We start from the raw sequence: 63,259 nt of genomic DNA, 5'->3' as shown, positions 1-63,259 counted from the left end.
AGTAACAGAGCAATCCTAGGGAACAGCGAGCGTGTCCTCTGAACAAGCGTAACACACCTTAGTGATCACTGCTGCCTGGGAAGGATGCTGTTGTCTCCTGCACCCATGACGGTGTGGAAGTCCGGGGGACTAAGGGCAGAGGAAAAATATGTCTGGACACTCTGAAACATTTAAACTAGTAAATACTAAGGTATATGTTCCTTTGAAAGACTATACATTCAAGGGGCGCCTGGGTGGCTCAGTTGTTAGGCGTTTGCCTTCGGCTCAGGTCATGATCCCGGGGTCCTGGGATCGAGCCCCGCATCGGGCTCCCTGCTCGGCGGGAGGCCTGCTTCTCCCTCTCCCACTCCCCCCGCTTGTGTTCCCTCACTCACTGTGTCTCTCTCTGATAAATAAAATCTTAAAAAAAAAAAAAAAAACTATACATTTAAAATACTTTAGCTACTGCAAATAGGCTGAACCAGCTCTCTACAAAGTTTTCTCACGAACTTCTGTACTGCAGGGACGGCCCTCGCAGGTGCACAGCCTGGCTTCATCTGTAGTCGGTAGAAATCATGAACAGCCCTCTAAGGCTTTCAGTGCAGGTCAAACAGGGGGTCTTGTTAAGCAGAACCCAAGGCACTGCACCCCGGGCCAGAGCTCCACAACAATCCCAATACAGTGGATGAAAATAACAGATAATGAGCAAGGGACACAGCCAGATCAGCACTTCACACTGGAGTCACACACTCGCCCTGGCTCCTTAGGAAGACTGCAAAGGGAGGTAACTTGCAGGTGGTGTGTTTGAGGGAAGGTAAGAGGGAAGATGCGAGCCTTTTCCTTTTGACAGGTCTACCCTGGAACTGTTTCCTTCTGGGTGTGCTTGAAAAACATATTGCTGACCTATCAAATTCTAAGCAGCAGAGCTATGGGGACGCAAGTGGACATTGGAGAAGTCCTGGAGCTTCACAGCCCCAGGGCCTGCTCCACTCCCGTCTGGCTCCAGGGCTGGCTCAATATAACCATCCCTGGCAGATGGGAAATCACCAACCATTATCGGTTGGTGGAACACATGAACTAGAACCAGAAGTGTTACTTGGACCTGAGTGGGAGGAGACCCCAAGACCCCAAAAGGCCTGGAAGTCAGGGTTCTGCAGCCACTAAAAGATGCATGGGCCCCACTGGCCAAGTAGGCAGCACAGTATCAGTTCTCCACTGTGACGGGCCAGGCTCGGTGTGTTCTGAACAAGATGGGGAAGGGGCAGGGCTCTGAGGGATTTCCACTGGACTGAAAGGGATGATCTCGTCATGCGGAAAGGTCATTTCTGAAGAATTACTGATCTCTGATAAGCGAAGTATTTCTCTGCTGTCAGAATTCACGACAGCTGTCCCTTCCACCCCTTTACCTACAATATGCATTATTTCCATTCAGCTGTGGGCACCGAGGTCACCTCCTCTCCGCCATCTGCACCACCAGCTGTGCAGCCTGGGAGCAGCCCGGGCAGCTGTGAGGCCCACCATGACTCAGGCCTGGGACTGCCCAGGCAGAGAACCACGTGTCCTGGGTCCCAGGGGCAGAACTCAGGTGTGTGGGCAGGCACCGAGCAGAGGCCAGCCCTGGGTCCAGCTGACCAGGTTCCTGTGACACTGGGCAGAGCTCCAAATAGAAGTGTGTAAGCTGCAGTGCCTCTCCCAGGCTTCAGGAGGGGAGGTTACTGTGGTCATCCTCACAGGCCCTGAGCCTCCAACATCCACGGTGCCCTTGATCCAGCCCCACTCTTCCTGCTCTGGGCACCAGTGTGGACCATCAGTCAGGGCCCCCCTCAATCTAACGGGTACAATTCCCGATTACAAATGGGAAGCATGGCCTACATTCGTTCCCTCCTGATCTCCAGGAAGACTGATCTCATAGTCAGAGATTGTATTATAAATTAAGAACAACAATCCAGACTGGGTAGATGGAAAGGGGGTGGGATCCAGAGGTCAAAGGAGGCTGTCAGTTAAACTTGAGTGTGCCGGGCAGGCAGCAGGTGAAAACCAATACATTTATTTTGCATTTGATTCCACTCGTTCAGATGTCTAAATGCTGGAATAAATCCATCTGCCCCCTTAGCGTTCTTGCTCGGAAGTGTACTGGCCTGACCGAATATGGCTACGTGCTGCTGCTGATTCCTGGCCCTCCACGGCCTAGGAGGCGCCCCCGAGACCTGGAACCGCAGCAGACTCAGAGGCCACAGGAATGGTCTCAGTGACATCAGACATTGGTGGGCTGATTCCCGAGGTTATCTGTCCTGTCCCTCAGGTCACGAGGGTCTGGCTCTCTGGCGCCGCCCACTGGCTCACAACCACAAGACTGCTGTGGAAACACCAAGCCCCCAGCTGCTCTGGGCTCCAGCCAGTTTCCTCTGGGCAGTATGTGAGAAAGGGCTCCCTGCCTTTTTTCTTTCCTTTTTCTCTTTCAAAAATCATCCAGATCTAGGGCACCTGGGTGGCTCAGTCGGTTGAGCGACTGCCTTCGGCTCAGGTCATGATCCCAGGGTCCTGGGATCGAGTCCCACATCGGGCTCCCTGCTCTGCGGGGAGCCTGCTTCTCCCTCTCCCACTCCCCCTGCTTGTGTCTCTCTCTGTCAAAAAAAAAAAAACAAAAAAACAAATCATCCAGATCTAGCTTCAAAATCCAAAACTTCCTCGCCCCATCTGGACCCAAAAGCAAGAGCTGATTTTTAAAAGCCAAATTCTTGTTTCATTTGGACAGAAGGAATAATGTGTCTTTCATGTTTTCTTTGTATTTCTCTTCAATAGTTGCTTGACCCAACATCTTTCTGTCTGCTCTATACAATGAAAATACAAACTAAATGAGAATAGAAAAAAATAATTAAAGCATTAAATTGTACAAATTACAAATCTGTTCCAAAATATACTTACATTAAATAAAATACGCATTTCAGTAAGAGATCTACAGTGAATGACTACGCATTCTGGGAAACTTCACGACATCTAGGCAGGGCCAACATCCGTGTGAGGGGCTAAGAGAACTGGCATCCAATCACAGTATGTAGCGGGTTTCTCACTGCTCCTCTGCGAGCTACACTGAGCACGTCATCAGGATCACTTGTGCGGGGAAGGATTTGGGGAAAAGGGGAAGAAGCAAGCGCTAGCCTCAATTCTGAGTTCATTACAACTTCTCAGGAATCTCTCAATAGCCTATACAGTACAGTTTCCAAAAAGTAAACATGTTAAGGGAAGCAGACAACTCTTTAGAACCCCAAACACATTTTCTTGCTGTATTTATGTGGGACTCTCCATCTACAATGGGCAGCCGTGAAGAGGTTCTTCCTCGGGACAGCATGGTCACAGGATGTGGATGACCCTGTGGGTCTGAGGGGAGCGAGGACTGGGGAGGGGGGCTCCCTCTTGGTTGAGGTTGGAGACAAGCCTACAACACACAGTCCGCAGCCCCACCGTCTCCTCCTCCTATCATCTGGCGTAACGCTTAATGTAGTCTTCCACTTTATTCCGGAAGTCCTCCTGTGGAGCGAGAGGGATCAGGGAGAGAAGAAAGAAGGGGGAGCGAGTTAGCGAGGGAAACAACACTTCCAGAACAAGTGGGACCCACCCGAGCTGAGGAGCCACTGTGAGCTCCTGAGAGCAACACGGAGGACCTGGCCTCCAGCCGCCCCCGCCTCAGCTGCCACGGCTGCAGGACCGTCAGAGGCCCGAGGAGCGGAGCACCCTCTCCCTACCACTCCAGGTGCCCGCTGTGTGCAGGACGCTGTGTGCAGGACACGGGGCCACTGTGCCAGGAGGGCTGGGGGTGGGGACCCAAACACAGAAGAACTGAGTAGACGGGAACCTAAGACCCTTCGTTTTGCAGATGGGAAGGGTGAGGCCCCGAGTGGTCAAGGTGGCAACGCAGGTCAGGACAGGGCTCTTGACCTCAACTGGAGATAAGTCGGAGCTGCTGTTCTCCAAAGACCCGTGTCCAGATCTGTCTTCCTAAAACAACCCCCCAGACCCTGCTGCCTATTTAAAAGGTGCCCACTTTTCATGGTGAAGTGCAGCCCGCCACCCGAGTGACCACCTTGCCCAGAAACGGTGGGCTTGCTGCAGAGCTCCCCGCCTAGGCATCAAGCAGAGGCCACCTGGGCACCCAGCCTGATTCCTCTGGCGACAAGAGGCAGTGTGGCCCTTGGTGTCTCCAGGCCAGTATGGGCAGGAAAGTGCCACAGGTGTGCCCCTCAGGTCTGTTCTAACATTAGGACCTAAGTTCCTTGGCCTTGCAGGACTGGGCAAGGCCACATGCGCCATGAGGGACTTGGAGCTTGCCCACCTCAGAACACCTGCATTCAGTGCTCAGGACACTGTGATGTGACAGGTGGAACTCAACCCTCTTACTCCTCCAACACGGATGCTGGGTCACTGACAGCCATGGGGTCACACTGCTTCAGTCCCATCACGTGACAGGTACCACCACGGGCCGCACGGTGCAGAGAGCTCAGCAGAGCCCCTGTAGGCGCGGTGCTGGCTGCGCCCTCTTGTGGCCAGTCCTTGCCCGGAGTGGCGCCTAGAAGGGGGTGGCCACACTTAATTCACATGGTGACCCTTCCAAGGTCAGGGTGGGTTCCTGGTTTTAAGGTCTGAAAATGGTTTGGTGGTTTGCTTGCCATCTCAGGTGAGGGAGTGGAGAGCTGCTGAGCCTGTGCTTGTGGACAGGACTGCGTTCAGAGGCTCCCACGAGCCCTGACTTGGCCATTTCCAAAGTACCCAGAAGCCAACAGTACCGTCAGCGGCTAAGGAGCCTGTGGCCACAGGATGTGAAGACCCCACAGGCACTGCTGCCCCGTCCTGCCCTCAGGTGCTCAGTCTCACCCCGGACGAAGCCCAGGGCCCACGGCCCCCAGAAGCCCTCTGTGCTCAGGCTCCCTCCTCTGCCTGAGGGCCCACAGAGCAGGGCCCACGAAGACCACAGACTCTGGGGCCAGACTGCTTGCCTGGGTTCACATCTTGGGCTCTGCCCCTTCCTGGCAAGTCTCTTCCCTCCATGGTGGCTCTGCCTCCTCAGCAGCAGATCAGGGATGGTAAGAGTCCCTCCCTTGTGGAGATGTCAGGAGAACAAATGCACTCTGGGAGGCGGGTGGGACAAGGCCTGGGAGGGCCGCCCAAGACTGCCACTGCTCTCACGTCACCGCCGTCCTGCACCCCAGCTCTAGTCACGCCGGTGTCCATACTCCTCCCTCAATACCCTGAGCACATTCCAACCTCAGGGCCTTTGCACCACTGTAATACTCTCCAGAATACTCCTGCCCACTCTCCATTTGGTTCACATCAGATCTCTACTCACATCTTGTCAGAAAGGCCTTCTCTGAGCACCCGACATCAAACAGCAAGACCCATCATTGGCCCCCCTGGCCCCTCACGTTATGTTTGCTTATCTGGGCTCTACCTCTGCCCACGAGCATGGCCGCTCCATGGGGACAGGGACTGTCTGTTCATCACTCTATCCTGAGCATTTGCACCTCACCTGGCACTGAAGTGGCCCCAGTCAAACTTGGGATGAACCATGAGCACGAAATAAAGTAAGGAGAAAGTTCAGTAACTGTCATCATGACTCAGCATGAGGATGGGGTGGGGCTGGGGCACTTCTTAGAAGTGGAGGCATCACTATCTGGAGGATTTTAGGTCCATCTTACTGGGGCTAACAGTTTATAAATGCAAGTCTTCCCCTTATTTCATACAAAGAGCAGGAAGCAACCTTCGAAGAAAAATAAAAGGATAGACAATTTATAACAGGTCTTTCTCCACCTGGCCCTCTAAGAGTGGACCCATCATTACTGATTTCTTTCCCTGACTCGGCTTACAAGACACATCGCTCAGCGGGAAGTCCATGTCAGGGACAGTTACCGGTGGAGCTGCAACGTGAATGGAGCTGCCTGGAAAGGGGCGGGGCGGGCAGTGGGGGGCAGGAACACACCTGCTTGTCATCGCAGTGGACAAACCAAGGCTCTGCGGGGTGGTGCAGGGGGCTGACTGCTGCGGGCGGGCGGGAGATGCCGTGAGAGCAGCCGCGGGCGCATCTGCGGAAGACCTCTGCTGCTACCAGCCCCTGTGCCTGACCAGAAGCACCCACTGACCCTGCAGTCCCACCACACGGCTCACTGGTCCCGCTGTGCCTGCCGCACGGTTTTGTGAGCCGGGGTACGTGCCGGGTGACGCGGTCCTCCCGGGGCCCGCTCTCTGGTTGCAGTAAACATCACACACAACACATTTAACATGCCCCCCCTCTGGCACACAGCAGGTCTCACATAAACATGAGCACCTGCTCTTCAGCTCGGTACTGAGAACCAGGTCGATGGCACTTAGAACTTCACAGATTCAAGGGAGGTGCTGGGTAACGGCCTTGGGTGGCTGATTTCTGGGGTGGGGAGGATTCACAGGAACACGGTTCAGAAAATGAAACTTGAGGCTCTATGACTAAACCAGGTTAGCCCTGCAGGGCTGTCTGCTGAGGCCTAATGGCTAACTAGCCTGGCTCCAGGTGAAGCTGCATAACCTCGAACAGCCTTGTTCTGATCCCAGACGCCCAGACTGCTGCTCCAGCTCCTAACACCTTGTTCATGCACCTTTAAGGATGTACGTAAAAGGGATATTTATTGCATTATCATTTGTAGTTGGAAAAAAAAAAACAACATGGGGAAAACCTGAGTGCCGACCACTCAGAGAATGGTTGAAAAAAGTATGGTAGAGCCACTAAAAAGTTAAAAACAAACACCAAAACAAAAATAAAAAAACTGAGAATTAATAATAAACAACAGGATCCCATTATTTTGGACAGAAACCCAGTGGGCTTGTGAGTGCAGAGGCACGCTGGATGGACCTGGGGGTGTGAATGCTGTATCCCCATACTGTTGTTAAGGCAAAGTAACAGCGGCCTGTTTTAAATCCCTCAGACTGAATTCTACTAGGAAATCACATCTAATAGAAACACTTCTGCCTGACCTTGGGTCAAATACTTAACTGAGACTACTCACATTTATCACAACACATTACTTACCAACTGCTTTCAATTCCAGGTGTGGACCCACCATTCTCAGCCTCGTATTTATCTGAGCAAGAGCTTGTAATCATCTTTTTACCAAACCCATCCACCTCGAACGCTACCACTAGCTTACCTTGTCCCTCAAATGATGTTCTGCAGCTTCAATATTCAGCGGATCATCAAAATTCAAAAGATCCTTAAAAAGAGAGAAACTCAAAGTAAACAATGGAAAGAATGCGTTTTTCGGCCGTCACAAGTCTTCATTTTATGAGCCAGATGACATAACTCTAATCAGCAAACAGGAGAAGCTAGAGAGTGGAGAGATTCTATAACGGATCATGGTTCCTGGGACAGAAGCGCACAGTCTGTGTGGGTGTTTTCTCAATGTTGGTGAATGGCGGACTGAAAGATCATGATGTTTACATACAACTGTCCAAAGTTCGGTGAAAATGGAGGTTAGCGATCACATTAATTCCTAAAGCTATTATTATGAGCATTTCCAAATAAAAATCCCATTCTTTTTTCCTCAGAAATTCTTCTAATTTGTGATGAACATCTTTGCCTCTCTAAGTCTCTGGTTTCCATGCTGACCTTCTCTTCTCTTTACATTTTGTTATTCCCCTTCACAGCACTGCACTCATACCCAGCAGGGATGGCGTTTGGAGCCTGAGGGCGGACAGCGCCAGGAGGACCCTGTCCCCCAGGCCTTTCTACCTTAGAAAACCCGGGGGTGGGCGGTGGGGGGCGCCTGGCTGGCTCAGTCCTTGGAGCCTGCAACTCTTGATCTCGGGGTTGTGAGTTTGAGCCCCATGTTGGGTGCAGAGATTACTTAAAAAAAATAAAATCTTAAAAAGAAAACCCCGGAATGGCTACTCCCCTCTCCCTGCAAGAAACACCATGGACTTCAAATCGGAGGCCATGCCGTATCTTTATACTGCCTATGAGAAGTCATTGCTTTCCAGAGTCACTGATGGTCACTGTAAAGACAACAGGAGAAATGTTAAATCTGGGGACTGTATTTCTGATTTGGAAATAAATATGGGGTATGACCAATATGTTACAAATAGAGCAAGGAAAATTCTTAAGTCTCTATGATCTCTATGATCACTTGTAAAGTTGAACAATTAGACTTCAAGTCCTAGAAACAGGCAAAAATATGAAGCACATAGATGAGATACCCAGTGCATATAAAGACCACCAGACACACAAAACTCTTTACTTTCCTTACCATATATCTGACCTAAGATGAATAGATTGGCTGGAATAACCAGTAGAGGCTTCATCAGCAATTCTGGTTGGCCCTCTAGAATTTGGAACACTGGAGGGACGGGGACTACACCAGATGAAAGGCTAAATCAGTGAAGGCAGCACGAACTGCTGGGCAGATTTTAAATCATGCTGCAGCCTTCACAGCTCCAGAAGTAACACCGCGCACATCCATGAAGAAGCCAGAGCACGATCACAACAAAACGACGGCACTACCTTCCCCGGGGGAAGGGAAGGCCCGAAGCCGGGAGTGCTGGGCTTGCTGCTGGTGCTCCAGGGGTCACCTGGGACAACAGACGAGAAGGCCAAGGGCGGCAAGGCCTTGGGGGTCTAATTTTGAGGCTCTGCTGCTTTCATTTTGCTGCCAATAAGAGCAAGCGCACCGTGGCCTCGGACAGCAGCCTGGCCCCGGGCGCCGGCGCCTTGTCAGCACACCTGCCTTAGGCCAGGAAGCTGCCCCTCCAACGACCCGCCGTCCTGCGGGCTGGCCAGGGAGGGCTCCTTTTCATGGAGGGCCGAGTTTCATCAAAAGTAGCACAGGTCCCCGCCCCACCCCATAGACAGACCCTTGAAGCTTATTTCTTTTAAAGCTCTTTTACGGTCAAAGAGCAAAAACTCAAAAGACTAATATTGTATTAAAAAAATCCAAATAGCAGCTTTTAGCTTCTCCCCGTGTCTCCCTCTGCCCTCCAGCCCCTGCCTGGGATATGCTGTTTTCTGCAGACAGCAAACTTCGGCAGCCCGTCACTGAGGAGACAATGGTTCTAAGGTTCTGGGTTTGTGAAAAGCCTCAAGGTCAGGTGACCACACGCTCCTTCACCCAAACCAGGACACCTGGGAGGGCAGAGGGCTGCTAGCGAGGGCAGACATGGAGTGGGGCCGGGCCAGGCGCCCCCAGAGGAAGAGCCGCCCACGTGAAGGAGGCTGCAGCCAACGAAGAGCCCCGGCCCCAGCCCTCCCGTCCCTGACGGCCTCCCCATGTGCCACCCCAAAGCCCCCCCCAGTTCCCGTCTCACTGTTCCTCTGCCTCATATAAATCCGACAGAAAGGAGGAGTTCAGCGTGTACAGGGTGCTGTTTTTAATCCCTCTAGGTTACCCTTAATGTGATGTTTAAAGCCAATAGTCAGAGGATTCAAGAAAAGCTTGGGATTCTGGTCAATATACTTACAGTAAACAAAGAGTTTAATCCCCAGACAACATCCTGGAATGAGAAAGAAAGAAGAAAACAAGTTTTAGGCTCCTGTGCATTTAGTGTTTCAAACCCATGACCAAGAAATACGTACTGTGTCAGGTCAGAATTTATCTTTAGCATGCTGTTTTCCCTAAGACAGAAACTTAAAACAACTTCTCTCCAATATGACAACAGGCTCTGGGAAATTTGGAGATGAGCAGTCACAGGTAGAAAGACAACATAAAATGCCCTCGGAACCCAGCCCAAGGAGCCAACGGGCTGTATCTGCTCAGGGCAATCCCACCTTACATCACCTCGTGCTCGTCATCTTCCAATACAGTTCGGGACTTCCAAAGAGTCCTCTTTACAACAAAATCTGTTGTTTCTGCATCTGTGTCCTCTTGGGGACTGCATATAAGCTAATTACCCACATCCCACAGGCCTCTAACAATTTTGCTCTAATTACTTAAAAAAAAAAAAGTGGAAGACTGATAAACACTTCCTACCTAACATTCAAAGATCAGAAATTCTCATTAAAATAAAATGGAAAACCAGTGTGTTCTCTCTGGACTGACTTGTCATCTGTGACTCAACCACCAATTCCCTCTCAACATTCCTCGTCATCAGCTCAAGTCTTGTCTTTTTTAGGCTGCTACTCTGCTAGCTGGCAATTTTAATCACCGCCTCTGCTTTGTCCCAGCCATCCACCCGTGTCCTTCTGGGGTGAGCTGAACCTGGGGCCGGAGCTGGCAGTAAACACATGCTCTTTGTCTGGTGGAGAGGTCGGACAGACAGGCATGTCAGCAGAACTCCCACAGAAGTGTTCCCACAGAGGACCCAGCAGGGAGGAGAGGCTTCCCAGAGGAAGCAGGGCCTGCCGGGTAGAAGGACGACAGGAGGGAGCACCTTCTAGGTAGAAGGACCCCTGTGCCGAAGCTAAGTCCGAAGTGGGCAGGACATGTCCAGGGTGTGGTGAGAAGACAGGCCGGGCTCCCCATGGCAGTAGAGACCACACTTCAGAAGGATCCAGTCAGGCCTGTAGGTCTGCAGTGTCCTCTGACTCTGGGGGAGGGCCCCAACACCTTCCCTGTGTTCTTCTCCCAAAGTGCCCACCTGGAGATACCCAACGACAGTGCCTACACGCCAGAGTTTGCAGCTGTTGCCCATGAGGTGTGGTCACGTACAGAACTAGACCTGGCCCAGAACCAGTGTAGTCACTGGTGGGCCACTGTGACCCATGCATACCTCTCCGGGCCTCAGTGTCCTCCTCTAAGAGCAGTGGGGTTGCCTAAGAGCAGGGAGTGGGAGTGAGGACGGTCTCTAAGAGGTGAACCAGGAAGCTGGCATGTAAACAATGAGGTCAGTTTATCCGCAGAAGCTCTTTCAAAGGCAGGGCCTACAGCGTTAAACTGTGAAGGATGGTGGGTAGAGAAAGCCCGGCACACGTGTGCAGGAGGGCCCAGGCCTGTTCAGGTCTATTCAGGCTTCCCCTTGTGGCCCAAAGGACAGCATCCGATGCGCATCTCCAGCACCAGCCATGCTTATGTTTTGTGTGTTTGGCACAGAGTTCGACTTACAAATGGTTTTAGTTAGGATGACTTTTGTAATCCATGCATGACCAAGCCAAAGTTAACACATGTGTAAAAATGTTGCTCTTCAGACAAAGACAGAGATGGAGAGGGGGAGACAAAGAGGAAGATGGCCTTGTGCGATGTGCCAGGCAGTGTGCGAGTGTCACAAACTCGCTGCTTTGACACCTTCCAGGTTGACCTGGCACGACTGTGAAGAGGAGGACACAGTCACCAGGGAACATGGGCCGGGTCTGGACGAGCACGCCTTTGTGCCGAGTCCCGGGCTGAAGAGAAGCGCAGGCTGGGAACCCAGCTGCCCTCTGAACCCAGGACCGGGAGGGCGCCTTCTGGGCAGCATGGACCCGGCACGAGAAGGGCAAAGGCTCTGATGACTGCGTGGACTGCTTCGTTACCCATCAGAAACTCCCAGCAGGAGTCAGGCAGCCGGTCACCACAAAGTGAACACTAGCCAGAAGTCCTGGCTGCTTCTGACGAAAAGCTCAGGCAACAGGAGGAAACTGTAGGTGTCCCACGGATACCACAGCAGAAAAGCCCTGAGCTGAAGCCAGAGCTGGCGGCCTCATGCAGCGCCCGTAACGTGCAACCCCAGAACCGACTAGAGCCTACACCGCAGAAGCAACTGGAGCCACTTGTTTAGCCCCGGCGGCTCCCCTCTCCATCGCCCTCCCCTGGGTGGGGTCCTCCTTCAGGGCATACCTGTCTGGGCTGCCACCCTTCCGTTGTCCAGGCTAGCTCCGGGTAACTCGGAGCAGACGGAAGCCACATCTGCCCTCTCCCTCCTCCCCTCTCCCCACCCTGACAGCTCTCGTCTCCTTGGAGAGTGAGGCATCCCACAAGACTGGGGGACAGAGAAAGGGAAGAATAGAAACTACACGACCTGAAGCACAAATGGTAAAGCGCAGAGGGCAGTGAAGATAACTTGAATCCCCACTGCCCCGAGATGAACTGGGGGCAGAGGAACCGACCGGGGCAAGTGCTTGGCCAAGCAGCCCCTGGTGGGCAGCAGGGGGCAGGGTGTGCCCGGCCACGTGGGTGGACAGGACAGCAAGGAGACTGGTTCGCAGAGGGAGAGGCCTCCAGGCCGGGGCTGTGCTCAAGCGCACTGCACTCTACCTTTAATGTCCTTGTGGGAGCCCAGCCGGTGCCGTCAATCGAATGTTCTCTCAGTAAACTGAAACAGACAGAAAGGCACAGCGGTCAGCAAGGGCAGCCTCCAGGCACAGGAGCTGCAGATGTGCTGAGCCGCCGCCGCCAAGCCCTCTGGGCCCATGGCTCCTCTTCAGGACATCTGCTTTCTCCGGGCCCCACCTCTCCCCTGGTGCCTCGCAGGCCCGTCTCCCTGCAGGAGGCCATCTCTACCCCTAAGTCTAATCTGTTATGCCATGTTTATTGCTTGTACACCCAGGTCTTTAATCCTGCATGCACAAGAAGTTCTAAGCAAGAAGAAAGTATGGTTAAAATAACATACAAAGAACACTTGTCAACTTAATATTCAGAAAATGACAACTGATGCTTAGAACTTCCTATGTGTTTCAGCATGATCCTAACCTCACGTAATGCCTCAACAACCCATGAGGGAGGTGCTGCCATCTCTCTAATGCAGAAAAGAAAACAAGGCACAGAGCAGCAAGGGCACGGGCCTGGGGGACAGTCCTTCAAACCTGGGCAGCTTGCCCGGAGATGCAGGTGAACACGGATGACAGCTCCTAGCACACATTCTAATACCTTGTTTTTGTTTTGTAAAAAAAAGTTCAAAAGGGAAAAATGAAGGATAGAGGTAGATTAACACAAAATTCTGAATGGTCCTCACCAGTGGGTGGGAGGACCATGTTCAGAAAAGGTGCACATGCGCTTTGGAGGTACTGTGAGGTCCTATGTCCTAAGGTGGACCCGAGGGCCACTTCCATCCCTGTTCCATCAGCTGTACATGCACATTACACACTCTTCACAGAAACGATTATTCCACACTTGGAAAAACGAGAATTTATCGCCAAGTTTCCTTCTGGGGCGAAATCAGTTTGGCACTGTTGAGCTGTATCCTGCTGCTCCTTCGATGGTACATAACAGTTCCTAAGCTCACACGGCAGCGCCTGGCTCTCTGCACCTTAACTGTTACTGTGAAGAGAAGTTCTGGATCAGAGCGTGTTCAAATTCCCGTAAGTCAATTACGATCAGGAGAAAATATAAATATCCTATAATCTTAACTGCCCATGAAGATCAGTTAGAATAAATAAAACCTTAACTTGACCACTACTACTTACTTTGAGCCTTAAGAACAAAACAAGAAAGAAGAAACCGACATCTCCACCCTGCAGAGCCCCAGGCCTTGTTGACAGGAAAGCTCTGCAACTTCAGAGTAACCATTCGGGAACCATGCGCCAGGTCCTGGAGGTCTATATGACCCAGTGAGAGGTCTCCTCACTGGGGTAGGGACAGGAATCTGTTCAGATTGTCCTTGTCCTTTTCTCTGACAGACCTCATCACTATCCTCAGCCATCTACCTGTTCACTTGTTCAATGCCTGTCTCCCCAGCAGCTGCCAAGCCCCACAAAGCAAAGAATACCAACTGCTCCCACTGCATCTGGGCTTGACCACCATTAGCTGATGGCGGAGGGGGCAGCTTCACTGGCTGAGCAGGTAGTATCCTCTGACCCCTGTCAACACACAGCCAGAGCAGGAGGGCTCTGAACCTGGAGGCCAGCTGTGCCCACCCAGGGCAATGGCAGATAAGGGGGGGGGGGGTACCCATAATCGGGCAGGCTGTGCCCAGGGCTGCAGGCCACAGGTCTGGGCAGAGTGACACTATGGAGGGAACACACTGTCACTGTGCAAGCTCTAGCCCAGCCTCAGCAGGTGGCAGGCCCTCAGAGGGTACCAGGCAAGGGATTAGAGAGGGTGCCTCAGGGGCTACACTGGAATCATGGGCCCCAGGAGAAAAAGTCTCAAGTGCAACCACCAGGGTCCTGGCCCGGAGCCCTCTAATCCCACAGACACGGCCCCTCTCACCTCTGACCCTGAGCCAAAAGCAGGCGAGGGCCCCTGGTGGGAGCAGAGCAAGCCTCACAAAGAGAGGTAAGTGCCCTGTGTACTAGACAAGGCCCCACAGAGCACCAGGCACCGGTCAGAGCTGCTGAGTGAGGAATCCAGGTAGATGCTGCCTGGCGGTCACTGCAGACCAGGAGTGGCTGGCCCAGGCTTGTCTTTCTCTTTATTCAGGAGATGCCAGGATTAGTCAGTGGTACACTAAGCCCCTGCTGGACACTGTCTGGTTTTCTCCAAAACAATGAGGAGGTCTTTGCACTTTAATCTGGCACATTATTTCCCACAAACAAATCCCTACAAGTGCAGCTGACAAATCCAAGGGTAAATACAAGTTAAATGTAGACTTTATAGCTGATATATAGGTATATCTCCCATGATGTGAGAGAGCCTGTTCTTTCCCTTTCTCTCTCTCTCTCCTTTCTCTCTTACCCCCCCACCCCCCACTGGGTATTTGCTTTTGCTCCGGGCAATATGAGGAGTGGTGAGCGGCATCTCATTGTTTCCATGAGCCTCTCTCCGGCTACTACGGAGACCAAACATCCCTCAGGTGCTTACCACCCACCTGTAACTCTCCTATGAGTCACTACTTGTACCAGGTGCTCGGTTTTCCTAGTGGGTGTGTCTGTCTTTTTCATCCTAATTGGCAAAAACCTTTTACACATGAAGGATGTAACCCAGCTGATCTTTTCTCTCTCACTTTTATGTTTTGTCTTTTTAATTTTAATGTGGCTAAATCTATCAATGATTTTCCTTTAAGGCTTCTGGCTTTTGCTGCTGGCTGCTGCCCACTGAGTTCTCCTCACACTTTGCTAATAATCTGATTTCTCAGAAGACAGCAAAAGTGATGGAGAGAAATTCCTGCCCTGGCATTAACTCTGGTGGAGGATAGGGTGTGACAGGTAGGGCGTGCGGTGGACTCCCAGGAGAGCAAGCACCAGCGATGGCCTCAGGGGAAAAGGCTGGAGTGGATGCCATCTACAGCTTGAAGCTGGAGGAGTCCGATTTTGTAAGTGTGATACTTAAAGGACAGGCGGGGAAAAGGTGGCCTCTCGTAAATGCATTTGTAACTGTCTACTGAAACGGAGGCGGATAGGAGAGAACAGTGGACACTGCACTCAAGCTGCACCGGGAGCTGGATACTAACTGTGCTTTTAAGAAGGAAGAGGGGGCGCCTGGGGGGAGGCGCAGTCGGTTAAGCATCGAACTCTTGATTTCGGATCAGGTCATGATCTCAGTCCTGGGACCGAGCCCAACATGGGGCTCGGTGCTCACTGGGTAGTTTGCCTGTTGCTCTCCCTCTGCTCCTCTCCCAGCCTGTGTGCTCTCTCAATAAATATATAAACGAAGAAGAAGAGAAAGAGGAGGGGGAGGGGGATGAAGAAGAAGGAAGAGGGGTCCAGCTTTGCTGGCACTACGGGCAGTGTGTAGCTCCCCATCACAGGCAGGCTGGTGTTGCCAGGGCGGGGACGGGACACGACACGACACTGACTTAATCACAGGAAGAAAGCAGAACAAGGAGCTAATGCTAATGCCTACCCTCTGCACTGTGGCTGAAGGTTACTGTGACTTTGCTGTGGCAAAGTCACCCGCTGCGGGTGGACGTGCAGGGTTCCAGCCCGGGCAGTCTGGCCCCAGAGCCCCTGCAACCCCACTGCCGCCTTAGTAGAGAAAGTGACGAGACGCAGGAAGATAAAGCCCAAGTGCTAAATTTACTTAAAAACAACAAACCACACACCCTACATTAGTGACCAGCAGCCTAGAGAAGCGGGGAGTTGCAGATCCCTGATCATCTGCCACTGGAAGGGGGAGGGACACACAGGCCACAACTGACATGAAGTTCTGGGAAAACTGTCCTGCTCTATGCACATCAAGACTTTTGGTAAAAAGAGGACATCTTAAATACAAATGCCCAGGTCTTAAACTTGCCATCTACACCCCCCCACCCCAGATTTTATAAATCCTACTTTTCCTTTTTATTTATTTTTATTTTTTTTAAAGATTTTTATTTATATGACAGAGAGACACACAGAGAGGGAACACAAGCAGGGGGAGTGGGAGAGGGAGAAGCAGGCTTCCCACAGAGCAGGGAGCCCGATGTGGGACTCGATCCCAGGACGCTGGGACCATAACCTGAGCCGAAGGCAGACGCTTAACAACTGAGCCACCCAGATTTTATAAATCCTACTTTTCCTTCTTAGCTAAAATCAGCCACATGGAGGGATTGCAGCCTCTCACTACAACAGGAGCGGAAAAGGGTGAGGAGGCCTGGAGGGAGCACCAGCAGGGCTCTTGGCCACCGGAGTGCCCAGGAGGACTTGGGTCTGGAGGTGGAGGAAGGCTGGGGGTGGGAGACCTTCCAGTCACTGGAGTACAGCCCAAAGCTCTGAGGGTGGTTTCCCAAACCTCCCTAAACGTGGCCCAGCCTCAAAATTTCCTCTCAGTGGAGATTATGTGTTAGAAAGCCCAATGCTCACACATAGTGCTCACAAACACAGAAGCCAGGAAAGAAGAGAAACCCACCTTAGACATATTTCGCCTGTCTCTGTGATGTTGGGGTGCCAGATCCTCGTCAGGCATTTCACTTTGGGAGGCTGCAACACAGAGAGAAAGAGACTCTCCAAATCATGCCTACTGCCACACACCCATCTAGCCCCTTGTTCCACTGCTTACTGGGCACTCGCTCGGACTGGCCCCAACCAGGGTTCAATCCTGGACTCCCGTCACCTGAGCAGGAGCGTCTTCACACTGCACCCACAAGTGCTAGCCTGCCCGTACCCCTAACACGACCCTTCTACAAGTCCCAGGGCCGGAGGGGCAGTGGGGCTGGTGGCGGGGCCCCAGCCCGCTCTGACCCTCCCTGCCAGGGCTGTGGAGCCCACGGTGCGCTGCAGGCCCCGGTCAAACCAGGAGCCTGCAGACGTTACGCTGTGCGCTACGCTGCTGAGCTGTGGCTGAGGGTTACTGCTCCTCACGGCGGTAGCTGGGTCCCTGCGCGCGTGTTTCTGAAGATGCGACTGCCATGTACATGGTCCTACATCCAAGTCATAGTCTGCTTTATGCTTACAGGAGGGAAAGAGAATGAAAACGAGCATGTGGGAGGAAGGCACACCGACATCACTGATGACGAGGCATGTTTGGATGAAGCTGTTCTTTTAAAGTGACTCGATAATACAAGCAATCCATACTCATTTAAGACAAAAAGACAATGACAACAAAAGGCAAGATCTCTAGAAATTCTCTAACACCCGATACACATCTTGTGAGCCTCTTTTCTAGGCCCCACACAGAGATGCATGTGCGTGCACATTCATTTTTCCTTATGGAAGTGGGGACGTGTGCTCTCTATCTTTTCATATTCCTTTCTGTAATCACTTCAAATGGCTTTGGGCTTTCTCGCCCTCCATGGTACAATTCTAGCATTTCACAAGCCAGTTCCTATTACTGGACATTTAGGTTGTCTCCTACCTCTACCACGAACTGGGCTAAATCAGTGTGCTCATCTCTGCTCACATCTGTAGGAAAGGTCTGCCCGGGAGGAAGCCCAGGTAGAGGAACTGCTGGTCAGCGCACACAAGTGTCATCTGGCCAAGTCTCAAGAGACACGTCATCTTGTAGACATTCACAGCCCTTTGTTACGGGGGGCCACGCTTTCCACGTTTATCATTCAGTATTAATTTGCATTTATGATGCTTTCTTTTGTAAAGTCTTTGTAATCAAATTTTTATCTTTGTTACCAACCACCCAAATCCTCTACTGCACTTTTTCTAGTACTTGAATGGTTCCCTCATTTTATTTGTACAAAACATACTTTTCCAGCACTCTTTTAAGTTTTCCTCCTGATTTTAAAACAGCATGACATCAAGAAACTCCCCCAGATAATTAATCCAAGCATGCAAATATAGGTGTCCAAGGTTACAGAATTTAGGTTCAGAGTGAGTTTCAATCAATTTAATATGCTCTAATTTGGTTTCCTGCAAGTAAATGGGAATGCATTTGACGGAAAGTATGCTAGTCATCGTGCATTTCCAGCAAGGCCTTCAGGCTGAGGGAAGGCCGACATTGCAGGGTTGTATGAATCTAAGTAACAATACAGTTTCCATACTGGGTAGACTGAATCACCAACCTGGCATCGGAGGGAACCTGCAGGCTCTATCTCCCTCCCTTCTAGAGAGTCCTTGACACACACACACCTGTCACCCCGCCTAATGTTGTTCACTGGATCTCCAAGTATCCGACTGTATTTGCCCCTCTCCTCCTTGTCCCTTCCCACCTTCCATAGTTAGATGTTGGCACAGACACCTCCCCTTGTCAGTGGTCCTCCTAACTGCAGTCCCCAGACAAGAGAACAAATTAGAACTATGGACCCAGATTCTGACACACACTTTCCAAACAGAACTTGTAGACCTGACCCTACCCCTAAAGCAAGACAGACGAGAAACACCCAGTCCCACCTCCTACTTGGCAATGCCGCCTGCCCCATCACAGGCTAGGAGTTTAATATATGACAGCCACGGCATTGCAAACCAATGGGGAAAAAGGGATTCTTCAGTGCACAACTGGATAACCATCCGGAAAAACAGATCCCCACTTAAGAGTTGTACTCCAGATGCATTAAACACAAATGATACAGAACTATAAGAGCACTGAAGAAAATGCAGATGATTTACCTTGGGATCTGAAGGCCTGTTTTAAGCATTTCATAACAAGAAAAACTCATGAAAGAAAAGTAGATTTTAGTACAGTGGTGAAGCAAAACAAAACAAAACAAACCCCTCCCCCGCAAACCCCCCCGAAGTTTTACAGAATAAAAACAACAAAAAACAAGGGAAAAACAGAAAAATCTTTAGAGTACAACTAAGAAAACTAGGGAAAACGTTTCATATAAATTCCAGCTGAGAATTCTTATAAGAAAAACAAATATCCCAGTGGAAGAAAGGGCTCAGGACATAGTAACAGCTCACAAAGAACATAAAAAGCTAATAAATAGGAAAAAAAATATTCAGCATTCCACTTATTTAAGAAATGAAAACTCAAATGACAATTAGATACCATTTATTTCCTCCCAAAATGGCAAAAAGAAATCAAAAGATTCCATTTTCGTGAGGAAAAAGGGCCTTTTCAGACAGTACTGGTGAGGAAGCCGCTGGCGTAACCTCTCTGGGAACTAGTTTAACAGTATCGATGAGGAGTCTTAAAATCAGCATCAGTTACTCCACACTGGTAACCCCACGAGGATTTATGCCAAGGACAGAGGCAGACGCGCAGCAGCCGCTGTCTGGGCCACGCACGGCAGCACCGCTTATGCCCGCCGTCAACGACCGACAGCCTATGCACCAAGTGCAGGCGGGGCCTGCTGCTGCAGGGATCTAAGTATGGTTTCTACATTTTGAAAAGACTGTTTAAAAAAATCCCAACTATTTTGTGGAGAAAAATAAGTATATGTGATAGAGACCATTTGCGGTTCACGAAGCCTAAAATATTTACTACTCACAGAAAGTGTGGTTCATACTGTCAAAAACTGGTCAACTAGTGACCAACAATAAAGGACTGATTTAAAACCATGACGCAGTGCTCTTATTAATGATGATATAACATGTTCTCATGTGAATTGACATGAGAACATTTGTTCATCACGTTATAGTGTTAAAAACCCCAAGTTATCAAGCTATGTGTAGCATGACCCCATTTGTACATACGATTATATGTCGCCCATAACATACATCAGAAAGTGAACAGCGATCATCTCTGGGTGGAGAGGTAACAGGTGATTAACATTCCATTTCTGCAGAGCCGTATTTTCCCCATTTCCTACAAAGCATACACTACACACAAGGCAGAGGGGAGTGGGGGTTCAGTTCACTTGTAGTATCTCTGCCCCACCCCCCCTTTCTGGGGCTGGTCATGGCCATGTCTCTTGATTCGGTTATGTTTTATCAAAAATGTGAGGGGAGGGGCGCCTGGGTGGCTCAGTCGACTGAGCGTCCGACTCTTGGTTTTGGCCCAGGTCATGATCTCGGGGTCCTGAGATCAAGCCCCACATCAGGCTCCACACTCAGCGTGGAATCTGCTTGTCCCTTCTCCCTCTGCTCCTCCTCCTGCTCTCTCTCATAAACAAATAAAATCTTAAAAAAAAAAAAGTGTGGGGGACGTAACATGTGTTACTTCCAGGAGGAAACCGGAGGCAAAGAATGAAAAGCCGTGTCCCCTTCTCCTGCTTCAGCGCATGGTCTCTGCCAACCAACGGGCGATTAACATGCCACGGGGGCATTGCAGGACTTTGGGACTGTGACACCACACTGAGCCCTGCTCCTCCTCTGGGCGTCCTGATCACCCAGGGATCCCCAGCGCTATGTCACCACCCTGGCTCATCACTGTTTGTGCTGTCTCCCAGGAGACTGGGGTTCTTAAAAAGCCAGTGTCTGACATAGAACCTTGCAAAGCTCATTTCATGTCACTAAATAATTTCAGCCACTATCTTAGAGAGATCACAAGGCAGACTTGAGGCTGTGAGGTAAAGTTCAGGGACAAAAGGACAAAGAGCCAAAGGAAAATTTGAACTTTAGCTGCTGGGGTGTAGGGGCATTTAGGGGGTAGGGAAACCAAATAGGTATTTTCTTTCTTTTAAAAGTTTACTCTAAAATAATGACCTATTTAAGTGATTAGAAGTTTTTCAGAATGACAATCTTAGTAAGTGACTTTAATTGAAGAAGCTGTAAGTGTCAGGGGTTTTTAAAAAGTCCTTACCAAGTACAGAAATCATATAAAGTCATGGCATAAAAGCAAATGAGCCTAAGACAGCTCCATGGAGGTCTCTCCGGCTAACCTTCTAAAAGCTGGCTGTCTCCCATCCAAATAAAACATAGGTGCCTAAAGTTTACTCTCACCATCTCTGCCCCAAATGCCTACAACCTATGTATTTTCAGATGCTGGTTTCATTTTCTACACCGTTAAGTCTGTAGGGGCAGAGAGCACCAATCGTTGGACAAATGTGTACTGTGTGCTCTCACAGAGCCCTGGAAATACAGTGTAAGTAAGACACTCCCAGTCTAGTGGAAAGAGACGTTAAGGAGTTATATAAGCAAAGATTAACTACAAAAAAGTAAACACAAATACCTGTATTGGTTAGGCACTGCATTACATGGTTTCCCGGGGATGGTGTCACCCCCCAATCCCTGCCCTGAGCTAGTGACAGTCACCGGCCTGGTAATTACGACTGCGGCCTCAGCCTGGACATGGAGGCAGAGAGGACATGCAGGGGCCGCAGGAGCACAGAGTGGAAGAGGCCCTAACGGCAGCAGGGCAGGGTCTGGGTCCACCCCAGAGGGGCTGGCCTCTCAGTGCCCCTGGCTTGAGAAATGGGTTTCATTCCTGATGAAATCAAACCAGCCCATCATTCAGAAATTTCCCAAAGGAGACAGAAACTAAATATAAGAATGTAAAACCATCATAAGTCACCAATTAATGTAAGAAACATGTCCTCGAGGCTCAGCGGTTTTCTATCCTGTGTATTCCGTGTCCTACCTCTCTATTTCTTGAAGAGGTCACATAGGGGCAAGACAAGATGACCAATATTTTCTCCCACAAAGTGGCCGCTGGGTTTGGGAAGGGCACATGTCAGGGAGCTGGGCAGCACTGGACGAGAACCTGCTTTAGCAATGGAGCTATTTATTCTGGCAAAGCTAACTCTACCTCTCTGGGCCGTAACTTCCTGACGTGTCCCCAGGCAACTACTGGAGAATCACACGAGGGGAAGTGAGTGGGGGCACCTGGTACATAAAAGCTCCCAACAAAAATCGCTTCCCTTGGTGTCTTCTCATGCTCTGCTCTCTTCCGATCCTGGGACCAAGAGGCTCTGCCACTAAATGATACCTAATGTACCTGAAATAGTGGTCCTCAGATTCGGCAGCCCCTCCCCACACCATCCTCCTCCTCAAACACTCACTGCCTCTCCAAGAAGACTGTGTCACATACCACCCTTTAGCACTCTTCCGACGAGGAGTCCTTAGAGACGGCAAATGCCCAAACAGCTAAAAGGTCCAGAATTTTAAGTGCTGTATGCCTGGCTGTTTCCAGAAAACATCAAACTAGCCCCTGGAATTCTAAACATCTGTACTTCAACCAAACCTCTCCAACTGTGTCTCCCCTGAGGGAGTCCAGTGTTCTGTCAAGCCAGACTCAGTGTGTGATTAGGGAAATAGAGGAAGTCAGCAGGGAGCTGGATGGATGGACAGATAAAGACCTGAGATGCATATTTTCCTGTCTTTGCTTAGAAATTAAGTTTTTTCTTCTTGGATTGCCAACTCTTTCCCATCCTCACGAACTACATTCAGAAAGAACTTTTAATGTAGTAGCCTAGTAAAAACCAATTACTTAGATAAAGGTTTGGCTTCAAATAACGAAGTGTGACAGCCACTGAACTGTGCCCTGGTGGTGGGCCGGGCCCGGGGCAGGGGGCCTCACTGCACTTGTCAGCTGGTAGGTCAGTCATTGCAGGCAAACCAACGTGGCACACAGGGTCCCCAGTACCCACAGGCTCAAGGTAACAAGAGACTTAATTTTACCATCAGATTTTTTTTCCTAGTTGATAGGCCTAGAGAGGGATGGGAAATAGTAGGGGCATGTATATATATATATATCTCATGTAAAATTGTGGAGCTGTTCAGAACTGTCACTGGTTTCTCACTGCCAAAGTGAAAATGCCCAACAACACTCAAATGTGAGTTTCTTGTTTGTCCCCACTTCTCCCCAACCCTGATTCCTCCTTCTAGTTGACCTGGTCAATCCACCACACACATGCTGCTCATTCTCACTTCTGTACCTATTAAAACAGTTCCAGGGATTTCGACATCACCTAGACCACCATCCCCTGGTTAAGGGTCAACCAAGTCAGGACAACTCCAGTCCTATTTCTCCTGAAAAGCTCAACTGGCTGGACCACCTTCCCAATGTGATCCTCTCCTTCCTTCTCGGAATCCCGTGCATTAATTTCCTGGCACTGCTCCATATCTCTGTTATCTGCTACTTAGGGCTTTTATCATTTTAGGGTAACTTTCTACACTTTTTCTCACCTTCCTAACTGGTAAGTTCCTTAAGAGCAAGGATAGAATGTGGCAGTACTTGGTATAATTATTACCTAGGTGGGGTCTTTGAGAGATCAACATTACTTATGGTTTAAAACTATGAGCCATTCCTCTTTTCTAAAATTCTAAAATACGTGTTTTCTACACCTTGGGAATTCTGGTGTTATACCACAAACAAAACCACAGTTCTAAATAAAATGCTTTCTTCCTCGGTGCCAGGATTTAACAAGTTAAGACTGGTGTGAACCACACAGGCAGCTCCAAGCGAAGGTGCCAACCTCGGCCGAGCTGTAGCCCCCATGCGCATTGCCCGACACACAGCACTCACAAGTACTTGTTAAAAAATGCATCTCTCCCCTAAGGCTCTGAATACTGCCGACGAGCAACATGAATCACAGAAATATCGGCCGTTTTGTACTCAGCCCCAGGACTGGGGGGACCCAAAGTGGGGGGAGGGGGTGAGGGGTGCAGGGCCGTGACCACTACTGGGCCACGCAAAGGGGACAATGATTCAAACGCAGGCTACTCACCACCATGTTGTACGCATCAGGAACTTCAGTTTCAAACTGAAATTTTCCACCCTGGTAGTAACCCTCATCTATCGAAAACACAAAACAAAACAAAAAAATCCTTTAAATTAAAAAAAAGGAAACAAAAAGCAAACACTCATGTTAGAATATGGCAAATACAGAGAATTAAGAGTTAAACAATAGGACTGGAGGGTTCCTTGTTACTTCACCAAATCCTGCCCTGCTCTAATGATGAACCCCAATCAGTTCCCTGCTGGCCTGTCACCCCACTAGCCATGCGCCCTCAGGGGAGGTGTAGGCACCCTTCTGGGGGACTGGTTCCTCTTCCTCAGTCTCCCAGGACCTGCCCAAGGAACGCTGTTCTCACCTCGGCCCACCCCACTCCACACCCCAGCACCCAGGGGACCCCTTCAAGCACATCTCATGATAGGCAACCATCCTGTTTGAGCTGCAGGGCCATCTGTTTGCTGCTGGTGGCCCCATGAGAATGTCAGTTCCGAGGGGTGCTCCGGGGGGCCGGGGGGGGCAAGCAGTGGAGCACAGAGACGGGATCCTCGCCTCAGAGACGGCGCACAGACAACGCTGCTGGGCGGGCTGGCTGAGCGCTGGCTGCAGCCTTCTGAACAAAGCGGGACCTCTGGCAGGGGGCTGGTGGGCATGCAGGAGGATGTCTGGAGTCAGGGCGGCACTGGGTCAGGCCCCACAGCGCAGTCCCAGCTCCTGTGATGGCCTCAGCTACCTCTCAGCCTCTTCTAGGGTCAACCAGGCCGGCATGAGCCTGGCCTGCAGGTGCACAGTAGAGGCTACTGGGGCTGCTGCCAGCAGAGGGCGCTCCACCATGAAGGTGCTTGAACCTGAAACACTTCCCCCCAGTACTCTGAGTTTCACAACTTGACAAAATTAACACCATCTTTAAAATGAAAGTTCAACTTCCCCCCAAATATTTATCATTGTGAACAAATCAGCAATAGTACATCTTATTGCTTCCCTCAGCTGTTTATGTAAAATGAACATTTAATAGGAAGTTGTTAGTTTCCAATAAATCATCACTAAAAAAGTTTTTTGAGATTGCATCAATACTTACGTTGTCCATGGTAGTTTTAACTAACATTACCTGGACCCCAAAGTTTTCATTCTTTGCCAGCATGACAGAAGAGAAATACTCTATTTGTTTCATTTTACACTGAAGAAAAGTAGTGAGGCTGAAATTTACTTCATATTGAATCATTTAATGACTGATGTTCCATAAGTATCCTTGTATTACTGAGGTACCCATGCTTTAATTACAATATAAAAAAGCTCTTAAGAAGATTAACCTTTGCCTTTTATATTTGTTACAATGTTTCTTAGTCTGCTGTTTGTCTTTCGGTTTTGTGGTTCAACTAGTTTTCACTTTTGAGAAGCCAGTCTTTCTGTGGTTTGTCTTTGGTATTACCCTGAAAAAGATCTTTCCCAACCAATATTATAGAAAGACCTGATTTCTCTGTTTTCTCTTAGTGATCCTGTGGTTTCATATGTCCCATCGGCTCATCTGGAATAAGGTGGTGTGTTTTCTCCGTGCTTGCCTGACCCATCACATAGTATTTATTATCCTACCCTTCCCCACTATCTGATGCGTCTATTTCTAGTGCTAACAAGTGCACTTGGATTCGTGACTGACACTATCGAGTCTTTGGAAAAGACTCTGGGGAAAAATTTTACCTCCAGATACAAGAACTTTCCAAACAAGTGGCATCTCAGGTATAAAATAATCAGAGCACATCCTTGCTCACCAGAGGCTCTGTGTTGCACAGCGGTCATCGTGGCCGAGTGGCCCAGCGCTGGGCTCTGTAGACCATGCGGCGGCACCAGAACGCCAGCTTCAGGTGCAGAGCTCCACCTGCTCTCTTCTCTTCTTGCTCCCCAAGGCTGTGCTCCAGCCCCTCCATCCTGCCACACCACTGTGGTTTTTCTCTAGCTGGCTTTCCATGCCACGATTATAGAGTTTCAACTCTGCTATCTACCAGTTTCAAAGAAACTATTATTTGGTCTAAAGGGGTTTTGGTTTTACCATATTCCTCTGTCCTACTCAAGCTCTCAATTAGTAATTATTAGAATTATATCATGTCTGAATCCACTGAAAAGAGAGAGCAAGCAGACGGTTGTAATTTTTGTTCTATTTCACGAAACACGTCTTTCAGGAAAGATTATCAGCTCCTGAGCCAGTACTTCGTTTTTCCTCTTCTAAGGTACGTAAGCCTTTGGACCTGATCCACCTTGGTTGTGAATTTGCCTAGAAATGCCACAGTCCCACTTACAAAGCAGCTGAGGAGCAGACTGGACTGAGAGGAAACTCAAGAGCATCTCTTGTTTCCTGTGATTTTCTCAACAAAAGGCCCCAGGGAAGAGTTCTTGCTGGTCCACCTTCCGGGTCTGGCTCCCGAGCTGGCATTTCGCAGGGCGGAGACGCAAGACGGCCTACACAGCTCTGGAGCCAGCGGGCAGCGGGGTCATTTAGAGCGTCCATAACCCAGTGTGCACCACATCCAAGTCTGGGACAGGCCCACTACGTCACTATCCGTGACTGCTGTGGCTGAAAACATCCTGCTTCTCAGATAACTGGGCATTCAAGTACAACAATGAAATGCAGTAGGAAAGTTCCTGGCATCCACCTCTCACTGGGCCAGCCTATCCCCGTCACCCAGGGTTCCAAAGACAGGAACCATCTTTCCCTCCTCTTGTATCCTGGAGCCCACTCCCTCCTGCCTTCCAGGAATCATCCACCACTATCTCCCAGCCAGGTTAGGGGTATTCCTGGGAGAAAACTGTCCAAGGGGTAGGTGGGTACAAACAGCCTCAAGAGAATCCACTTCTAGGTGGTCAGTGTCCAAGTGCATTCTCTCCTAAAATGAAGCTGCCTGACCATCTCAAGAGTCGTGCAGGCCTCCCCTTCCCTTTCCCTTCTCACAGCTGCTCCCCCGGGGGCAGAAGGCTGAGTCTCAGCTCTCCTCTTACCACGATGCACTGCCCCAAGGCACAAACATCCCAGAGGACAAAGGTCACAGGAAAGCCCTTTGAAGGGAGGCACAGGGCAGGGTTGTGCTTTCCCTATCCTACACCCAGTTCTGTTAAGGGCAAAGTAGGGTGTTATAAATAAATAAGATATCCCAGTTCATACTGGAATGTCTTAAATTCAGACACATCATAGAGTCTGATGGCAGGGATGATTAAAATTTCATTTAGCAACTTCAATCCCTAGACTACTGTAAAATAACACATTATCCCCATGAGAAGCAAGCAAACAGGGAGCCAATAAGCCACAGGCATGGTACCTTCTTCCACCCAGGTGACTGGCTCCATGCCTCACTTAACTGCTAGGAATTAAACTCAGAAGAGAGGTGGCTGATGGTACATCTTAGAGATAAGTAAGACTTCTCCTGAGAGTGAGTCTGACTGCTGACTGGGCTGATAATTAGAACTGGTTCTGCCTATTTATGCACTGGGTAGATAGTTCTGATAAATTGAATGAGCCAAATCTACAGCTTCAAGGTTTTAAGGAAATATAAAGCATACATTTTTATATTGGTAAAGGTATGGCAAAATCAGTAATATCACAGAATTCTCAACTCTTACTGAGAATTTCAGATAAAACAAGAGATGCTTCTAAGTGAAGACAGGTATGACTAATGGCCAGTTGACAGGTCTTGGGAAAGTGGTTTTGGTGACTGTCTCAGAAACCGTGATGCTAAGGGACGCTGATGACTGTGTTTGGAAAGTCTTCTCCAAGTCAGGTGGGTTCCAATTCTCTGCTTTCAACAAAATGGAAGAAGGACCCTAATCTAGTAATCAGCAAAAAGATCAACAAAATATCTTATATGATATTTTTGGCCTCTAACTTTGAAGCCCAAGGATGGAATGTCATAGCTATAACAAAATACCTTCCAGGCCTGTCTGAACAAGCAGTCCTCAGTGTTTACATCTACAGAAACAGAAAGAAAGAAAACTGATACTGAACCCTTCTTTCTGGCATAAAGTCATTCACAAATACATCAACTAAATCAGAGAAAAATGCTAATAGTAATAACTCCATCATTCTCAGATGCATTTCAGATGAAGTGCTATGTTGTGTTTAATAGCCATCAAAGCTTGCAACATATTGTGTAAAGTCATTATTCATTCAACAAATATTTGACGAGTGCTTATGATGTGTTTTAGGCACTGGTGACACATCAGCAAGAGACCTTTCCTGCCCTGACAAAGCTTACATTCTAGTGGAAGAGGGACAAAATAAATAAGGAAATCATATAATAGAAGATGAAAGAGCTAAGGGAGTAGGAGCTGCGATTTTAAATAGGGTGGCTGGAGAGAGCAAAGGCCTGAAAAAAGGCCACTGGGGTGAAGAACACTCCAGACAGGGGAGCTGGGTGAGGCCCATGAGAGAGCCTGGTATGTTCAGGGAAGACTCCAGAGGCTGGAGGCGAGGCAGGGGAGGGAGGAGCTGAGGCTGAAGAGGCCACCGTGAGAGCGCTAGCTTTTACGCAGTGAGACAGGGAGCCATGAGAGGGGTCTGAGCAGAGGAGGGAGAGGCTGGAGGCCCTGTGGAGGCTATCTCTTACAGTAACCCCGGTGAAATGTTAAGCTGTTAGGACAAGGGTGGAAGCAGTGAAGTGGGAATACTCTGATGGGAGCACCACCAGCGTTTGCTGGCAGATTAGGCGAGGGGTGGGGAAGAAGGAGCCACAGAAGAGCTGAGTTCTCTGACCCTGCAATGCAAAGGGCAGGGCTGCCACCAGGAAGATAAGAAGGCTGTGAGGGGCACCACCGCACAAAGTTCCATGTCAGACGGCGAATCTGAGGTTTCACGTCAACATTCAAGCAGAGGTGCCAATCAGCAGCCAACAGACCATTCTGGAGTGTGGGGAAGGTTGGGGCTGGATGAGGGTAGTTTGGGAGCTGTTCAGTAGACGGAAGCACTCAGATTTCATGAGCTGACTATGGAGGTCCAAGGACAGGACAGAGTCCGAAGGGGCCCCACCTAGAGGGTCAGGAGAGGAGCCAGGAGGGGCAGCCGGCACCAATGGAGGAAGACCAGGAGCCAGGAGTTGGTACAAACAATGACTAACAACCATTCAAAAGAAAATGCTTAAGGCCTAAGAATCTTATAAACTTTTAAAATAATTTTTATATATACATATACGTGTATATATATTTACAGAATGGTATGACAGGGTGACAAAATACTTAGCAGAAAAATGTTTACATTGGGATAAAATTCTATAGGACAAGTGGAATAAAACAAAGAGTGCAAGGAGAAAAGGCAGCAATGAACATTTTCCAACCACTGTAGCAGAGCTATGTTTCTACAAAAATGCATGATAGTGGGCGTACCCATGCTGTTTAGATTCTCCTGGAAACATTTTAAAGAACAATATAATACTTTTATCCTTAAGTGTCAATATTTACAGCACACTGGAAATTATATTGTATGCACATTTTAAACGTAAAAGTCAGGGAAAACACCGTCCCTGACAAGATGAGCCTATAGACTGGGATTGGCAAACTTGTTCTGTAAAGAGGCAGACAGTAAGCACTTCAGGCTTCGGGCCACAGGTCTCTGGCATATATCCTCTTTTGTTTGTTTTTTCATAGCCCTTTAAAAATGTAAAAGTCATTCTCAGCTTGAGGGACACACAAAAACTGGCCCAGGGAGGGATTTGGCTCACCTCTGGGATGGGGTCTAGTGTGCCCACCCAACATGAAAATACACAAAGACAAGGGGCGCCTGGGTGGCTCAATTGGTTAAATGTCTGCCTTTGGCTCAGGTCATGATCTCAGGGTCCTGGGATCGAGTCCCCCACTGGGCTCCCTGCTCAGTGGGGAGTTTGCCTCTCCCTCTCCCACTCCCCCTGCTGCTCCCCACCCCCGCCCGCTCATGATCATGCGCTCTCTTTCAAATAAATAAAAATAAAACCTTAAAAAAAAAAAAGAAAATACATGAAGACAAGCTGTGGTGCTGACCTGTGTGACACAATGCACATGAAGCTGGCTCGCTGAAGAGGGGAAGCTGGTGTGGGCTGGATTACTCAGGGGAAGCCTAGGGGATAGGCTGTTGGGTACAACCTGAAAATCAGGATGACAACCGCCACAGCATGAAGCACACGGACACATGGAGCGTGGACAACACAGTCACTGACCCAGTCAGCCCAGTGCAGTGGGACGGGCACAACACAGCCGCTTCAAAGAAGAAACTGGGGCACGTGCAGTAAGCAACTGGCCGCAGCCCCAAGGCCAGGAGGGGGCACAGCTACTTCCAATCAGGCTGTCTCACTGGGACCTGAGGGTGAGCAGGGCAGGGCAGGGGAAGACAAAAAGACAGTGGCCATGAGGAAGGTGGAGTGGGAGCAGAGTCACAGATATGACTGCCCTCGACGTGTGGCCTGGAGCCAAACCGGGAAGGTGGGCAGGTACTTGGCGGTGACATGGGGTCAGGAACCAGCAAGGAAATGCAGACAGACACTAAGTCAGCTGCCATGAAAAGATGCTGAGATTTAGAGGAAACCATGGACATAACGAGGAAAGAAACAGTAAAGATGAAAAAGAAGCAAAGAGAACATCAACAGCTGAAAAAAACATAATATCTGAAATGAAAACTTCACTGGATGAGGTCCATACTAAATCAGACCCTGCAGAAATAGGAACTACCCACCATGAAGCACAGAGAGGAAAGTGAACACAGACCTGTGACCCAATGGAGGTAGAGGTTCTATGTAGAGGTAATATATATGCAACAGATATTAATACAGGTGGAGTCCCAGGACGGGGTTACAGAAAAAATATTTAAAGAAATGTTCAAATTATTGCTCAGTTTGATGAAAACCAAACTCACAGATCCAGAAAGCTCAACAAGCCCAGGTCAACAATCACCTCAAAGCACACCAGAGTCAAACTGCTAAAAATGTGATAAAAAGACTATCTTAAAAGCAACTGGAGAGTAAAAATGCACATCGCATAAAGTGGAACAAAGAATCAGCACTAACTCTCAGCAGGCAGCAGAATGAGGCCCCTACGACACTGAAACTGTCACCAGCAGGGCTGCACTACAGACAAATCCAAGGGTGTTCTTCAGGCAGAAGGAAAATGACAGACAGAAATTCAGACCTACAACAAGAAATGAAGGTCACTGGTGGTCAGTATGTTGGTAAATATAGAAAGAAAGCAGACTGTCTAAAGCCGAGTTACAACATATGTAAAGGAGACATGAGAACTATAAAATGAAGGCTGGGGGGGGGGAAATGGAAATACTTGTTATCTCTCCAACCTTCCACCTTCAGAACAGGAAAAAGAAGAACAAATTAAACTGAAAACAAGCCGAAGGAAGGTAATAAAGATATGAGCAGAAAAAAAATTGTATTAGGGGAAAATCAGTGCAACCAAAAGCTGGTTCTCTGCAGAGACTAACATTGATAATCCTCTAGCTAACCTGATCAAGAAAAAAGAAAACATTTTCAATAGCAATTAAAGAGGCGATATCAACACAAACTCCACAGAATTTTATAGGGTAAGATATGAAGAACAACCTTACATTAACAAATCTGAAAATGTAGATGACACCAAAGACATAAATTACCAAAGCTCACTCGAGAATGAATAACCAAAATAGCCCTCTATCTACTAAAGAAATTGTATTCAAAATTGTTTTGTTACCACGAAAACAAAACACAACATTCCAGAGCTAGGTGGCCTCCCTGGTAAATTCTACCACTGAGTACAGAATGGATACTAACTCTTCATACACTGTCCCAGAAAGAGAAGGAACACGTCCCCCTTCATTCCGGGAGAGGGCAGCGGAGGGGGAGAAACTAGACCCTTATCCTGCACCATATGGAAAACGAACTAAAAATGAATCACAGACCAAACTGTAAAATCTAAAGCTAAAAAACTACTTTAAAAAAATAGGAGGAGGTCTTTGTAGTTCTTAGATCTCTTAGGGCATAGAAAGCACAGCTCTCTGTATTGGCTTGTATGGTTGCTATAATAATTCACCACAAACTCAGTGGCTTAAACAATACAAATTTACTAACTTCTGTTGGTCAGAAGTCCAAAATGGGTGGCATGGGGCTAAAATCAGGGAGTGGGCAGGGCTGTGTTCCTTTCAGGAGGCTCTGGGGAAAATCTGTTTCCTTCACTTTTTAGCTTCAAAGGCTCTTCCTCCACCTTCAAATTCAGTGACAGCCAGTGGAAATGATGACACACGGCAGCACACGGCGGAATCTCAAGAGCACTGTGCTAAGTGAAAGAAGCCATATACAAATGCTGCATATTGTTTCGGCCCATTTATATGGCATTCTGGAAAAGGCACAATAACGGGGACAATGGCTGCCAGGGGCCAGGGGCCAGGGGCCAAGGGACCTTTCTGAGCTGACAGAAACATCCTGTATCTAGACTGTACTGATGGTTATACACTGTTTGTCAAATGCAGAGAACACCCCAGAACAGTGAACTGTCAAGTAGATTTCCGCTACACATGATTTTTGAAAAAGATTAAAAAAAAAAAAGCCTATGACACATAAAAGGCACTCACAGATGGGACAGGAAACCAAGAGTGCTGGCAATTTTTACAGCATGCCAGAAAACTCAGCATTGAAACAACTTTATACACATTATATAGGTTTTTATTGGTGACCATAAGAATATACGTTAAGCATGGTAATGAACAGCTTTAAAAACATGAAGTCAGGGCGCCTGGGTGGCTCAGTTGGTTAAGCAACTGCCTTCGGCTCAGGTCATGATCCTGGAGTCCCGGGATCGAGTCCCGCATCGGGCTCCCTGCTCGGCAGGGAGTCTGCTTCTCCCTCTGACCCTCCTCCCTCTCATGTGCTCTCTCTCTCTCATTCTGTCTCAAATAAATAAATAAAATCTTAAAAAAAAAAAAAACAAAACCAAAACAAAACATGAAGTCAGACATTTAATCTGTCACTGGAGGAAACCTGAGTGTCCCGAGGAAGAATGTGTCTCGGAGTTACGTGTATGTGGGGGGGGGGGGGGGGCGCGCAGAAATCGTCATAAGAACAGTGTGCGTCAGACACATGGGATGGTAAGTCAAGAAGCTTACCTGGAGCTTCTGGAAGGAGCCAAGAAAAGAGCAGTGGATGCTTTCCCAACAAAAGTTAACCAATGCAAAGGCGGATAACGGACAGTCTTAAATGCTCACACCATACTTCTATTACATATAAAAAGAGAATTACCACCTGTATTTCTAGGGTTTAACTGAAAGAAAAGACTTCACCAGGAAAAAGTCTGTTCCTCTTCAAATTTATCCCCTCATGATGGTTATCTCCATCTTAAAATTAAAAGTCAATCTAGAAAGAACCAGGGAGAGTATGCGTTCTGGGTCTGAAACCTTGATGTGCTAACCATGAACGACTGCAGTGCAGGTCAAGGCAAAGGGCCTGCTTCAGTGCTCTGCTCCATCTCGATAGCTTTTAAAATGTCCACGATGATTTAAATGTTGTTCCAAATGTTCAAGAGTGGAAAGAAACCCATGTTTCAGGCTTATCAACCATATTTCTTTGTTCAGAAATTGGGATCTTACTGTATTTCACATTTAGAAACTTTCTATAAGCCCAAAGCTCTGAAACAAAGCTAAGAAGGGACCATTAATCAAACATTAATAGGGGTAACAGATAAATCAATCAAAATTTTATGACTTAATGTATGCTACACTTTTACTGTCATGTACCAATTAGGGAGTTTTTATAAATTAAATGTTCAAATTAAGAAAACATGAATAATCTAACACGTTTAGAAACAAATTTAGGATGAACACACACACAAATACGCAAGATTTACAATGCAGCTATAGAATTCCCTTATCAGAATTTTTATGTGTAACATTAATAAAAAAGATGTTATTAACCATTAACCCCCCCACAAATCTAATAAAGAACTTATATCCAGTTATATAAACCTTACAATTCAATAACAACAGGACAAGCAACCCAATTTAAACAGGAAAAATATCTGAACAGACACTTGAACAAAGAAGATACACAAATAGCAAACAAGCACAGGAAAAGATGTTCAACACCACTAGTCACTAGAGAAATGCAAATAAAGGTCACAATGAGATACATACCCACGAAAATGTCTAAAATTGAAAAGACTGACAATCACAGTTGTTGGCAAGAATGTGAGGTAAATGGAATTCTCATTCATTGCTAGCAGGACTGCAAAATAGTACTTACATTCTGGAAAACTATATAGCAGTGTCTTATGAAGTTAAACTTGCTCTTACCGCATGACCCAGTAATTCCATTGCCCGGAGAAATAAAAACATAATGGCAAAGACCTGCACACAAAGGTTTTTATACCAGCTTTATGCACAATGGTTCCAAAGTGTAAACAACACAAAGGTTTATCAACCGGTGAACTGATAAACTAGTAATACACATATAGGACAGAATAAAACTCAACAAAAAAAGATACAAAATACCGATTAATCCAACAACACAGGTGAAACTCAAAAGCATTAAGCTAAAAATGTAACTTACACCTCAACCAATATTGCTTTGAAAAAATTTTTTAAATCAATGATCTAAGTTTCCACCTTAAGAAAGTAGAAAAAGGGGGCACCTGGGTGGCTCAGTAGGGTAAGTGACAGACTCTTGATTTCAGCTCAGGTCATGATCTCAGGGTGGTGAGATCAAGTCCTGTGTCAGGCTCTGGGCTCAGCACGGAGTCAGTTTGAGATTCTTTCCCCCTCTGCCCCTCCCCCCACCCGCACAGGTGTGTGTGCACTAATAAATAAAATCTTTTTTTTAAAGAAAAAGGTTTTATTTATTTATTTGACAGAGAGAGAGAGAGAGCACAAGTAGGTAGAGCAGAAGGCAGAGGGAGAGGGAGAAGCAGGCTCCCTGCTGAGCAAGGACCCTGGGATCATGACCTGAGCCGAAGGCAGATGCTTAACCAACTGAGCCACCCAGGTGCCCCTAATAAATAAAATCTCTAAAACAAAAAAAAAAAGGTAGAAAAAGAAAAGCAAATTAAACCCAAAATATAAGGAAGGAAATAATAAAGAGCAGAAATCAATGAAATGCACAAACAACTGAGAAAAACAAAAGTGAGTTCTTTGCAAAGATCGGATAAACTTCAAGCTAACTAACATGATCAAGAAAAAGAGAAGACTCAAATTACCAATATCAGGAATGAACAAGGGGACATCAGTACAGATCCTACACAGAGTAGTGGAATAAGAGAATATTCTGAACAACTTTTATATCAATAAATTCTGCAATTTAGGTGAAAACAAATTCCTTGGAAGAAAAAAATTACCAAAGCTGACTTAAGAAACATAGAAGATGAATAACCCTGTATCTGTTTTTGAATTCATAAGTAAAAATGTTTCAGAAAGAAAACTCTAGGTCCAGACTATTTAACTGGTGAATTCTATCAAATATTTAAGGAAGAAATAATACCAATCCTATCCAAACTCTCAGCAAACAAGAGGGAACACTTCTTCATTTATTCTACCAGGCTAGCATTGCTCTGATGCCAAAACCAGACAAAATAATCACAAGAAGAGAAAAATACAAACCAACATTCCTCATGAATACAGACATAAAATTCTATATCAAAATATTAACAAATTTAATCCAGCAATATAAAGAAAATGGATAACATATCATGACCAAGTGGGGTTTATGGCAGGAATATAAGGTTGGTTTAATATTCAAAAATCATTCAATGTATTTAACCATATTTATAAAATGAAGAAGAATCATATGATCATATCAATTGATGCAGAAAAAGCATTAGAAAGAATTGAACACACATGATAAAAAACTCTCAGCAAATGAGGAAAAAAGGTAACTCTTCAACCTGATAAAGAACATATTTAAAAAAGAAAAACCATATAGCTAACATCGTATTCATGAATAATGAGCGCATCTCCCCTGGGATTAGGAACAAGGCAAAGACAGATGCTCTCACTACCTCTATTCAACACTGTACTGGAGGTCACAGCCAGTGCAGTAAGAAAAAGAAATTAAAGGCATACGTATGGGTAAGAAAGAAGTAAAAACGTCTTTATTACAGATGCAATGATCATGGATATAAAAATCCTAAGATTAAGAAGCTACTAGAATTTCTAAGTGAATTTAGCAAGATGACAGGACACGTGATCAATATGTTAAACAACCGTATTTTTATATAATTAGTAAGAAGTAAATGGAAATTTAAAAAATACTATTTACAACAGCTTAAAAAAACGTGAAATACTTGGTGTTGTATTTGCAAGACCTATACACTGAAAAGCACAAAACACTGCTGAGAGAAAGTAAGGAAAATCTAAATAAGTGGAAACATTCACGTGCTCATGCATGGCAAGACTCAACACTGTGGGGGTGCCCCGGTGGCTCAGTTGGTTAAGCGACTGCCTTCAGCTCAGGTCATGATCCCGGAGTCCCAGGATCAAATCCCGCATCGGGCTCCCTGCTCAGCAGGCAGTCTGCTTCTCCCTCAGACCCTCCCCCGTCTCGTGCTCTCTCACTCTCTCTCTCTCTCAAATAAATGAATAAAATCTTAAAAAAAAAAAAAAAAAAAGACTCAACACTGTGAAGATGTCATTTCCCACAGAACTGATCTAAAAAGTCAACACTGTCTCAATCAAAATCCCAGCACTGGAGAAATGCAAATTAAAACCACAATGAAATACTATTCATATCCAAATACTGAGAAGTATGTAGAACAATCGGAATTTCTCATACATTGCTGGTCAGTGTATAGTATAACCCCTTTAGAAAGTTCTTAAAAAGCTAAATATAGATCTTCCTATGACTCAGAAATTTCACTCGTAACTGGAATTAAAGAGAAAATGAATGAATGAAAAATAGGAGTATAAAAAGGATGATATGAAAATGCTAACACAGCAGTTGTATCATAATAGCGAAAAGCTGGAAAGAATTCAAATGTCCATGAATAGGAAAATGAGCAATTACGGCATACTCATAAAACAAAAAGAAACAAACCACTGATACAACACATATGAATTTTAAAACAACTTATACGAAAGAAGTCAGAGACAAGAGTACATATATAAGATTCCATTTATATGAAATTAAAGAACTGACAAAGGTCATTTATGATAACAAATCAGAAAGGAATTCTGGGTGGGTAGCCAGGGGCAAGGAACTGACTGCAGAGACAGAAGGGAATTTTGGAACTGCTGGAAATAGCTTTACTGGGGTCGTGGTTACATAGGTGTACACATTTTTTCAAAACTTATTAAGACACAGTCCAAATTAGTACATTTTATTATTTTATACCTCAGTAAAATTTATTTAAAAAGTAAAAACTAAAATTAAAAAACAAAACAAAACTGTTATTTAAGCCCATGTTCCTCTCTGCCTAAAAGCTCCACGTCACAGTGGGGCAGGCTGAGGGGACCCCCGCAAGTTAGCTGGGCAACAGTTTTCCAAACTGTCCTTCCAATTTCACCGAAGACTCCAGGGAGTATCTCAGCAAGTCTTTAAGTGTTCGCTTTTTCTTGATTTGTTTCACTTACTAGTATTTTTTCTTATTTTGTTGAGTTGATGCGGAGACTTTTGTCCCCTCTTAAATTCAGTTCTTTTCCTCTACCACCAAAATACATTTCCATTTTCTCTGAAGAGTACATTTACTCCTAAGCATGAAGGACAGTCTAAAAACAAAACTATGAAAATGTTACCAAGTATTGACAGGAACTATCTTGCCAGGAACCAGGTAAAAAAGAGCTTTGAGCGTCAACTACCAATACAGTTCTCCCACCCTGACCACCCAAATATCTAGATCGTATTAATCACCGAGTGTGCAGACTACTGGCTGCTGCCAATGAGCCGGTTTCAAACCCATCTGCTTCATACGTGACTAAAACTTTTATCAGTTAGGCACATCTCTTTAATTTCTTCCCAATGCTAAGAGGAGCAGGACTCCAAAAAGTTGCTTTAAGACTATGATATTGGACAAGTTTTTAGGGTTGGCAGGTCTCTGCCACGTTTCTCTTAACAACAAAGGGCAGGAACCAGAGCAGCTTTCCGACGCACAAACACCACAAGATAAGGGCACACACACAGCATCTGAAGTGCATGCCGAGCACACAGCTCACTGTGGTAATCGTGTCCATGATGTACACTTATCACCAACACAAGTGCTAAGGTACTAAATAGTTACAGGCACCGAAACACAAGTTACTTTTTAATCTGATGGAACAGTGGGATATCAAAACTCTAGCAACTGTGCTCCACTTTCAAGAACACTAAAAACATCAAAGATGGTGTCATGTACATAATCTCAGTAATCATAACATCTATTAATTCCATTAAAAAAATTCAGTTAAAAAAAGAAAAAGCAAAAGGAGAAACTCTTCCTCAGAGGCTGGACTGACACAAACCCATGTAAGATGGTAACAAGCCCAGCAAACTCAACAAAGGTCTCTGAGTGGCTGGGACGGACCACAGAGCCCACGCCCGGGCAGGGAGCAGGGCAATGGAATCCCTGCCAGCCACTGAAAATGCCCTAGGAAGGCAGAGGCGAGTAAACGTGTTTACTCCAAACACACAGTCTGAGACCACTGAGTACACACAGAACCAATCTCAATCACCACAATAATTTATGAAAGTACTCTGCATTACTCAACAGTAATAGTAAATGCTGTTCAGAATGGTGACCCCGAGTCACCAAGAAACATTAAAGCCCTTGCTAAAAACAGCACGATGCACCATGTTTTATGAAGATGGCCAAAGAATGGTTATAATTTTCATCATTTCCTAGCTTAAAGTCCTGAGCTTTGGTTATCTCTTGATGTCAGGCACGTGGAACGCCCCACCTCTATGGACTGTGTTCTGGTATTAACTCCCTCCTAGTGCTTTCTTAGTGCAAAACGGTACCAGACTGAGTTTATGGACATGTCTAGAGATGTTTGTAAAACCACCACACAGATTAAATGAGTTTTTAAGTTTTCAAGCACATTATGAAAATGGGATTTCTCCTGTCATTATAAAACATCTTCCACAGAAAATAATCCACCCTACCTGCAGGGAGACAACTGCCAGGTCTTATCTGTGGGTTCATTATCGCCTACTGAAATTCTGTATTCTCTCTCACTTTCTAATTAGCTAGTGACTCATTATTCTCAGTTTCTCATTCCCTTTCCATCCCCTAAATAAAATAACACCCTCTATTACTTCCACAAGACTCCCTTCCCCACCTACCCCACAGCAGCACCGGCTGCCCACGGCATAGCACCCTCTGCCCAGTGTAAACACTGGTGGTCCGTGCCAGGCTAGAATCTGCAACATTCAGAGCTGCACTGGAGCGAGAAAAAAACCCAAGTCCTCCATCTTGCTGCCCAGTCTGACCAAGGAGGGACAGGTTACCATCCCGGAGTGCCTAGAGTTTGGAGACTTACCAGTCCTAATGAGGACAGCTAGTAATCTGCTTACTTCCCTGTGCCAGACCCTGGGCTGAAATGCTTCACACACATTATCTATTTAATCATCATAACTGTCCCATGAGATAGGTCCTATTTGATCCCCCCTTTCTAGCTGGGTGGGCTGTGCAAAGAGGTTATGAAGCAACTGAACCACGATCCCACTGCCACCAAAAGGCAGAGCAGGGTCAGACCCCAGTTACGATTTCAAAGCTCACCGTACCAGCAGCTTCTGGGCCCTTCACTCCAGTTGTCACAGTCTGTACTTCGTTTCCGAGTATACACCAAATGCCACAGATTTCCCTTATTCTGCTTTCTTTGACTACAAAGCACATATCTTGTCTTCATGTGGAATAGTTGTAACTGTCATAACTTTCAAAAGTGAGTGGACAAATCAAGCCAAAGATTCTAGATTTGGGCAGCCTTTAAATTTTGCTGTCTGAAAATCACTTTAACACTTAAGTATGTAGGAATATTACCTGGGGTTACAGTTAGCTGAAAGCAATGAAGCTTGTTTGGATCAGGAAAATGCACCTTACATGTACCTGCAAAAGAAACAGCACATCAGGAGGGTCTGGCAGCCAGCAGCGGTCCTTATGTGGAGGCTAACCTTGAAACAGACACGGAGTGGAAGGTGGCAGAGGAGTTTGTAGACTCCACCTTGCTCTTGGTGTGACAATAATTGAGCCACTGTGCTAAAACTGCAAACCAGTGATTTTGCCATACAGCCTTTTACTTGCTAATTCCAAATTGAGATGGTTTCTTCCAACTTTTAAACAGTCACTAAAAATTGAGATCTTTCCATTAACTTCAAAAATTATGCTACTTTACTTTGAAAAGAGAAAACCACATCTCAAGGAGATGAACACATGTGGGTAAGGCTAACTAAACATGGCAAAACCAGAAGAACTCAGGCCAAACTTCTGGGCTGTTCACCCACCACCATACTTACTCATACCCACCACAGTAAACTGAAGTTCAAAAGAAGGATGTCCATGGAATTAACTCATACCCAGAGTTTACCATGGCATTAAATAGGAGGGAAAGAAAAGTCTTCACAACCCAACTGGTAGCTCAGTTTGCTTTGCTGGTGAAATGATGCTCTGCTCAGATGGCAACACCCTGTGCCCACTGTACCACATCAGAAGGGGTCTGGTAAATCAGGACAAGGATTTCTCACTGGGGGAAGAACTAATGGCTAGTGGTACAGACAGGGGAAACTGGCTACATCCTATATCTGCTTCCTGCAAACAAATGATATCAAAAAATGGTAAATACACAAGGAATAAATACCCACTAAATTGGGAAGGAATATATGCAGAAATTGTCTATTATTTTATAAACTCAGAAAATATGCTAAACTCCTTGGGTCACTTACTGACTTTATTTCTTACAAGTCCCACCACTGAAAAATTTGTCTAGTTTTACAATGGTATGAAATTTCATCAAAAATAGGATGATTCAAATTTAGACTTAGAAATGGTCCTTAGAGATCATCTAGTTCAATGTCCTCAAGCATGAGATAACACAAAGGTCAGGTTTTGTTCCCAAATTAAAGACGAGTTCATGGTTCTTCTCCCTATACCATGCCTCATTTCATTACTTCAGGAACATGCCACGTGTGAGGCATAAAAACCACACAGAACTGTTAAGGGGGTTTTGTTTGTTAGTTTGTTTTTGGCCAATTCCTCAGAAAATTCATTGTAGAGTAAAAGGTAACTTAATCTAGAAGAGCAAGAAGGGGTCTTACGGATTACACTGTCACATTCCTTATTTTAGAAATAATGAAGCTGGGAGCCATGGAGTTCAAGACTTTTGCCCAAACCACACATGTGAACTGTATATGGGCTTCATTTCTCCTAATCTTGACTTGAAATGACAAATGCTATCTTTCCAGTGAGATCTATGCAACAGAAACATAGGACAAGGGCTTGGGGAACATCTCACTGATTGGCTGAAGTCGGCAGTATTCCTTTGTTTTCATACTTTGCATTCTCCTTCGTTTCAATAGAAGGATAGACATAGAAATCCATCCCTCTGGAACAGATTAGCCCACCAATAATAAAGAAGTTACCAAGGGAGATTAACAAACAATCCAAGTACTGAAAAGAACCAAACATTTTAAAGCTCAAAAAAGTCTACTAACAACAACAACTACAACAAAAAGTTAAGAGACAGGTTTTTGCTTTAGTTCAAAGCTTTTCCTCTGTCTGCAGGCATGGGCTAAGATTTTGTATTTCCATCTATCTGAAAGAGGTATTTTTTGCCAACAGAGAAACTTCTATAAACTCGCATATACAGAGCTCCAAACTAGTTCTGAATGATTATTAAGCAGCACTGCCACATAGGGAAGTTATTTTGTTTTTCTTAGTTAATACTTTAGATATATTATTAATACTAGATATGATACTAGAGATTTATTCTTTAGGGTGGCTTCTTGTTTCCTCTTTAGAATAATGAGTTGCGTACTTTTGGAAAGCATGGCTTACTTGTATAAACTAATTTAGACTTCTCCACTCTGATGGCACAGAGGGTAGGGAGAAAGCAAGAAAAGAGATAGCAATGTAGTCTCTTTAATCGGATACTTTAGCCATAAATGCTAGGGAGATGCCTTTTTCAAACCTAAGGTGTTTAGTTAAAATCCTGGTTTGAAAACCAATTACACATTGTTTTTACAATTTTTTCTTTTTCTTAAGTAGGCTCCCTGCCCAACATGGGGCTTGCACTCACGACCCTGAGCTCAAGAGTGTATGCTCCATTGACTGAGCCAGCGAGGTGCCCCCCAAAGTTTAACTGTTTTCAAACCAAAATTTTAGATAAAGTTAAAACTATCCTTTATGGGTTAAAAACCAACAATTTCTGTAAGAGTCGTATTTAAGGACAAAATGAACCGTGTGTAAGTGCTAAGTTTTTGTGGCCTTTGATTAAATGTATGCGTGTGTGTGTGTGTGTGTGTGTGTGTGTGTGTATATATATATATATATATATACACACACACATATATACCCTTTAAGAAAACCCCAAGACACTTCCTTCCAGTTCTGACTAGAAGAAAACTTTGAGATCAAGCAATTCAGGGATTTTTAAGACATTTCTGACTGAGACCCACACTAAGAAACCTATTTTATATCACAATCCACCACACCCACAGATAAATGCCATACATTAAAAATAATTTTTCAAGAAACTATGTGTACTTATTCTTACAAATGATTTTACAACCACTTAAGGGTCATACCCACCATCATCCTTCTAACTATAGTTGGTGGCAGGAATGGCCCCTCTCTTATCCGTGTCAGATGGGCCAGAGAGATCAAGCTTTCTAGAGCATTCACCCAGACCACGTATAAAATATTTCACTCACACTGACAAACATCCTCAGCCTCAGAACTATTTTTAACCAAATATGATCATAAAAAGTTCTAATTCAAAAAAATACTAAAATGATCAAAACTTTCAGCCTTTAATGGTATTATAAAAATTTGGGAAGGATTAATAACAGGAAAAGAAAAACAACTCTTTGACGTATCACACAAAATTAACTGCCCAGGTAAGTGAGCTTGCTCACGAGTGAGGACTGCACCGTGGGTCTGTGTGTCTGAGTGGGAAGGACCAAGGTGAGGATACCTGGTGACGTAAAGGGTGTGGTCACCCCAGCTCATGTAGAGAGACACATTACAGGCAAGCACTTTCTGGACCAAAAAGGTGGTACTGTCGCTCATGAAAACAGGACCATCTGTCACTGATTTATAGATCTTTTTACTCAAAGAGGACATGGGACAGAACACTGTGGAAGAGATACAAAACCCAGCCAAGTCACCTCTGCCACTGTAAGGAGAGAGGGGGCACCTTCGTGCTACAGTCACAAAGATGGTAAATATCTCACTCTTACCCGAGCCTCAACAAAATTCTGCTACCTGTTTGCACAAAATTAAAACTTTTACTCCCAACACACATGAAAAACAGGCTTTTGGCTATGCAAGGTTATTAAAACGTAAAAAAAAAAAAGCTTCTCCATGCAATTACTTTGCGGCACTTACTGTCTGGGTGGGGATGCTGTACTTACATGGTAAATTAGCTTCAAGCTCCGCAACCTCTGTGGAAACAAAAAGACTGTTGTTAGTATCAGTCAACTAAATTGGCAACTTCTCCCAAAACGCTGAGGAACAAAAGGGACTGAAGTAACTAAAATCTACACTTGGTCTAACGTTCAGACTTCAAGCCATGGAATTGCTTTCAAAGACACAAAGGGACTTGTGGGATGCCGGCAAGTACAGTCACAGGCCCTTGAAAATGTACTTAGTATAAATGAAGATCATTTAAAATTCACATAGAAATCACCTATAGGTAAACAGTCACTAAAGTGTTTTTGAAAGTCTTGTTCCCCCACATAGCAGAACTACTGCCCTTGGAATCTGATTTATATATACACCTTGTGTCTCTTCCAGTTCTTCCAGACCTGTCTTCCTGTGCAGCTCACCCAGTGTGTGCTTGAACTTTTCCAGGGAGAGAAAACTCGGCCTCCTGCCGGGGGCCCCAGGCTGTGCTGTTATCCAGCTATCTGTTAACATCTTGCTAACTGCCCAAGGAAGGGGGACTTGGAGTCTTGGCCCTTTGAATCATCACTCACTCAGTGTTTAAGCCCAGCATCCCTCTGCCAGGACAAAGCTGCAAACCCCCCACTACTACTATTAAGAGCTGAGGTCTGGGGGCACCGAGAAATAAGTGGGCAGGCAAGTCAGCGGTGCCTCCGACATAACAGAATGTGCTCTGGGGTTCTGGGAGCACAAAGATTCCCCCCAGCTGTGGAGACTAGAGAAAGGAGGTCTATGGGCCAGGCTTTAAAGAATAAATAGAATGAAGTCCAGCAGAAGAGGAAAAAAAGCATTCCTAGAAGCTAGGTTAGTGATGTGCAAAAGCACAGAACATAGACAAGCACAGAAACCAGAAGGCACACAATGCAGTCAGAGCAATGGGTACAAAACAAAAGAGCAACAGGAAACAAGGTAGAAAAACAGGGCCAGGATCTCGGAGGGCCCCGAGTGCATGGCTTAGAATTCTAAACTTAAATCTGCAGTGATAGGGAGCAGAGGGACATTTCTGAACAAAGTTTCCAAACTTTCCTCAAGAGGACAACTTTGAAAGGGCAAAGCAGAGGCCAGGTGACCTGTGGGTTGGGCACTCCGCGAGGCAGCAAGGGCCTAGCAAAGGCAGGGCGAGTTGAGGTGCCTGAGCGCACAGAAGACAAAAGGCTCTGCCAGCTGTGTAGGGTGGGAGGGTCAGAGACGGCAGAGGGCTGACTGACATGCTGGGGAAGTCCTGGAAGGAGGAAGCTGAAATCCGGGTACATGGCTAAGGCAGAGGAGTCCCCACAGTGATGCCACCTGTCAGTCATGAGACTGACAGAGGGGAAACTAGTGAAAAGAACGAAGCTTGGCAGAGAGCAGAGGACAAAGGCAAGGAGGTCCCTCATGACAAAAGGCGGAAAAATAGGAGACAGGTGGGGAACATAGGGACTCAGGGCACAGACTGATCCAAGGGAAATGAGGCCCCAGTCAAGGCCATCAGATGTGGATCAGACACTGCTGAGGGCATTGGGAACAGCAGGAAGGCAGGTGGCAGGATGGAAACCAGATTACGAAAAACTAATAAGTAAACGGGTGGTCAAAATATGGAGGCAGTGGATACGACAATTCCTTCATGTCAAGTATGGAGCAGTGAGCAGGAGGGGAAGAGGACAGCAGAGGCCACCACGTGGCACAGCTGAACACTGCGCACAGTAGTGGGAAGACTGGCAGGTGGCTCCATTCTGAGGCCAAGGGTTTGAGAGACGCACAAGCCTTTAATACCAGCTTTTTGAGAATCTGGGTACAGACAGGAGGCCCACTAACTGTGTTCACTCTGGGGTCCAGGTACTTAGAATGGGCACTCAGAAAAGTGGAGTGGGGCAGAGGAGAGAGGAGCTAGGGAATGGAAAGGTGCCCGCATGGGCTACAGTGCTCCATCTGATGCTCTAGCCAGGGAGAGACAAAGAGCCAATCTCTTCAGTGGAGCAGGGCATGCGGAGAGGAGTGACAGTTAATTATCCTCTTGCTGTGACTGGAAAAGGAACAAGTTTTGTGATGAAGTGCAAGCCCGGGAAGTCTGTTTTCTTGGCCGCCTTGAGTTGTGGTACATTTAAAATATAGTCACATAACAAACCATAATTAAGAATCCTATGAACGTTCACTATTCTTCTTCTTCTAATGACCAGTGATCTTTAGTTTCATCTTTCTGACTGGCGCGTCCTCACCCTTCCTTGGAGCAGGGCACCCACTAAAGAAAACAGTGTGCGGCAAAGGGGGGCCGAGACCACAGTGCTACCGCTCTGAGGCCACCGACACCGGGTCCTCCGAGGGCCACCCAGGGCCACACTCTGCTCCAGCCACTCATACAGGGCATTTGTTTTATCAAAAAAACACATATTTTATCAAATGAGTCATTCATTAATCACTTTAAAATAAATGTTACCTATATAATTAAACTGTATGTTTTAAAACTATATGCATTTGCACATTTTATTATACTATTACTTAGTTTGATGGTAAGAACTTACAAGAAACTGTCCTTGGGGGCCCTTGTTTTGAGAGGCTGATGTCGGAATTGGCTTTCGGGGAAAGCCTGTACTGTCTACAGTTGTGAGAACTCTGGCAGTCCAGCTTTAAAAAACCCAGTGAAATAAAAAACATTTCCAGAGGATTTGAGGAGGAGGGGGCCACAAAACAGAAGCAAAATGTTTGAGAAGACCATCTGGTGCCAAGGGACGGGGAAGAGGGAGGTCAGGACACAAGAGGACAGCAAGGCACTGACCAGGGGTGTGGTGGTGACTGAGCAACAGAACCAGACCCCTGCACCACAGGGATGGGACAGGGGGTAAGAGGCTTGTGTCCCCAAGAAGCCCGTCTGTAGGACAGGGAATCTCTGCCCTGGCTGCACATCACTCACCTGGAGAGTTTTTTTGCTGCCTCCCCCCCTTTAAAAACAGCTTTGGTGAGGTACAACTTACTATAAAATAGACCCACTTTTAGCATATGATTCAATAATTTTTAGTAAAACCTAGAGTTGTGCATTCATCACCATAATCTAGTACCTACTGCGCTTTTAAAACTCTTAGTCCTATGCAGACCCATTACACCAAAAGTTTTACGTGGGGCCTAGGCCTCTGAATCTTTTACTCTCCCCAGGTATCGGAAACTGCTACAGGGTATTTGGCCAGGTTAAAATATTCACACACAGCTATTTACATAGATGGATTTAACAACTTCACATTGTAGTCTAGAATTCAACTCCAAAGATGAGCATTATGCTTGCATTTCCAGGTTCAGCGTTACTCAGTCAAGGGAAGTGGACAAGAGCCAGGAGAGCCTCACCATAGTCAGGGCCGCTGCAGGCTTTTGGTCCAAGAGCAGGCAAGAAATATAATCTTAGGAGCACAAGAATTTCAATAAAGATATTGAGCATTTTAGTTCAGTCCAGTGCAGAAGATAAAATAAGCCACATACTCTCATGGAGTTGTCACAAATGACACATAGTTTCTCTACACTTCAAATGATGGCAAATAAGAATTCATTAGTATCAGTAGCTATCGCCTTAGAATCTATGTACAAGAAGTCTATGGCCACAGAAACAAGCGAATTGCTTCACATGCTTGACAGGCCTCTTTGCAAAGCAGTGGCCCTTCCCTGCCATGACCTCACTGCCTGCAGGACACAACCCTTACCTGTAAAATAGCAAGAAATTCAGATATTTTTAACCTGCTAAAGTCTCGCCTGTTCCAAGATGCTAATACCTCTACCCCTCACTGGCCCAGTCTTTCTGGGGGGCACCTTGCACAATTCCGAGGCTGCACAACTTCCTTCTGAGAGATTAGACTCTTTTCCTTTCTAACTAAAGAGCAAACCACAGAGCCCACTTGAAGCATGACTGCACTGAGATATCAGATTACAAAATCCACCTGATGACCACAGTGGTCCCCACACGGCACGTCTTCACCCCTTTCTGCCACAGGTTGCTCACAACACAGTGCTCTTGTTTCTCCACTGCCTGCCCCTCAAATCTGCACACTCTTCATGGTAAGGGCTGTCTAGTCTGACCCAGACCTGCAACCCCAGTACTTGGCCCCGGGCTTGGCACACACAGGGTGCTCAGGAAACGCTTAACAATAAGCACCGTCGCCAGCAAGCTGGCCGTGCTCCTGGTGTGCATGTCCTGAGATGTGAGAAGCCTTTCCCCTTGTGTAGTTAGGGACCAATGCATTCCAAAGTTGCCATGGAAGTGTGTTTCCCCAAAGTGCCTATGTTGAAGCCCTAACCCTGCCCCATCCCCATTTGATGGTATTAGGAGGTGGGGCCTTTGGGAGATGATTAGAGTTAGATGAGGTCATGAGGGTGGGGCCTTCATGATGAGATTAGTGCCCCTATAAGAAGAGATACCAGGTGCTTGCCAGGAAGGGGTCCTCACCAGGAACTAAATCTGCTGATGCCCTGATCCTGGACTTCCCAGCCTTTAGAATCATGAGAAATAAATGCGTGTTGGGCGCCTGGGTGGCTCAGTCGGTTGGGCGACTGCCTTCGGCTCAGGTCATGATCCTGGAGTCCCGGGATCGAGTCCCGAGTCCCGCATCGGGCTCCCTGCTCGGCGGGGAGTCTGCTTCTCCCTCTGACCCTCCTCCCTCTCATGCTCTCTGTCTCTCATTCTCTCTGTCTCAAATAAATAAATAAATAAAATCTTTAAAAAAAAAAAAGAAAGAAAGAAAGAAATGCGTGTTGTTGAAAGGGCCAATCATAGACACAGATGGCTCTCCATCGAGCCGGGCAGCTGTGCCATCCCATCCAGGGAGAGATGCAGCCGCTTCCCAGAAAACTTGATTACCTCCTTCCACCTGAATCACTTCCTCTTAGATTTTCTCTGACTGGAACTTCCTCTCTTAGCTTCCTGCTTGTCTTTACGCACTGAGCACTCCTTCTGCAGTCTTAGCATCCATGCACAGTGCCCTTACCTGGGAGACATCTGAACTAAGGGCATTAGCCCCTTCACAGAGACAGCATTGCTGGAGCCGAGGACTGAGGACCCCATGGAGCCTCACATCAGCCCTTCTACTCAGGCTAGGGGCCTTTTAGCAGCACACTGCCGAGTGCCAGCCCAGAGCACTCACAGTCCCCTCCACTCTGAGGGAGCAAGACTGTAACCCTGAAAACCAGCACAGCTGCTACAGCAGAGACTGGTATCAATGGGAATGGAACCCAAGGCCTCATGCCACCCCTACTTTCAACATGAGCTGACAAGGTCAACTTGAAACCTCATCTGTCTTCCACAATCCTCCCTGCCCTACTGGGCTACCGGGTACACCTAAGTGGGGCCACCAAGCTTCCTGGGCAGCTTCACTGGTATTTAACCCTTCAACAAAGCATTTTTTAAAGGTTAACCTTGGGGCCAGCTGCCTTAGCTCTATTTTAGTAGGACTCTTCCTCTCCGGGCCACTGCTCCAGCTTTTATTTTTTATTTTTATTATTTTTAAGATTTTATGTTTAAGTAAGCTCTACACCCAACAGGGGGCTCAAACTCACGATGCTGAGATTGAGTCACGTGTCCTACCAACTGAGCCAGCCAGGCGCCCTTCAAGTTTTTAAACTACAGAATGTAGTGCTGCTAAGTGCTCTGAATATTCTGGAACATGGCAAGCCAAACCCTGAGCCCACCCCCAGAGTCCTGGGCAGGGCCTGGCATGGAGAAAGCAGCTCTGGAGAACAATAAATGGTTCTCTTTCCCCCACTCTTCCAGGAACTGCACTGGAATGGGGCCCTTCCTGTCCCACCCCATGACCGAACTGCTCATGTGGACACAACAGCGCACCTGATGAGGCACCTGCACCCTGGACACTGGGAAGCACGTGTAGGTGGGCAGCCAGGCCTCTTTGCTCCAGGCCTGGAGCATGGAGAGCCACATACCACAGCCCCAGGACGCCAGGAACCACCTGGGGTGCGGGGGCTAGGATGGATAAAGGTACACACTGGTTCATTCCCCCTTATTCCCCTAATTTCAGAACTGACCCTGAACTCAGCTCAATCCAAGTCTCCACATTTAACAAAGACTAACAGAGGTGAAAGGTTCCTGCCAGCATGCCTGGAGCCCTTTGGGGTCTTTAGGGGTCACTAACAGTAGGCGGGCACACAGCAGGGACTAAAATGCCTGTTGAGCGAAAAAATGAAAGAACTAGGAGACACACACAATCCCATCATACAAAAAGTGCCAAGCTTCTGCTAGCTAACCAAGACCCTGCGAGGCTTTTTTGGTAGGTGGGGAGCACCGTCAGACTTAGAACTTGATGGACTCAGTGGCCCCACAAAGGTCCACCAGGAATTCAGCACCATCTGCCCCGTGACTAAAAACACCAGCAATAGCTCCCCAGTTAGGCTCAGACCTGCACAGATCTGACACTCTCTCCACAGTGTCCCCAGCTCCTAGGATTCAGGGCAGACAGCAGCCTTCAGTCCTAGCCCAGAGATACTCAATTGCTCTACACCCTCCAGGGACTGCTGCTACGAGCATCTCTCCAGCTCCAGCCTGGAGGATGTCCTTGAGTTAGCTACCTGAGGGGCGCAAACGAGAAGCTGGTGTGACCAAGGTGCCAGCACAGTGGAGGCCTGCCCTGGCCAGCTGCTCCAAGGCAGGCTATGGTTTTTCCAAAGACAGTGGACTCCAGCCTTCCAGAGGCCAGAAAAGGAACAGGAGCTACACAGTTCTGCAGCCACTACTGGCCCTCACCATTAGCACCAACTGCCCCTGCCAACCTCCATCTCCCCCATCCATCAGCTGAACCTATAGCCATCTGCACCAAGCCAGATCCCATACCTCTGGGCTATGGGATACACAGCCCTCCCACCCCACCCCAGCCCCCACAGGGCTCTTGGCAGATGGCCTTTAGCTGTGTCCTTCCAGGCACTGTGTAGGTCGCACAGACCCCCGTGCCCCAGGACCCTCACCCCTCTCAGGGGTGGCAACTGATCCATGCAGAGCAGGAAAACCTGACCATCTCACCTGACTGGGGACTGCTCTGAAGGCTACGCTTGCCCTAAAGAGAGGCTGTCTGGGGCCTTCCCCAGAGATCGATTTCTTGCTCTGCCTGCTCCTGAGTCCTTCACCTCCCTCCACAGGTATCAGTCCCAGGGATACTCCTTTATAACTATCCTGATACAATTCCCCACTCCTACCTATGGCACTGAATCCCAAGACACATTAACATACTTTTCTACAAACTAATGATCCTCATGAGTAACATTCCCACATGAGCCAAAGCCACAGCCCAGGATGACAGCGCTGACTAGAGCAATCTTGTTGAACTCAGACATCCAACTTTTTTCAAAGTTCCCAAAGGGGATTTCCCCTAGAAAGAATTTTGTTGTAATCACCCCTCAAGGGCCCACAATGCCATGGACTCCTGGACTCCACACACCACTTCCGCCATTCGAAATCCCCAGAATGAAGACCGCTCCAACATCCAGCCAAGCAAAGGAGTGCTCTAGGTGCAGAGCAGGAGATCATGGACCAGCAGAGCATCCTTCCTTATGCATCTGTTTTTCACAGCCCCCTCTCTCAGGCCAGGCCCACCCTTGCTCTCTACCCACCCTCCACCACATGCCCAAACTGCTCACCACTCAGCCAGCCCAACCTGGTCCAACAGCCCCAAGGCAGGAGGGAGCAGGACACGTGAGGTGTGTGTTACACTGAGCCCTGCTGCCCACAACACCCCAGAAACCTGATCATCACCAGTGCCCTGGGAGGATGGAAATAGGTGGCCCCACGAGGTGGTTTTGCACCTCTCTCTCTGATGAGTCTCACAAAGTCAAAGGACCTTAGCAGGGCCCTGTAAACCCAGCCAAAGACATCTGTCCTGGGAGCGGGGGCGGAGTCCAGCTTTATGAGCCTCCACGGGCTCCCCGGGGCTGCATCAGGCCCTAGAGCCATTTGAGAGCTGACAGGTGAATCCTTGAGCAGGGTGGAAGGTGTGCAGGAGCCCGTGCACCTCCCTGAAGGTGGAGCTCTTTTCAGTGGACCTGCACTTCTGTTCTGCTCGTTCAGCTTTTGCTTGTTGGGTCTGCTCCCCCAGAGCCTGCACCACCCCAGAATGTGGGTCTGGCTGTGCTGCTACAATAAAGTTGTAATCTGGGCATGTTTCTTAACCTCTCTGAGTCTCAGTCCTTCAGCTGCAGAATGAACAACCCACCTGGCAAGGCTCAGCAAAAGTCAAACAAGAACTGCCCTATAAAGTGTCCAACGGAGGGCCCGGTCCCAAAAGCCCTGTGTACGACAGCTATTAACCATGACAAGGATATGGTGAAGAAGACGGAACAGTCTACTCACTGTTTCCTCCTGCTCCTCCTCAGCTAACATCTGGGCATTCCTCACTCTAACTCCCGGGCACTAAAACACCCTCCACTTAAGGACCGCATCAACACATCAAACACCTTCCCCAGCTTGCCTGGCTCCTGGCTTCTTCTGCAGATGGAACCTTTGAGCCAGCATCTGGGAGAGAGACTCAAGTCCTATCAGGCCCATCCAAGTGAGGAGCTGCAGCCCATGTCTCACCCTCTGACCGCCACCACAATTCTGAATTCAATCTGACATAGTGGGTGATGTCAAAAGGTAAGAAATGATTCTTACTCCATCATCCATCAGGCTGGATAAATCAGAGCTAAGGCCAGATTCAGGGGCAGGGAGAATAAGGAAGAGCGCACCGCCCAAGACTCCCTGAACCTGACGCCTTCCTGGTGCCACTCCTGCCAAACTCAGCAGTGCCTCGTTTCTGAGGACAAACAGTGCATGCACCCATGCCAGCTCTCCCGCCATTAGGTCTGCTTCAGGACACACAAATGCCAGCAACCTCATGGTGTCTCACAGGGAGTCCTAACCAACTGTATACTCGTTGCTTCCTAGCTGCTATACACTTAAGAAATGTAAACACATGCCATAAAGTAAAAAGTGCTACAAATTCTAAGCTCCTTAAGGCAGGAACTGTTTCTTCTTCATCTTCTGTAGTCCTCATGACCGCAGGAAACTGCCTTTGCACCTGACAGTCGTTAAGTCTGATCAATGAACGAACACAAACATTCCATACAAATGCATGCATATTCACACACTATATAAATCCTTCTCCAAAGACTACAGCTCTAGGACACTCAGTTATTAATTTTGTGAAGGGAACTAATTTTGTATAAAGCTCTCTTCAAGCTGTGACTTGAATAAGTACAGAAGGATCCTAGAGATTACTGAAATCCACTCCCTCCCTTTACAGACCAGAAACTGGTGCTGAGGTGTTAGAGAGGGACTCTGGAACCCCTTGTGATTGAGCACAAGAAAGGAAGATGCTCCCCCCTCGCCCCCACAACCAGCCAGATACTGAGAGCACTGAGACCAGAGTACCATAATCCTCCCACCAGCATTCTGGCAGCCCCTACAGAGCATATTCCAAGTGTGTAAGACATACCACATTTTCTTGTCCTTAGTATTCCCACAGTACAAAGTCCTTGTAAGTGACAGGCAATTATATTTTTAAATATTTTCAAATAGGTATTTCTACTCAGCACCTGGCTGCTTCATATCCCCAAAGAGCCTCCAGTCAGACTTCATTTTGTTACAGGAGAGAAACCAGCTTGCATGGATGACATTACCTTTAACAAGCAGCCTGTCTCTCACAGATACCCTCCGAGTGGAGTCGGAGGCCGTGGCTGACGTCCGGGACCCTTTGAGACCGTCCTCCCGCTTCAGTTTGCTTGCCAACGTCAGCATTACTGCTACCTTTACCCTGCAAGACAGACCAAAGCAGGGTTATGGACACGTCTCTAGACAATGACTGGAAATTGAAGACAAGGCCATAGGTGGTTAACTTTTTCCTATAATTTAGTCACAGAAAAATTCAGCATATAAGGCACATTCATAAGATTGGATTCCTTTACAATTAATCTGGGAAATCTCTATGCCATCCTCTGTAAGTCTAATTTTTTAAAGTACACAAAAATTTTAAAAATGGAGAGCCATGCATTTAACATTCATTAGGTACCAGGTCCTGGGACACAGTGGTGACAAAGATCCCATGAGCTTGTGGTCTAGGGGAGCCTCCACCCATGGGTTCCACGTTGGCCCACCACTGTCCTCTGGCTAAGTGTGCCCCTCTCTGCTGCAGGGACCATGCACTTGTGTGTGCGGCCCTTGTGCCTGGCCCATCGTAGCCTGAAGGGAGCATCAGCTCTGGGTAAGAGGAAGCAATGCAATGCTTTCTTTTTCTTCTTCCTTTAACAAAGGTGTGGCTGGAAACTTAAGAAGCATCTTTGCATTTATTTATGTTGTATCTTATTTACATTTTTTAGGCAATATCAACAACAATAGTAAGTTATAATTAATGCCCCAAACTAGACTCTCTTCATTGGCTGCTTCCAACCCATCTATGTTTCAGGCACCACCCCCTGAAACTCACTGAAAGCTCACTGGGAAAGACAATGAAGACCAAACACAAAAACTGGTCACCGGTCCAATATTTCCATAATTTCCTTTGTTGCTTTCATATTATTTCCTTTCAATACCACTCTGATTGTTTTCAAAAGAAAACAATCTAAAACTTCCAAATGAAAAACTTGACCCAAACACAAACTTTTAGTTTGAAGCTAAGATATTGAAAGCCAAAATAAGAATACGCTTCCCCCACTGGTATTTTTAACCATTTTTAACCCAGGTTCTTTACATAACTTCTCATACCATCTTCTTCTGTATATCTCCCCCTCTTCCAAAGACTGTCAGATTTTATTTTCTATTATGTATGCCATAAAAAAGAAACATACTGAATATGATCTTCTGTATTGTATATGACCCCCACACAAACACACACCTAATCCCTTTTAGAGTCAGTGGTTTAAATGCTTCAAAAGAGGGGCGCCTGGGTGGCTCAGTCGGTTAAGCGTCTGCCTTCAGCTCAGGTCATGATCCCAGGGTCCTGGGATCGAGCCCCACATTGGGGTCCCTGCTCAGCGGGGAGCCTGCTTCTCCCTCTGCCTCTGCCTGCCTGCCTGCCTACTTGTGATCTCTCTCTCTCTCTGTCAAGTAAATAAATAATATCTTTAAATAAATAAATAAATACATGCTTCAAAAGATGGTTCTATTACACATTAGTATTCACAAGGTCCTAAAATTTCAATCTGGGAAGGACTTCCCCCTCCAACCCCCAATTCCCACTCTTTTTTTTACTGATGTAGATCCTGTGACTATGGGAGCCCAGGAACTGGCTTGGTTAAGGCCACTCAGCTGCCAGAAGCAGTCACCACAGAAACATCAGTTTCCCTCCTGGAGATGACACAAACATTTTGAGTGTGGTGATGGTTTCAGGGGTATATATATCAAAACTGATCTAACTGCATACTTCGAATATGTGCAGTTTCATGTACTTCAATCATGCCTCAATAAAGTTGACACAAATGTGAAAACAAACCAACACTAGTTTCTTCATTGCCACTTGACCATGACATCTCCCCAGGCGAACCTACACAGTGGCCTGGACCATAACCAACATGTCTTCTCAGCGTTACCCAGGGCAGGGAGGTATTGGATCGGCAACCTCAGCAGGGGGGCCTGGGGGTAGGAATAAAGTCAAACACCCATAGGGGCTCCAGCCTGCAGCTACTAGAGACAGAAGCACCATCTAGAGCCAGGTTCTTTTGCTCAGCCCCCACCTGGAATGATCTTGTCAGGAATCTCTTAAGCAGATCTGGATCATAAGGCCGTGTTTGCCGCCCCAGCCAAGTCCACCGACACACACCCAGACTTGAGCACATCAGTCCTGCCACCTGGTTAGGACTGCCTGAAGATGGACCAAGGCATGCAACCTTCACAAAGTCCAATTGGTTTTTATCTTCTAGCTGACCTTGGCAATACAAATATGGCAAAAAATGAAAAAAAAAAGCCCAGCGTGAGTAAAGAGAGTTCCTGTAGGCAGTACTCCAGGAAAGTTAAAACAAAGAGCCCCATGGAGAAGCAAGTGCCAGGGCACCCAGCTCCCTGAGGACCTGCACTGAAAGAGCCACTTGGAGGGTCCTGGCAAGACTTGTTTACAAAGGCTCACACCAAGACACTCATCTGTGTCACTGCAGTCTGAGGATTCTGACTTTTTTTTTTTTTTTTTTGAGAGTGGGGGTAGGGGTGGAGAGGGAGAGAGAATCCCAAGCTGACTCCCTGCTGAGCGAGGAGCCCAACTCGGGGCTGGACCCCAGACCCTGAGATCAAGACCTGAGCTGAAGCCAAGGATCAGACGCTCAATCAACTGAGCCACCCAGGCATCCCACTGCTTATTCTTTTATAACCCTACTACTCCACACTGAAGTCTTCTCTGTGGGCATAATGTGCCTTATACTCAACTCCGCTAAGAGCCAGATTCCTGGCTTGCAACCTTCAACAAGTTTGTGGCCCTTAATAAAAACATGGGGCACTGACTGAAAGGTATAAAAGACAACAATACTCATGCTTTGTTGTCCATCGAAGAGAACACTAAACTTACTCTCCTAGCATTCTACGAAATCTAAGTGTATAATGACCACCTATTTGTCCACCATCTGTATTACTACTGCATGACACTGCAGGGATAAACCTAAGGCCTAATTTGGAAATGTTTCCTTAGCCGTTAAATTCTCTACAAAGAGATCTGAACAGAGAGAGTTATTCAAACTGTCAAGAGGTCTGCCAAACACCTGCAGTTGCTGCAGGATTCTCCTTTCCTTCTGTACTATGCTTCACCGACGGAAGACCAGGCTCAGCAAGAAACTGCCCCTTGACTGCAAAGCACACAGTGCTTCTGGTGACAGATCAGCTGCATCGAATGGCATGCTCAGTCTCTAAATCCCACAAGTCCCAATTGGCCCATTTACGTTCCTCCCCCGGGTGGGACTTGCTCTCTGGCTGTTCAAAGAAGAGTCCTGTGTGCTATTTACCAGTCTCATCATCAAGTCATATTTACTCGGCATTCCTGCCTGCAGTGGCAGCATCGGGCCATGTCACCTCTGCAGGGACACCAGGAGCCAGTCAGCTCAGAGGGAGGACCGCCACATCTGCACTTCCTTCTGCTGTGGACAAGTCCCAATCTTAGAGTAAAAGACGGAAGTGCAGGTCACTAGGGGACAACTAACTTCTCCATCCAAAGAAGCCCTCATCAGGACACAAAAACGTCCACGCTGTACCCTCCTCCTTCAGAATGCCAGGGCCCAGAAACCTCCCACCTGGCAGGGCTGTCACCCTGGCTGGCTGACCGGCTCTTGGAGCCCGACCCTTTATTTTCATCAGTAAACATGCCCCCTCCTGCACTGCCTATTACCCGAAGCGCAGGCAACTCTGGGTGGAGGTCCTCAGGCCACACACCACCCAGCCCGGTGACGATCTGCCTCTGAACATCTCTCCCACCCTTCTGTCCGCCCCCCCACCCCCATCCCCATATCCAGCCAGAAATCCTTTGCAAGCTGGCCTCCTCCCTGCTCCTCAGCACCACCTTGCCCGTTTCTGGAATCTTCTGTTCAATCTGATGATATCCAAGTCTGGAGTGCCCCCTTCCCTTCACCACCTACTGCTGTTCCTTCCTCAGGACAACAGATTCCCACGTCTGCTCCAAGGAGCCTTCTCTGGCCACTCCAATCCATCCTGCCCCCACTCCAGGGCTGGAGGGAATGCGGACGGGGGAGGGCCAGTCCCCCCATGTGACAAATGAGGAAACTGAGCCCCGGGAGGGCAGGGCCACACCCAGGATCACACCCCAGCGGAACCCGGTCTGGAATCCGAGACTTGGTCGTTCAGATCGTTCCATGACGCCCTCCCTCCTTTCCTGCCCTCTCGGTCCGGGTACAATCCTCCCGACGAGCCGAGGCCGCCCCAGCCGCGGGGCAGCTGCAGGCGAGCCGGCGAGGCGGGCGTCCCACTCTCACCCGCGCCGCTCTCCGGGCCTGGCCGGACGGCCCGCGTCCGAGTCCCGCGGCCCCCGGCCCCGCGGGCTGGTGACCTTGGGCTCCGTTTCCTTCCGCGGCTCCCCCGCGACGGCGGGCGGGAGCGAGGCCGTGAGGGCGCCGGCCCAAGCAGGCGCTGCCTGCGGGCTGCCCCTCGAGCCCGGCGCGGCCGGCGCCCCGTCCCTTTCCCAGTCAGGCGGCCCGGCCCCGCAGCGCGCGGCCTGAGGCGGCCCCGGCGCCGCCCGCCCTCCGGCCCGCCCGCGGTACCGGCGCCGCCGGAGGCCCGCGGCCGCCCCCTGCCCGCCGCGGGGCCGCGCGCTGCTCACCTGGGCACCCCGAGACAGGCGAGGCGGGCCCGGCACCCAACACCATGCCCGGCCGGCCCGCGGCGGCGACACACGGCCCCTCACAGCCGCACCGGCTCCGGGCGGCGGGACCGGAAGTGGCGGGGCGGGGACTCAGCCGCTCTCGCCCGCGGCGGCCGCGGCGGCGGCGGGCGCTTTAAAAAAAAAATTCAAAGCCCCGACGAACTTTATTTGGAGCCCGACACGCGAACAGCGGCGTGCGCCTGCCGGGGCTGGGCTCCGCGGCTGGCCGCCCGGGCCTCGCTCATTGGCAGAGGCCGCGGCGGGGGCGGGCATGGATCTCACCGCCCCTGCTGATTGGCGAGTAGCGGCCGGGGGCGGGGTCGTCCCAGCGGCTCCGGAGCCTGCGCACCCGGTGCCCCGGGCTCCGAGCAGCGTTCCTACCTCCATTCATTTCGTCGTGCGTGGTACCTGGACCCGCGGTTCAGAGGTGCTGGGCACAGCCTGCGCTGCAGGAGCGGCTGGGCCGAGCTGACCGCCTCGGTGGATGGGGAGCCCGCTCTGTGCCCGGCACAGTGCCCGGGGTCTGTGTACTGGACCAGGCATCGGGGGTGATGGGCGGGGCCGTCAGGCGTGCAGCGCCCACCGATCAACCCCAGGTGTGCTTCGGGGCAGCCTGCAGGAGTGCCTTGACCCTTTCCTGATCTTGTCTGGAAGGCTTTTATTCCTCTTTTCTCCTCCTGCACATTTGTAAAATACCGGCTTTATCTATTTCTAGCTTGTTGAATACAAATTCTCACGTCCATTTGTGTCCCTGTGATTGAAATAGGCGCTGGGGTGGGGGAGTCAGACAAGACGGCTCCTGGAGGAACGGGCCGTCTAAAAGATGAGGTTCGCCACGTGGACCGGGAAGAAAGAGCCAAGGAGTTAGAATTTTATTTCCAGAAGCCCCACTGAATGGTTTTAAACAGTGGAGTGGAGTTTTCTTTCTAAAAAAGAAGCTTCTGGCTCTCATTGAGCTCGTGGGAGGGGAGCCAGGCGGGGAGTCAGGAAGACCAGTGAAGAACCAACCCATGGTATTACTTCTGTTCTGGAACACTTCCCACCTTCTTCTCCTGGCTAACTCTTGTTTCCCTAAACTTAGACACCACTCGCTCAGAGAGGCCCCACAGTCTGGGAGGTGCAGGTGTCCCTCAGTGACTTCACTGGAGTTCTGTGCTTGCCCTTCTTGGTGCTGGAGACTTCCTGCCACCGCCTGTTTCCCCAAGTTCAGCTCCTCAATCCCTCCTCTGCCATGTTCCCCATCCTTCTATCCCTCCTCCCCCATCCTGTCACACAACAGGTGGTCAAAATCCATCTGCTTGATTAAGTATTGCATGTGCTTATTGCTGGAGTCCTGGTGAGAGAAGATAAGACTGTGAAGCAAGGCAGCAGGTGAAGACACAACTGGAATGACTTGAAGGCTTGTCTCACTAAGGGGCCACTCTGTTTAGGATGGGCTGTAGGGCCCAGTGCTCCCAATCTCGCCAATCTGGGTAAATGCAGCCATTTCTAGCTCCATTTCACAGGGCTGCCTTGTGTCTTCACCTGATGTTTATTTCAGGCTTACTAGATTGTAAATTCATGTAATCCTTACAGCAACCTCAAGAAACAGGCATTTTGTTACAATAGTCCTCCCCCTTATCCATAGTTTTGCTTTCCAAGGTTTTAGTTGCCCTCAGTTACTGCAGTCTGGAAGCAGATGATTCTTCTTCAGATGTATTGTCAGATGGTCAATAGTAGCCTAATGCTATGTCACAATGCCTTTGTCATTCCACTCACTTCATCTCATTGTGAGAAGAGGAAGGGTAAGTACACTACAATAAGATATTTTGAGAGGTGCCTGGGTGGCTCAGTTGGTTAGCGTCTGCCTTCAGCTCAGGTCATGATCTCAAGGTCCTAGGATCGAGCTCAGGGTTGGGCTCCCTGCTCAGTGGGGAGTCTGCTTCTCCTTCTGCCCCTCCCCCTGCCCATGCTCTCTCTCTCTCTCAAATAAATAAATAAAATCTTTAAAAAAAGATATTTTGAGAGAGACCACATTCACATAACTTTTATTACAGTATTGTTATAATTGTTCAGTGTTGTTATTAGTTGTTAATCTCTTACTATACCTAATTTATGAATTAAACTTTATCATAGGAAGAAATAAAATATAAATAAAATATAACATGTGTAAAGTAAACTTTATCATAGGTATGTATGTATAGGAGAAAACAGTCTATGCAGGGGTGGTAGAATCCATGGTCTCAGGGGGGTCTTGGAATGGATCCCCTGCAGATAAGGGGGGACTACTATATCCCCATTTCATAGATGCAGAAACTGAGGCATGGAAGTAGTCTGCCTGACATTGCAGAGTTGGGATTTGCCCTCAACCAATGCACCATACCCCTTAGTAACTGGTGGTCCCAGCAGCCAAGAAAGGAGTCAAGTTGACCTTCATGCTTCCTGAAGAAGCAATTTGTCATCATCCACGGCTTCTTCAGAAATGGAATTTGTACTAGCTTAAGCACAAAAGATTGAGAAGACTGGAGTGCTCACAGAAACCAGGGAGATCAGTTCTGGAGATTTGGGGGGCAGCATGAGGGACTTGTCGTGTGCAGGCCTCTTGTTCTTAGTGGTTCCATCTGAGTCTTGGCCTCTGGAGGCTGGCCATGTCCTCCCAGAGGCCTCCTTGGAGCTGGGGTCTGGCCTCAGACACATCTTTACAATCCAGGCCATCAAGGGAGCTACCCCCTTCCTCCCAATCTCACATTCTCTGGGAGGGCTGGCTGGGCTTGGATCCCACACTCATATGGGAGTGTGTGCATATGGGAGGGAAGGGGAGAGGTTCAGCTGTGAGCCTTCCAGAGGGGTACAGGTGCCAGGGGAAGAGCAGGCAGACAATTCACCAGGTGTCCTTCCCACCTCCTGCACCCTTACCCCGAGAAGTTCAACCAGGACTTCCAGCCGGAGCATGGAAGGGGAGATGTCCTTTATCTGTTTTCAGCTAGGCCTGCCTCTGGACACACAGGCTGCACAGCGATCCCAGAGGCTTTCTTGGCTTGGCCTGGGGCTCACTGACCTGGACGACATGGTGTTGGCAAGCCAGGGATCTGGGCGCTCTTCAGCCTAGGGCAGCGGGCCAGTTGGTTAACAACATCTGTGGCAAGGGCCTGGGTGCCTGGTGTGAGGCCTGCTTGGGCAGGAAAAGTGACCTCTGCTGGTAAAGCCCTGGAGGGGCAGCCTTCCTTAGCCACCCGCTCGGTATTTCCCTCTTGCGCTCACTGTGGAAGAAGCAGAGCTCTCCCGCATCAGTGGCACCCCAGTGGGGCAGACATTCCTGGCTCCGTGTTTCAGTGAGAGGTAAAATCTATAGCCTGGGTGAGTTGATACGAGAGCCAGGCCCATGCGGTCCAGTGCTCTTGCTCTTCTGTCCCGCACTGTCCCGTGGACTCCAAGCTTTCCCAGGGCAAGACCTTCATGATGTGTCAAAGCCAGCCCCTTGCAGGGATTGGGAGATAGCTCTGGAGGCACTAGATATGGAGTAGATGTGAGTGGAAGGGTCCAGCTCAGCCCTTAGCTGGCATCTGTTCCAACCTGTTCTGTGTTGTTCCAGGTTATTCCAGGGTGTGCATCCTGCCCTCCAGCCAGGCCTGGCTCTCCCTGGGAGCAAAGCCCAGGGCACTGGAGAGCAGGCCTTGACACACACAGGCCCCTTGTTCCTTTGTGTCTTCTGAAATCTATTCCAACAAGTCAAGAACTATATGATGGGCATCTACCAAGTGCTGAGAGCCTGAAAAGGACAATGTATAAACTGTAGACCCTGGCCTCCAAAAGCATGAACTCCCCAGAGAACTAGTCGTAGGTAAATCCCACAGATGGGAGAGGGATTGTAAAGATGTCCCCCCTTATCTGCAGGGGATCCATTCCAAGACCCCCCTGAGACTGATTCCTGAGGTTTGCTTGGCAGGGGAGAGACCCATCTGTCCCACTGGAGTTTAGAGACTGTTGGGGGAGAATGGGGGAGAACAACTATGCTGACCATAGCCCTTGCCTTAGAATCCAGCTGGAGAGGCTGATGACGAATGTGCAAAAACCCAGGCCTTGCTGGTGACTTCTGTTGCCTAAAGTGGAGACAGGGTACTTGGAGACAGGTTCCTTATTTCTAGGAAAAACTTTATTGGGCCTTTCAGGGTAAAAGTGCCCTGGGCCTAATCTGGAGAGGGGAGGATGAGGCACAGATGAGAGCAGACAGAGTGGCTAGAAGTGGTTATGGGGACCTGGATGAGTTGTCTTAACCAAGACCCACTGGCAGCCTTGTTGACCCAGTTCTGGCATCCATTGTGGCATGGAGGGAGGGAGCAGGCTCCGTGCCATTGGGCCAGATGGGAGTTATGATGATGATGATGATGATGATGATGATGTGAGGGGCTATCCAGACAGCAATTGGATTCTAAGGACTGTGACTTTAATTACATATCTGGTATAATTAACTTTTGACTGCTCTTATAACTAGCCCCCAGGGAAAACATCAGTTTCCTTTTATTCTTTTGAAAGATCATAAAATAGGCTGTGACAGCTATCCTGGAAAGGTCCTGAAATAGAGCGCTGTTTTAAATATTATAGGGCTGAGATTTTCTTCCTTCACCTAAAGCAACACTGGGCACATTTTTTTTTTAATGTAGATTTATTTATTTATTTGTTTGTTTGTTTATTTATTTATTTATTTTAAAGATTTTATTAATTTTTTTGACAGAGAGAGACACAGCGAGAGAGGGAACACAAGCAGGGAGAGTGGGAGAGGGAGAAGCAGGCTTCCCGCCGAGCAGGGAGCCCGATGCAGGGCTTGATCCCACGATCCTGGGATCATGACCCAAGCCGAAGGCAGACACTCAACGACTGAGCCCCCCAGGTGCCCCATACACTGGGCACATTTTAACAAGAGTTGTGCATTGTGACTGGAATGCAGACATGGGTAACTGATCCTCTGGTCCCCACCCCTCCGCCCCTTCCTGCAGGCTGCACTCATGTGATTCTTCCCCCCTCCAGGCTGCCCATCAAATCAGGCCCCAAAGCTGGCAAAGCTCTGAGGGAAGCTGACTTCGTCCAGAGCCTTTTGCTTTTCCTTTCTTGCAGAAATGAATTGAAATGGCTGCTATAGCCTTTGTCACACTCTGTCCTGTTTCCTATTCTTTTGTATTAGTCACTAACCAAGGTCGATTCATATTTTCAGGTGTGTCTAGGCTGCCAATGCCGAAGTGCTACATTTTAAAGCTTAGCTCTGGTAGAGGACGCAGCAGTAGGAATGTGTGCCTGCGCGCATGCGTGCGTCTGGGGCGGGGGGTGTGCTCGTGTATGGTGAATAATAGCCTTGTCCTGTAAGTTTGTTACTTTACACGGTGAAATGGACTCTGCAGATATGATCAAGGTGGGTGCCATCAGCTCAGGGCTCATCTTGGCACATCTGCAGAGAAATTCAGAATACTGAACCCACTCTTGCAGTGAAGTCCTCCTGCCTTTGTTTTATATTTTGTATTGTACCTACAGTTTTCATTACTTTAGGTATCTGACCTTGTCCACTTCGGTGAGTGCTATGGGCAAAATACCACAGAACGCTGTTTTCCCTTAAACATGATTTAAAATGTTTACCAGTTAGAGTTTATATAAACGCTCCAGTGAACAAGGCAGGAACATGATCAGAAGCGACCTGACCACATTCTGAGCATTTATAACAGTCCAGGATGGTGTCCCTGACTGCATCGCAGGCTGCAACCCCACGGCCACACTGGGGT

The 63,259-nt window shown here is 47.9% G+C and overlaps 1 protein-coding gene across 2 annotated transcripts; it reads right to left on the bottom strand.

The window, feature by feature from the left end:
* Nucleotides 1-2,835: 2,835 nt before the first annotated feature.
* On the bottom strand, nucleotides 2,836-57,633 carry UBE2F (ubiquitin conjugating enzyme E2 F (putative)). Of its 2 annotated transcripts, XM_045867640.3 has the most exons (10): nucleotides 57,471-57,628; nucleotides 52,846-52,979; nucleotides 43,206-43,235; nucleotides 39,619-39,684; nucleotides 23,698-23,765; nucleotides 16,608-16,678; nucleotides 12,159-12,216; nucleotides 9,451-9,483; nucleotides 7,149-7,211; nucleotides 2,836-3,507 (listed from the first exon to the last, which is right to left on the bottom strand). In XM_045867640.3, exons 2-10 carry the CDS (start codon nucleotides 52,961-52,963, stop codon nucleotides 3,457-3,459), a joined length of 558 nt encoding a protein of 185 aa, XP_045723596.1. In that variant the 5' UTR covers nucleotides 52,964-52,979; nucleotides 57,471-57,628; the 3' UTR covers nucleotides 2,836-3,456. The 2 variants fall into 2 exon arrangements, with proteins under 2 accessions (XP_045723596.1, XP_045723597.1); XM_045867641.3 differs by lacking the exon at nucleotides 39,619-39,684 and having other exon boundaries at nucleotides 57,471-57,633.
* Nucleotides 57,634-63,259: the final 5,626 nt, after the last annotated feature.

The sequence above is a fragment of the Mirounga angustirostris genome, unplaced genomic scaffold, assembly GCF_029215605.1.
Source record: "Mirounga angustirostris isolate CCGP_5_RB_7025 unplaced genomic scaffold, mMirAng1.0.hap1 SCAF_3, whole genome shotgun sequence".
NCBI classification, from domain to species: domain Eukaryota; kingdom Metazoa; phylum Chordata; class Mammalia; order Carnivora; family Phocidae; genus Mirounga; species Mirounga angustirostris.
The sequence above is the reverse complement of the archived record's forward strand: the minus strand, read 5'-3'. Positions and strand labels throughout refer to the sequence as shown.

Coding starts and splice junctions, on each gene's coding strand:
- UBE2F (XM_045867640.3), bottom strand. CDS start 52,963: ATGCTGACGTTGGCAAGCAAACTGAAGCGGGAGGACGGTCTCAAAGGG. Junction 12,217..16,607: donor ACAGGCGAAATATGTCTAAG/GTGGGTTTCTCT, acceptor TGTCTGTTTCAG/TTTACTGAGAGAACATTCGA. Junction 9,484..12,158: donor CTCCCACAAGGACATTAAAG/GTAGAGTGCAGT, acceptor TTCTCATTCCAG/GATGTTGTCTGGGGATTAAA.